A 72,089-nucleotide genomic window follows, 5' to 3' on the forward strand; every position below is an offset into this window, starting at 1 on the left:
CCCAGTGCCTAAGTGCAAAATCTTCTACCATAAATAAAGTCAGAAGCAAAGCATAGGAGGAAGAATCACATTTCATGATACAACGCACAGCATGTTACACACCCATGGTGCGAAGACCTGCCCCACTTTCAGTCGTACATTCCTTACAGACCACAGTAACACTTAGTGTCCTGCTAACCCCAGGTACCATTAAGCAATTTGGGGCTGGCAATATTTTAGAAAGGATAATGCAATACTTGTGCTCCTGTAATTTACACCAGTTGCCAGCCTATCTATTTATCATTCATGACAGCTATTAGAGTGGAATTGGAACAAGAGCGTATAAACTGTATCTTAAGTTATGTCTATGGTCTCATTGAGACAGAACTGAAAATTAAAGCAGAGATACAAAATAAAACTATAAAAAAAAAAAAAAAAAAAAAAAAAAAAAGGATGTTCTGTTTAATATTCTTCCCATTAATGTTCTTGCTGTAAGAAAACCTGCCAGTGGAGTCAAGGAGAGATTATCTTGAGCAGGGCCTCAGCACATTAAAAGATAAATCATATATAGCTGACGCAAGCCATGGGGGCGGGGGAGATGTGATGGCTTTCTCCATCGTTTAGCACAGGGCACACTGACTGAGGTGAGAGGCAAAAACAAGCAATAAAACAAGGACAGTGCAGGAAAAATCTTTGTGTGTGTAATGAAAGAATTAATTATATGTAAAAGCAGTATAAGTCTACATGTTATTTCAGCCCAGTCAATCAACATGCCATCTTAGATACCCCAGTACTGTCCTCACGCTCACTTGCATTATGAATAACCTGCAGTAGTTGCAAAAAGCTTCTCCTCTGAATCCAGAACTCCATAGCTGTACACAAACTGTGTGGTGCCAATCAACTATTTCTAAAGGGAACCCAGAGAAACAGAAGTGGTGTAATTTAAATGCAACAAGGAACAAATATGTGACTTGATTATCAGAACTTCTATTCCAGAGCTGGCTGGTACTCCTGGGACCGCCATTTACAAGCCTCATTCAGAGACGTATCAACAGTTAGAGCCGATTAGGTACGGGAGAACATTGTAGAACATTCACAGTTCATATAACCTGGTATAACAACTGCCAAACTCGATACTACCTTGCTTTCAGAAGAACAATTCACCCCTTTATACATCAAACAGCAATTTTCTTAACTGCAGCAATTTTGCATGTGATGATAAATTCTGGTGGAAATTAGCTCCATAGTTACTCAGAAAAAGTAATGCTAAGAAACTGCCTAAGCTTATTTGTGCATTTTTTTTTTTTTTTCAAAATTAATGTATGATTTAAATAGCTAAATAAACTTAAATTTATTTGGAAAGACTGGAAGTCTCAATACTTGCACTTCTTTGCCTGGATTAGTTTCAGAGTGCAGGATTTACCACGACTACTTATAGCCACTGGTTGAACAACTGACAGACAAGGTATTTTTCCCAAGTAAAGTGCTCTGCAGGGCTTAAGAAATACGTACATTGGCAACCAAATGTAGAAAGTGAATGAACACACATGTAAAGAAAGGCCATTGTTAGATGAAATGTAACAGACCTAGTCCATATTAATCTATACTGACTTGATGAAAATCCATGACTTCACCGAATTTTGGATTGACTCCTAACAATTGCAGATCCCAGCCAAATATAACAAACTCTCACTATGGTAATTTTCAGATTGGCCCATTTGGGATAATATGCTTTATAAAAACGTAGGCTGTAAAACTCATGAGTTCTTTCTAGCTTAAATAGCTCCAAGGATCTAGATCAACAGCAATTTGAACTCTAGTTTACATAAGCTTTAATGATATTTTGAAATATCATAATAAATCCTCAATTTTTTAATTATTGTACATTAAGTACCCTAAGTCTCCCTGAGAAAAAAAAAGTAAGTCCAGAAAAACCAAATAATGAAGTCTATTGCAAAAGGAGATTTGTTCTTCTCTTTTTGTTTTGTTTTCCTCGTGTAAAAACATTGTGTCTTTTTGAACCATGAGTTTTGCTTCAGTTCAGTGACTTGAGATTTTAAACATAAGTTACAAGTTACTGCCTAAGCCTGTATCAGTTTACTTTATGGGAGTTCAGAGCAGTTAAATAATGATAGATTCATGATAATATGTAAGGATTAAAAATATTTAATGACCACTGATACTGTGGCTAAACTCTGCTCTTTTAAACCAAGATAAAATACTTCTTATTTTCATTCAATATTATGAAAAACAAGATTTTGCTTATATGGAAATCAGAGCACAGTTCGTGCCCTTCTCAAGCTTTGTTCACATCTTCCCCCATCCAGCTTTTGTTGCGCTCAGCCTTCTAGTTTCTGCTTCAGCAGAAGCAGGCTTCAGACTGGACTCCAAAACTAGTTGGGAACTTCCCCACTTTCAGTCTGGTGTTGGACTTCTTACATTAAATGCCTTCTGTTTTGTGTATAATCAATGAACATACAGATGTTATAATTAAGAAACAGAGAGTTTGGCTAAGCAGGTTATTACACCAAGAAAGAATAAACAGAGGGCTTACCCTTGTCCTGAGCTCACTGGAAAATTCCAAAGGAGGAATCTCCAGAAAGAGATCCTTTCTCCCCAGTAGTCAGCTCTTAAATGAGGTCTAGGAAAGGTGAAGCCCAGCTCCATACCTTCAGCAGCACAGGTGAATTGCCTTCACCTGTGCCCCCAGGACTGATTCATTGCTCACCTCAGGTGATCAATCAGAGGTCCAGGCCATGATTCAGCAGTTCCCATACATTTTGTTTTCCATTCGCCCACAGTAAATTCACGTGTCTCAAGCCAGGTTTTGACAACACTATCCTTTTTATATTGCAAAACAATATAGTCAGTCAATATATCAGATATTCTCACCCAACGTGGGCACTGACCACCAAGAGGCAGAGCGAAATGCTTTCCAAATGGGAGATGCTACTGATGGAAGGGAGAGCTTGAGTAGGTGGGAAGTGGGTGGGATGTCAAGCAGACATCTGGGAGCTAAACATCATCTAAAGATGAGAGATGATCTTGGAGAGGGATGGAATTTAGGGCTTAGAATTCAGCTCCTTCATCAGTGATTCAATGAAATTTGAATAATATTTACAAGTAGAAATGTAGGAGTAATATTAGGCTGTTTGAGAGTTAGTTTGACAGTGAATTCCCTTGTACTCTGCTAATTACACAAAGAAATAGCACAAAACCCACATACAAGTGCCTTAGTTCTGCCTGTAGGAAGTGTCACTCTTTCAAAACCATTTGAACAACTGTGGTAAATTTCTCAGCTTTGAAACAGAAATTCTGGGCTGCTTGAAAGAGAAATGTTTTGCAAAAGCCAACATATGTTCTCTTCCTCACAGTACAAGAATATATTTACCACAGCCTAATATGTTGTTCAAATGGTGAAATTCCCATTTCATTATGGAAATGTTAAAGCTTCCTTGCTACAATAGTTTTATTAGAAGAGATCGAAGTTTCTAAGAGGATCCAGCCACAACTTGCCCCAAGTGTTGTAGAAATTCTTTAGCAACTGCTGATGACTTTCCGTGTCTGTGTGAGTGAAGGAAATTCTCAGTAGTTTTGTTTATCAATTCCAAAACTTGTTGGAACATACTCACAACTAGATTTCTATGTTCCTGTCTTCACAGAACAGAATGCCCATTTCTCTTATTTAGAATGCTTTAACATGAATAAATGGTCAGGGTTATGAAACTGTACACCTCAGATTCACTCAGAAGTTGAGAACTTACATTGGCAGTAAGTTCTGATGTGCTCTGAAATGAGGAAGACTACAAAATATCTGCACAGTGCTTTGGCTCGAGGATAAAGACATTAACAGCATAGCATCACATCTTTTTCCTTCACCCAGAAAAGTCAAGTAGGTTTTTTTGGCAAATTTATTACTTGACTTCCTCACCAAGTAAACACAGCCTGACCTCAAATGCACTAGCTATTCTGGGAACCACTGTTTGGCATGAACTCATGCTTTCTAGTACTTTCCAATTATCTGAAGGAAAAGATAAAGAAAAAATAAAGATGAGGATTTTGGAAAAACAAAAACCTTAATTGTGATGGCATTTGGTTTAAATACTAACACAAAATCAGTAAAATCTGCTCTGCCTTAGTGGATCACCTCTTGTCCCTCGATGGGAATCTTTTCTGCATTCAGAGGTGCTGCCTAAACGTTCTACCTGTGAGACCAACGCAATGCTCCAAGGCGCCAAATCCCTCCAAAGCCCCGTGTTGAGTCTGCTGCTTTCACCAAAGTGATATGTTCCTGGAAAAAGGGTTTTCCTTTTGAATTACTGATGTAGAAATGAGCACTTCTATCAGCACTGCATCCTTCACTGTATTGACTAAGGGAGAAATCAAAGACATTTCAGGATGGTTTTTCTCTTGTGTTTCTACTTGCACAACCTCACAGAGCCTAATGGAGACACGAGGCTGTAACTCAACACATGATTTCGCATAATTGCACCCATCTTAGGTTGCAGTCTTCTAGCATTGCTAGCCCTGGAGTCTGACCTTGCTTTTAAAAATTAAAAGTTTACTTTGCTAACACGTCTCCTTCTCAGCTTCACTGATGTGTTCAAAACAATGCCACAGCAGCTGGAAATGACAAAAGTGAGCAAACAACAGAGTGCTAGTCAAACTCTTTCATACTCTGACACCATGTTAAACACAAGGGGATTTAGGAACCGTGTGATTTAAACGTGCTTTGACATAGGAGAATGATACTAGGGAAGATAAATGTTTTAAATCAAATTCTGCTTAAGATAAGTGTGGCATACCAAGTAGCTACTTGACTCTTGAATTTAAGAAGCACAGTTATTGAGACACACATTTAAATATACACGAGTGTATCTGGAAAATATGTTCACTGAGCTACGATATTAGTAAAGAAAATAGAATGGCGTATTGCACAAGCACGTTGTTCTTCAGTTTACAGCTTGCAAAAATGCACATTCTATCTTGGTTTGAAGCCAAACTGGAAGTACAGGTGCACCAGCAGCTGAGAGTATTCCAATAACTGAAGAGAAAGCTTATTCAGAACCGATGCTCTGCAAATCAGTATATCCAGCTGCTTACCTGTGAGCCATGGGAGGGGTAGGATTCAGAAAAAAGACTGATGCTGCAGCCATCTCTCAAAGATCTTGGGTTACATGCACATTTTTGGTGTAACTTTACCGTTAGGAAAACCAAAATATTTCCTTCCTATGGAACAGGATTTATACTCAGCCCTAAATTTTCCTTTTTCAACAGAGCTAATAGCTACTTTGAAAACAGGTGTGGTAAGGGTCTGCTGCACAGGATCTAAGACACACATTAGAACCAGTGCAAAATGGGAATAACTCTTAATATTGGAGTTTAAAAGTCTTTTAAACTCAGTTCTTAGTCTGACCTAGTACAATTGCAAAGTCTGGCATTAATATCAAATTTTAGGGGGAAAAAAAAAGAAAAAAAAAAAGGTTATTAGAATCCCATAACTTTCCGTTCAGTAAAAGTTATAGACAAAACAAAAGCCCACATCACAAGTGCTCTGGAAAGCAGAGATTTGGGGCTGTTGGCAGATACCCTGCCATCTTTCCTCACAGGCAGCAATAGACAGTGAAAACTCCAGAGCCACATCTAAAATAAAGAGATTCCATGCCAGAAGGAAGCATGGGGTTCAGTTTTCCTATGGTCTAAATAATTAATATCCAGCAGTTGAGAGATGGCCAGCTTGCTCCAAGGTTGACAAATGACCCAGCTCCCCCAGTACCACTCCTAGGTTAGTGATGGGAAAAAAAGGTAAAATTCTGGTAATTTTATCAGTGATGCTCTTACCCCTCAGTGTTGAAAATCATCGCTTTGCATTTGGGCTTGCAGAGACTATTTCAGCTGGGCAGTAGTGCGCTCATATCTCTTCCCAGCAACCCTCTAAGGTGAAGAAAACAGGGGAAGGTATTTCCCACGACATCAAACCATATTGCAACAAGTGCTCCTGCCTGATGATCACCATTTCAGAAAAAAGGGTTTTGATTGTAGAAAAAACTTTACCAGTCTAATGTGCCTCCTCCGGAGCTGCATCACTCCCTGTTTCCGTGACAGTCCTTCAACAGAGCACTGATTCTATTGGCCATTGGTCAGATTAAAACCCACAGTCTGTCTTTTGAAGCTGAGTCAAAGGAAGAATCAAATAAAGCAGTGAAAGATCTATTAATTCACATATCTGTGAGTTTTCCTTTGGGTAAATATGTATATATACACATATTTGTATAAAATCAAGGGCTTATAATTCAAGTAACTTGTCAGGGGGAAAGATCTGTGTACTCTTTTTTCCAGGCACTTGAAAAATTTGAGAAATCTGTTCCCATTTGTGTTCACAGCACCTAGCACACTCCTTAAATGTGATGCTTAGCACAGGCAGCCATCTATTGCCTCCTGAATAAGTCACTGGTTATTGCTTCTCATGCCTTCCACAGCAAAACAGCACACTCATTCCTCACCTTTTATATGTGAGGAACAGCAAGTGAGATGCTGTTCCCGTCTGCAGCTGCCCTGTATACAACTAGTATTTGACCAATCTAAAAACTGTCCTATTTCCTCTCCTAAAATCAGCATTTCACTTTGTTACCTAAATGCGTAACTCCCAGCTGCTAAAGATCATCGTTGCTGAATGGGTTTCTCCTACTTCATTGTTTCTGAACACCTTACAACACTGGGATAATGAAAGGTGCTGTGTTTGGGAGAGGGCTTTGCTTTGGTTTTTCACAGAAATATTCTTTCTTCAACACAAGCACTACCTTTTATTAATTAATGCACACGTACAATTGCAAAGCACAGCTATCTACTCTGCTATGTTAGTTGCATTTTGCATTTGCAAAATGAGGGTGGTGAGGCACTGGAACAGGTTGCCCAAGGAGGCTGTGGATGCCCCATCCCTGGAGGCATTCAAGGCCAGGCTGGATGTGGCTCTGGGCAGCCTGGTCTGCTGGTTGGTGACCTGCACACAGCAGGGGGTTGAAACCAGATGAGCATTGTGGTCCTTTTCAACCCAGGCCATTCTATGATATGCTTCTTAGAAGGATACAGGGAAAGGAATGCACAATTTTTTAACCTTTTCATCTCCAAACCTAGGAACTTTTCAGACAAGTTAATCTCTCACATGACATTATCAATAAGAACTACAAGTTTAATGCTCTTTAGCTAAGATGTTGAACAAATTGTGTGTATTAAACTCAAGCAGGAAATGCACAGCTTCAAGCACTTGCAGATGAAAAGCATCCTGCCTATCCATCCTGATTGATATGTATTTGGAAATCCATTTATTTGCTTCCCTTCCTCCAAGATCAGAGTGACAACGTAGTTCCAAACCCTCACCCCCACTCACAAACTCTGTTCCCATCTTGACATTCCATCACTGCATTTGCACTGTTCAGGCTTGTACTCATCCTCCCAAAGCTCAAGATAGTTTTCAAACGAGCCTTCAAAAACTTGCTGTGATCCCAGTTTTGGCAGACAGCTCTTGTCACGTACTTTGTTACTTTGGTCAGAAGTCCCCATCCCAAACAGCCAAAAAGTGAAGAAGAGGAGCAGCCTCCAAATATGGAGAGTCACGCTGGTTTGTGGAGAAGTTCAGCACATTGGCATGTGTAAGAATGAAGAGAACTGGAACAAGTGCTAAAAAATGCTCCAAATAGAACGTGGCGAAATGTTCAGAACTTCCAACTACTACACAAAATTGTGAAGTGGATTAAAAAAAAACAAACGACTAACAGCTCATTAGTAAATATACCCCTATCATGTTGGTTCTAGCAACAGAAGCGTGCTTTAACTCTCTGAAATCATTTCCAATGAAACAAAGTTTAAGCATAAGTCCTTACCATAACATTTTATTAAGACAGAGTCAATTTATGCCATCAAAAATGAACAATGAGTTTTTTCAATCACACTGGACACTGACTTGCAGGAAAAAACTGAATCTTAAACCAAGTCACATAATTCTTCTGTTCATAATGAAGACTTTTATTTCTCTCTGCTGCTGTTGGATGCTGTTTTCAGGTGGTCTCTCAAAATCCATGCTATTTCACAGTATTCTGTGTATTGATTACGAGGCCAATTACAAAGAGTTCTAAAACTTCAGTAACATCAATTAACAATAATTAGGCCCTTAACAAATTAAGAAATAGTCATTTACGCAAGTCTTTAAATGGGAAAGTGTAAGAAATATCAAATTCTGGAAACATACAAGGCTGGCCCTCACATGCCAAGTACTTCATATGCACAAGTCAAGACCATCTCTCTCAATGGGCCAGTATTTTCTTCCACATTCATAGCACACAGCACCTGTTAGAATACCATTCCCATTCTCTTGTCCTCCATGTCATAAAGAAATGGAAGTGAATTTGGTGCTCACCTGTTTGATAAAGGAGTGCTTGAGGCTATATGCCCAAGTGTAGCTGCATTGCTGTTCCATACAAAGATTTGAGCTATTTGTTTTTAGGGAACTCTCCTTCCCGCTAGAACCCTTTTTAATGTCTGCCATGAACAAAAGAGTATATACTTTGACCTCGTGTACCTTGGAAAATAATTTGTGATCTCACCATGCTATCTTACAAATCAAAATAGCAAATTGTGGTAACTTTTGAATCCTAAAATATTGGAGCACATATCTAAAAGGAATCAAAACTATAAACCGCATAAAGACTTCAAATTGCTTTCTGTTACACAAGTTTAATGACTTCCTTGACAACAACATGTAAACCCTCCTTAAAAACAGTGCATTGAAGAATGCTTATTGAAATACAATTGCTGTGCAGGAGAATCTTTTAAAAAAACAATTGCCATTTTGTATGTTGTGCTTCTGCGTTCTTTAAAAAATAAACACCAAGTAGTCCACAGTTAGCAAAATATATTTAAGCAATGCATTGTAAGTTTATGTAATAAGCTGCTTTAATGGGAGAAAACTTCTTATTAGGAAAAAGAAAACACTCATAGCTGGAGAGTTGGGAGCGGTTCTCCAAGGATGCCACGAGGCTCCTGGCTTTTTAGACAAACCTCTGGCCCCAAAGGGGCAGATTTTCATAATGTGTTGTAGAAGCCCTTGGCAAATGACATCATATTCATTAAATTTAAATGGAGACGCTTGATGTTTTCTGTAAAGATGTCCCAGGGAGTCAATTTTCAAGGAATTCATAATGTAAGCAGCAAGTTATCGGAGAAGGAGACATTCATCACCTCGGAAGGCTCCAAATGAATCATTTAGAGAAAGAGGTGGCATGACACATTTCGGCATTTTCCTCGTGGTCTCCACGAGGCCCTGTGCCAGACACACACCCCAATAACACGAGAGGCAACCTGTGCAGCCACGTGCTGCAGGCACTGCATTTCCTCAGGCACTTTTCTACTTCCCAATGGAAGCGCTTAGTTTAATCCTTAAAGTTAATGCTACAATGTCAGAAGGACTGAAAGAGCAGAGGTGACAAGAGCCTGAAGCTCTTGGCTTCTGCCTGACATCTGCCTCACACCTAACGGTAGCTAACCCATCTGTTGAACTCCCATTTTCTTTTTCCTTTTCTTTAATGTGTTTCACCCTGACACTGATCCCACTTGCAAAGGAGAAGTGAACAAAGCATCCTATTACAAAAAGAATCTACTGCATGCTGGGCAAACAGATCCTTTAAAATCAGAATCCTGTCCTACCAACTTCAGCTTCCTGTTGTTGGGTTGTTTCTGTGTTGCGGGCTTTTTTTTTCCTCTTTTTTTTCTTTCTATTTCAGCAGTGAAATCTACCCAACATTCCTTCTATTTGGTTCCTCTTCACCACACAGCAGATATATAGAATCATAGACTCATAGAATCATGAATTGGAAAGGACATTTAAAGGCCATCTGCTCCAACTCCCCATTCAGTGAGCAGGGACACCCGTGGCTCCATCAGGTGCTCAGAGCCCCATCCAGCCTGACCTCAGGTGTCCCCAGGGGACAGCCACATGGCAACCACCAAACGTCCTGCTTCTAAGTCTGAAGCAAAGGACCATCCCAAGGAAGTTCCTTCCCTTTGAAATGTTGGGCTTTGTTTAAATATAACGTGCCCAGAAGATTTTAAGAAGCTTACTTTTAAACTTGGCAGCATTTAGCTATGGAGAGTACTTCTCCGTCGTGAATATCAAAGCCTGATCTATGTTGCCACATAGGCTGCTGCCTGGGCTGCATTAGAAGCATGGTCAGCAGGTTGAGGGAGTGATCTGGATGGGGCTCTGAGGACCTGATGGAGCTGTAGACATCCGTGTTCACTGCAGGGGAGTTGGATCCGTTGGCCTTTAAATGTCTCTTCCAACTCAAACAATTATAGGATTCTATGCTATAAATCCCATTGTAAACCCACTACAAAAATCTCTGCAGACTAGACACTGGTACACAGGATGGAATGTACTGATACTTACATAAGCACTGCACAGACAATGTCCTCACTTGGACTGTGCTGAGCGTGGTAGTCTTCCATCATCACTATTCAATATACAGAACAGACAAGAGAGTTATAGCTTCCTTTAAAAGATAGTCTTACTCCTCTCCCACAAAACGGCACTAATACAAAATAATCCAACGTTTAATTTATTAATGTGGAATGAGAGATGAGATTTGTTCTTCATCATCATTATTTATAGCTTTACTAACACATTCAGTGTTATACAAAAGGGCAATGTATCCCAAGTGAGCTTCAGCCAGACCTTGCACAGCACTCCCCTAACAACAGATTAAACAAAACAAGAAAATGAAATCCTGACTTTTAGTCTGTACGTTTCCATAAAGAATTAACTAAATAAGTTTAATATTTATATATCTGAAGAGAGACAAATTGTTTTTAATGGTTCCTCTTTGTTTACGTCTAGGTATTACAATTGCTTTTTAACTGTTAGCTTATATTTAAAATATCCTTGAAATACTGTTATCACGGATTAGAAATGTTAAGTAGTAAAAACTCGAAAACCAAGTCCATGCTGGGAAAATGGGAAGCTACCTAATGAAGCTGGGATCTTACCTGTCAATAGAAGTTCAGTTGGTATCAACTAAGCAACATCACGCTTCTGAGGCACAGAAATCACATTGGATCCATTTTCAGATGGGCAGTGGACCTGAGAATGAAGTCACCATCTGCGAATTACAGATGGAAACTGCCTTTCAGTACGCAGCACGGTGCTTCCAGAAACCTCCCTTCCTTCTCCATCCTCATTCCTTGTCCACTCACCCATTAAGAAAGCTGCATAGCCAGAAAGAATGGGGTAACATAGGTGACGGAGATCCGCAGAACCAAGCATGTGTAAGTACACATACATCTCAAGATTAGACTCTCATTTGCAACAACCACCCTCTTTCATGAATCCTGAAAGGGAAGAACCCTTTCTAAGCCTCTTGTCAAGCCCATGGTAATACGACAAAGGATTCCGCCATGCTGCCAGAGCAAGGAAAGGAACTGCATCCAACCAAAATTCAAGCCTCCTCAAGGGACTCGCTGAATTACACCTAAAATGCTCCTCCTGAGCACCTGCTATCCTAACAACTACTGAAGAGAGCAGAGGCTTCCTTTGTTTGCTGCCCTGTATTTAACATTCAGTTAGAATCGGCCTTAAGGAAACAGCAATCTCTAAGGCTGAGACTCTCAAAAGCATGGTTCTTACAAACACATATGGAAGTGGAACTTAGAAGTTACATTTTTTGCATATGCAGATTAAGATCACAACTCAAACAGTACTGTGGTAGTGCATTGTGGTGCTTTATTAGTGTTAGACATGCAATATTGTTTTAATGGACAGAAATTAAAATACTGAGATAACATTGTAATCAAATTAAAGAGCTGAAGTTGCAATAATGAAACAAAAATAAAGTTTTTTCATGCATCCTAGGTTTACAGTTCTCACATGTGCATATAGTTGTGATTCTGTACCATTATTAAATGTAGACAAAGTACCATTGATTGCACAAGACAAAATTAACCCCTAAGGTAGAATCTTTTACAGACTTCCTATATAACCTGGATCTTCAGCTTTTTACAGCATATCGTAACACAAGACACCTGGAAGCTTCTAAGATGAATAGGAATGGCTCTATCACTTGTAATATACAGTGGCTGCTGAACAAATTGTGAAAGGCAAAGTAAATGCTCTCTATGCTATAGGAGGTTGTGACTTTTTCCAACAGAAACAAATCTCAAAACCCTTCATAAACAGATTAAAGTGCTACCTATTGCATATTAAATACTTCCAGTGCCTGTATGCAGATTTAGAAGTTATAAATTCCTGAAAATAGTGTCTCAAACTGAAGGTGCTGACAGACCCTTACATCTAGCATCATGAATGCAGCAGCACTATTATCCTTCATCACGGACTTCAAAGAGAGGAAGTTAGGTAACATGCTTCACATATCACCATTTTAAAATCACAGAGCTAACAACTCTATCATATCAGCAACAGTAATGGATACATAAACAGCAAAAAAGCATACTTTACATACTTAATATAGGACAATATTTTTTCTTTAAAGCTGGAAGTGTAAATAAGCCTCCAGTGCAGCAGTAAACATATTAAGACAACAGTTGTTTTTAAATGCATCTAAGAAAGGGCATCCTCTAGAGAAAGAAATGCAGACTAGTACCTAATGAGCCTGAGTTTCATTAGGTCCCCACATCATAAAGCCTTTCTAAATGCAAGGCAACATTTTCACAGCTGGAAAGTTACAAATAGTTCTTGATACAGAGCCAACAGCAATAAATGTAGCTATGTATAATCTAGGGAGAATGCTACATTCATTAGTAGGTGGAAAACCAAGCTAAACATAAAATACAGCAGCACGAGGTAACATATATAAATATTAAACATCCTTCCAGGATGGTAGAAAGTAAATGTTACCTACAAAACTAGAATACAGCCTTGATATTTGTTCTCTGAAGTAAGGAAAGTACATTGCTATGAGCAGAGATGTTTGAAAGGAGAATTTTCAAGTACAGGGTATGCACGGATGAACTTTCATTCTTACTTTTGACAGAAGAGACCAAAATAATGTGCCCCAAGTTCTCATCCCTACATTTCAGAGGGCAAGAAAGACTAATTGTAAGTGGCAAGTGATTATAATTTTTAAATGATCTGTCGGAGAATTTACAATTTTGTCCTACTGCAGAAACAGAACTTACTTTGTTTTCAGCATATAAATCACTCCGTATGAAATGTTTTCATTTGAAAGCTGCATGCTCCATCAAATACAGGTGGGATGAAGGTGCATTTCAAAAACAGTCTCAAAAACGTAGAAAAATGTTAAAATTTTCATTTTAAACAGAAAATGACAGGTGTGCAATTTTTCCAAAATTGCCCCAGAAGAGCTTATATCTTTAGCCATAAGAACTCCATATAAAAATTCAGAGTTGAAATTCCCGTCCCTTCTGGTAACTTTACCCTTTCCTAAATTGCATTTGTCGTTCTCCTCTCTTTCTTGATACACTGCTGGAAACAAAAGGTGCATTTATTCCCTCACAGATCAGATAAAGACGAGATAGCGCATTCAAAGCTTCACTAAATTTCTTCACTAATGCACAAAAATTGATCTTTTCGCTACCTTTAATCTGCTTATCGTTGTCGGTATGCAAATATGTCAAATGATCTGCTTTTAGTCAATTATGCAGTTTGATATTCTACATTTACATTCTAAAAGGAGTGATTTCAGAGGTGCTAAATATAGTAGAGTTTCATTTTAATAATTATAAGTTGGCTTGCAAGTGAAAAGTCATTGGAGTGTATTTACTTGTTAAACCCCACTGGTGTGTATGGTTTAATCATCATGGGTACTACACACTGCCTCACGTGTACCAGTCAGTTTGAAAATGACTGTTGAATTCAAAACAATTGCACAACTCCTCCCCGTTAACAATATGAGAAAACCACTTGCCTTAGCCAAACATTGAAAAATGTTCAAGAACTTGCATGGAAATACTGAGTATCTGAAATACAACTTGGTGTAATTAGGAAATAAAAATGAGTGCAAAACCTAACTTCCAACGGTAAATGTACCATAACTTGTATATAACCTTTGGCACTTTGAATATATTACAGCAAATTTACAGTCATACAGACCTTAAGTGGGTCAGAAAGACATTCACGTGGTTTACAAGGTACAGAACTTGATAAATCTTTTGGCTGTCAGTAGAGAAATCACTTGATGAAGTGGGCCCTGTTTCTTTGTCTCAGATGACTGAGGCTTCATCCAGGCAAAATGACCTACACTGGTGGATCCCAACACAGGGCTGAGAATGCTCAAACTGCATGAATTTTAACATTAGGGGTTTGGGAGATAGCTCCTAAAAATGGGAGAAAATAAAAAAGTGAGCGCAAAAAGAAGGAGAAAAGAATAACAAGTAAGAAAATGAAATGTGGGAATGATTGTACCAAATTATTTTTTGTCTAAGAAGTATATTCCTTTGCTGTCATATAAAGCTAACATTGTCAAAAGTATTCAGACAGTAGATCCATTTCATCTCTTCCAGATAATAGTTATTTAAGATAATCTTTGTGGCTTTAAAAACAAAAAACCAGATTTTTTGCAGCATGAAAAAAAAGAGGAATGTTATGCTTATTTCTTTCTCAAAACAGCTATTACTGTTGTTATGTAAGAAAACAGATCAGGCGTAGAAAGAAGAGGTGAAAAGACAGTCATTCTTTTAAAATCCAAATCTAAAATATGACCTGTACCTTTTTTTTTTTGTTCTACTAGTTTCTTACTGTTTCACAGCAATAGACAATCCAACTGAGGCTCTTATGAAGGAAATTAAAATCTACCTCCATTAATATTGTAAGGATTCTTCTCCTACACTATTTTGCCTTAATATGTTCATCACTGTATTTAGCCATTTTATTGAATAACAGATACCCTTTTCATCTGTCATCTTACAATTATTAAATGATCAGGAAGACATGTACAACATTCTTTCATTTGCCTCAATGAGAACTGAAAGCACTTATAAAGAATACAGACCTTTCTAAAAAAATAAAACTAAATTGAACCTCTTCCCCTAGACATGTTTCAGCAACACAGCCTATTTCTAAAGGCTTATATTTTGTTCTCATAAGTTTAAAAAAACCTAGGAGATATAGATCACGTTAAACTCAACCTTAAATTCAGTCAGTTCTACATTTTCAGAATTACCATGTCTTTTTAATTCAGTCTGTTCATTTCTCCTATACTTTTACTGTAGCAGACCTTGGCTGAACAAAGTACTCTTACCTTATTCCAACTTTTCTTCCATCCTACTTCTGATTCTATTAACACTGGTCAAAGTACTTTAATGTATAAAAAAAAGCATGCAATAACTTCATACAAAAAGATCTGCAAAATAATCCCATGTAATGAGTTCGCCACCAAAGTTCAATCGTTATACACAAAAAATCTGCATTTAAGTGTAAATTAACTCATTCCCACATGTGCCATTAGTGAAATGGCATGGTATTTTTCACATTGCCATACAAAAGCATACTGCATACAGTACAGCATTTACTCTGTGAAGATTGTGCATCACTGTTTTCCTCTGTGTGTAAAACAAACTGCATTCCATTGCAACAAGCCACGCTTAGATTCTACACTGGCTTGAAAACAGTGGCCTTAATGGCATGCCATAATACCAGAATTGACATATTTGCATAATATTAATTATCAGTCAAGAAAACATTCAAAAAAGCACAGGGTATCCCAGCTGATGCTGCATGGACAGTGTGGACACAGACACTGCATTCATGTGTGTTATTTACTCTACAGTAAATATGCTGCAGCTAAAGTTGTTTTCAAAAAGGAAAAATAAACAAACTTGTTCAGCTAACCCAATGAAGTACCATTTTGGCAGTACCTGCAAGTGTTTGGAATTAAAACCAAAAATCAAATAACAACACAAAAAAACTTCGCCACAGTCCCATTCCTTCCAATGTCTGGAACTTTTTTTAGAACAAAAAGGAATGAAAAGAAGTCAAAACGTTGAAATGTTATTTCCTTCCACTACCGTACTCAGCAGAAAGTCCCACCAAGTGTCACCATCTTAGCTTTTGGAGAATTTGCCAGCCTTTCGAGAAGGTTCATATGGCACTCTGAGAATACTGGGTGTTTCTTCCATCACTCGTACAAGAAGATTATCAATGTAATCCTCCAGTTCACGAATATGGCTGTCCTTCTTCTTAAGCTGCTCTTTATGTTTCAGCAGCTCTTGTAAAACCTCTTCGTAGGTGAGGTTCCGGTATCCTGCAGTGGCGTCAAAAGGATTTCCATCCTGCAGGTAGGAAAAAGAAACAAAAATGAACAGGTAGGAAAACAAACAAAAGAAAAGGAAACAAAACCCACCAGATTTAATTAATCAGTTTTCTGAACCGAACAGGTTGGCAGGTTGCTTTTCATATATTTCTCATGTACACCTCCGACACAGGACATTTTTCTTATATTTTATTCCTTCTCTTTTCACTCTAGAGCTTTTCCCTCCAATATCCCTCCCGGAGCAAACAGCTGGCGATACGTTGCCCAGTTTGAAATGTTTCCCACACTAACACATCAGAAAAAAAACACAACGCTGTTCTCAGAAAGATGTGCACACATTTTGTGAACATCTGAGCAGTAACCCCAGCAAACTGTTAGTGGGACCTTTTGGGAAACCCACAATAAGGTAACATTAATTACAGCAGAAAAAGAGCCCTGAGAATTCCAGCCCTACCGTAACTTTCCTGAGTTCTCATCTTTAGAGAATATTATAGCAAAACATTTACTTAGCTTTAAATGACATCAGCCCTCATCTGTCTTTCATATTCTATTTTTAGTCACCAGCAGCTTGCCAGGCCTTGGTCTCTGAAATATACATTACAGCTTCCAATTTTACATTTCAGGTGAAGTTAAGAAGACCAGAGTACTTAAGGCAGAAATGTGTACTGCTAGAACACCTTGCTGCGTTGCTGCCTACAAAGCAGAAAGGGCACAGAAAGCAGCAGAGGAAACAGCAGTGTTTTGCTATTGATTTCTGATGGCTGTGGATGCAGTTATCACCAAAGATGGGCAAATTGGGCCCTGTAAGAAAGGTCAGGAGGCGAACCAAAACACTATAATGTCCTATTCTATGTCAAGAAGATACAGCTGAGATCTTCAGTAACCAGATAATGAAATATTTGGCAATTTATAATCTAGAAAAAGATTGCTTCTTCCCATACAGCTCCATACTGACACGTTGGCATGTCAAATCATGAACATATGCAGGTGCCCAGAGTTTTCAGTAAAGCCTTGCAAGAAAAGACAGAGCACTGCAAACATGCTGAAGTACCACAGATCAATCAGTCACTCTCTATCAATTAGATTTTAATAGCAGCTCTTCAAATTAGGTGCTTTTAAGGATTTCTCACTGCATTCGAGATGTTTCATAGCACATTCATGTACGTGTATTTAGTATTTTGAACTTCTATTACCAAGTGACAGCATTTGATGTGATCAATAAGTGCCATTTTATAAAAATGCTCACCTTGATGAAATCCATAAATTGGTTACTAATTGATTTCCAACAAGTAGGGAAGAGGAAATAACTTTACTTTGTGGTCATTCTATTTTTAGCACATTTTCTTCCATAAGAAGAAAGCTAAATTTTATCTTCAAAGAATTAGGGATTTAGGGTTGTTTTTTTTTTTTTACACACTAGAAAATAAATTAAGACTTCAATGTATGAAATACAGAGTTTGCTTAATTTTCTGATTTGGCAAAGGAAGAGGAAAGAATATGCAATGATGTTTTTAATCATTATATAAAGTTTACTGGAAAATCATGTACAATACATATGCTTTAAAGATGTTTTGCCACACATATGCTCTGTACTTCTGTGTGATCTTCTGTGTGAATAACTTATCAAATTAAACACACAAGAAAATTCTACAATGCTTTTAGTATTTAGAAATAGATACTGCTAAAGGAAGGAAGATTTTAAATGTCCAGTTTGAGTAAAGGGTACTTAAATGCCTATATACTTACAGAAACAGATACTAAAAATGTAATATAATGCATTAATCTTATGGTAAAGTGTTAAAGAACACGTTGCAAATAATGAGTTTGCAAAGGAGTATTGCCTCAGCTGTAAGACCCTGTTGAGGCACAGACTGACAACCAGAGGAGATGGAGGAAGAGGAGTCAGACAAAGCGATGGCCTGGCAATCTCTGATCATCTCCATATTTAATGAGGAATTCTACTCTGGGAATATAATCTATACTCCTTTCGCATCTTTTGTCCTACTTACTTCATCCTCCTTTCAGTTCTTAATTAGGCCTTGAAGAGCTCACGCTGCCCTTTCAACTGGCTACTGCTCCCATTTAAGCAGTGCTGTCAGAGGCAGGTGTTGGCACCAGAGTGGGAGACACACAAACATAATTACACAATGCGATGCGCAAGGAAGACATGCAATGAATTGGTCAGGCCTATTATTGCAGAACCTAATAATAAATTACTTCAAACACCTCAGAAAGCAAACTGGAGTATTTTAAAAAAAATTTTCAAATGGTTTCATTCAAAACTACGGTTGTGATAGATTTTCTTCTCCTAATTTGTATTTTGTATGAAATGAGCACCTCCTCATAATCCTGCAGCTGACATTTAGAATAGCTGCTATTCCAAAAGAAAAATCATCAAGGATTTCTTTTATCACCTTTAAATCCTTTAAATAAAACAACTCACATATTACATATTACAAACAAGAATTATAAATGCGCTTTTACCAGCAATAAATTACACAATTTCCAGTAGCACATTTGCAAGCACGCAGAAACTGTAATTACGGTTACTTTACAGACAATAGCTGCAAAGTTAAATCAGTTTTTTTGATGTTGTGTTTTGTCAGAGATTAAGTAACCGCCTGGTAGAATTCAGTTTACTATCTGATCAAAGGCAGCATTCATACACGCTGACATCTCCCACCAGTTCCTTGCATTAAAAAAAACTTGGGTGTTTATAATAACATCAAATATTATTAAAAGACATTTACATAAACCAGCAAAAGCAAACAGTACAAAGTCTTATTTCCCTGTGAAACTTGTTTTCTATGTATTGTAAAGATTGAAAACAAACCCACTTTTAAAGATTTGATCTATTCACAGAATAAATTTGAGTAAGACCACATTTTCTTCCAAACAAAGATGCTGCATAGTCCATCTGTAGAGTTTGCTTTGTCTTTTCTTCCTAGTACACAGTTTTAGGTACTCTTACAATAAAAGAGTATTTTGAATAATAACTTTTAGTATTTATTTCTATTGTAAGTGCTTTCTGCAAGGCTGCTCATTTATTATTTTTATGATGAATCCTGCCATGTATCAGCTCATTACTTCCATTTGGATTGGCCATCTAAAAACAGTCCTCCAATCTCAAAGCCTGGCAATAGAAAACACCTTTGATGATGGCCAATGGACAGCTGCCTAATGCAGGGCTCTCATCTGACCGCATTTCTCTAGAGCTATCTGCAGATAGATCTCAGTGTTTCTTGTTGCTCTCCCTGTATAGATCTAATTTTCCCTTTCTTTTCTACATTGTAATATTAGAGGTTGTCCAAATATTTTGCACACTGAGTACAAAACTCTTCTTTATTTCCAAGTTTGTTTCCGTTTTCTTATTTTCCAATTCGATTTTCTGGAAATATGAATAGAAAGCAAGACAAAATCACAGAATCATAGAATGGCTTGGATTGGAAGGGACTTCCAGGATCATCATATTCCAACCACCCTGCAACAGGCAGGGCTGCCAACTTCTACACCTAAAACTAGAACAGGCTGCCCAGGGCCCCATCCAATCTGGCCTTGAACACCTCCAGAGACAAAGCAAACAAGCAACAAGCATTTCCTTATAAGAAGTTAAAAAAGAATCCTAGCTTATATTGTACTGGGCACCAGTTAGTCGGTATTTGCTGATAGCTTTCCATAACACTTCACAACTCACCATTGTTTTCCTGAGGTCCTCAGTGCCAGAAGGATTCACGTTAAAACTGCGGAGGAAAAACAAACAAACATCAACTGTGCACACATATTTGACCAAAACTTCTACTACAAATTACTACCGAACTGAGGGAACTAGCTGCACAAGGTATTTATCATGACTTATTTTCCTGACTTGTCAGACTTTGAATAACGAGGACGATATTTGAAATTAGTGGAAATTTTCGTATACTCTCCGTCCACAATTTTTGATATCCTCCTGTCAGAAAATCAGAGTAAGCAGCGTAAAGATATTACAGATTGGGCTCCTCCAGCAATTTGATTATTTCTAGACGTATTTTATACTTCTAAGTATAGAAGAAATACTTCATATGAATTATTCTGGGAATAGATTCTGGGATGAGGTAGTTAAAATAAAAACACAACAAGAAAAAGGCTAACATTCATTGCCAACTTTCATGGAAGCTGCCAAAGGAAAAATTCTCTCCTTTGAGAAATTCCACTGAGGTCACCAGGTTCAGTTAGAACTAAAAAGTTATCTTGTATTAACCACGTTTGCTTTATGCTTATAATTGAGTTAATAAGCTATTATTTTATAAACTCAGTGATTATCCCACGTATTCGGAAAGCAAAGCTATTTCGTGATTGTGTTATGTGAAGATAATTTTCGTCCTCAACTGCAAAAATGGCAGTAGATATTGATAAAAACAGCCATTGTCAAAGTGTCAGACCCAAGAAACAGACACTGTCCATGGAAGTTGATGTAATTATTTGCAAGTCTCCTCAAAAAACATTGCTGCCATGTCTCAAGTATTTGCTATAGCAAATTTTGAGAGAAAATTAAGTCTCAGAGAGAATGCGCTCAGAATTTGGATATGATTCACCAATAATACTTCCCTGGTAGCACCATTGTAGGTGTCATTCTTTCACATCACAAAACCTACCATTTACTCACGTTGCATGTATTGGCTGTCAAAGACAATCTCTGCTGAGAGAGCTTCAAGAAAACAGATCTGTGCCTGGCTGCACCAAACTGGTAACAAGCTCCAACGAATGCTATGACAGGCATTCAGAAGTTCATTTCTTTCCTATTTTTCAGGCTAGAGAATCTCATCAGCCTAAAACTAATGACTGATTCTATAGCCAACAAGCTGATACATGCATAAAAACAAATTAGTAAAAAAAATTCTGCAATCTATGCTTGAAAGAATAATCTGGAAAGCACCAATTGTACACTTTTTTTGTTCTCAAATTTTAAAGTTGGCTTGAAGTAAAAAGCACGTGTCTTGTGTCCATCACTCTTTGATATCCGAAATTATAAGACACACATTTCACAGCATAAAAATGGAAGACATAACATACAAACTGGTGTTTTATTATTATTATGTCCTTTTATTTTGTTTCAAAAATAGTCTTTTGCTTGTATACAGAAGTCCAGAGAACCCTCTGCTAGACTGAGGACATTAGAGGAAGATTGGATTACATGACCAGTCACCACTAGGAATAAAAAGGCATCTGAAGACTCAAGGTCTGGCTAACTCCCATTGTACCTGTTTGTAACAGCGATCTGAAGCACTCTGCCTGGAGTTTGCTGGAGAATAGTTTTGAATGAGGGGCTGCATTCATCGGGTTTTGTCTAAAAAGCAAAAAGGCAGGAACCCTCCCTCACGGTCTGCATTTTAGTTTCACACTGATGTGTCAAACACATGATGAACTTGCTTCATTCATGGCTGCCTTTTGTGATCCGAGAAAAAAAAAAAAAAAGAGTTAACTGAACTGGATCAAATTAGCTTGGTGAAAACCAAGAATGTCTCTATTTAACGAAGTGTGGCGTTAATTTGGGATATCTTTCTTTTGGGACTGTTTCCTCATGTTAGACAAGATATAGAATAATACGGCCTGACTGCTCAACTGAGTGAGCTTCTGAAAGGTTAAAAAAGCAAAATCTTTCATTGCGCTGAATGACTTTCTGTGCAATAAGTTCTAGGACTCCCTTACACAGCAGCTGCTTAAAAGAAAAGTTCTGACTACGAAAAGTTACATTTGAAAATTAGAAATATAAATCACTAGCAATATGGATTAATCTTTTTTTCATCTAAAAACTCAGCAGTCACTTCTGTAACATTGTGGACGCTGTAACTGCAATTACAAAAGAGCACATCTGCGTATTTCACATGAAGTAATCTGAATATCCTTGCAAAAAAAAACCCCAAAAAACTATTGAATGAAATATTCACCAATAAAAACCCCAACCCTACGAATACTCATATTTTAGAGATATGAAGAAATATACTGCTTCTCAGTGAGGCAGGAAGAAACAGGTGCTGGGATTGCACACAGCATGTTAAAGTCAGCCTGTCCAACCAACCAACGTGGGAGCACTGCGGCCCCGCCGAGCCTCGCAGGGTTTCCTGCCAGCTCCTCCAGCTCGAGGTGAACGTGAGCCGTTGCAGACTCTCCCAGCTGCACCCATAACTCACTGTCCAAGAGCCCTGTAATACCTTGAAAGAGCATACTGTAAAATTATGAATGCATGCAGTTGGGGGAGTTGCAGATACTGTGTATTGAAATTAATGAGTAGGGTTTGTTGCTTTTGTTATTTTTTTTAATTTAAATTTCATCGCAACAATACATCCCTGATGTTATTGCTTGACTTGATCATTTGATTACTTACATAGATTACAGAAAACACACCTCCAGCACTACAGAACAGGAATTGCACAAACGTGGTGCTCAGGGACATGATTTAGTGGAGGGCTGTTAGAGTTAGGGTAGTTTGGTTAGGCTGTGGATGGACTTGAGGTCTTTCCCAACCTGAGCAATTCTATGATTCTGTGATTCTTCCAGGAGCCCTTTTCTTGACTCCATAAGAGCATTCTGAATTTATCAATCTAAGCAACCATATAAAATCATGTCATTTTTTAACTGTGTTACAATCCCAGCACATAGCCTAGTTATAGGCCTGTCTCTGTTTTTTCCCCAGGGCTCGATAAATTGGCAAGAAACTTTTGCTATGGAAGCATAAAAATATGTTCACAGCTTGAGAAAAAAAATTCTTTTTGTTTTTAGAGAGCAGTTCACTGTAAAAGTGACTGTAAAAATCTGGCATCGCGGGATTTTATAATTACTGTTTCTCAATTATGCCCGAACTAAACTCGCTCAGTGTACAATTGAAAAGATGTTTCTTTTCTAACAAACAGACATTCTGCCAACTGCCCCTGAGAACTGAAGTCCAACTGGGTTTCTCTGGCTCATGCATCCTCATTAACGCTGTATAACTCCCAGGTGTTACATCCGACCCTAGTGCCTGCTCACTGACTGTATCAGCCAACCTACACAAAATGGCTTGTCCTCTCCTCTTCCTGCTCACTGAGAAGAGTTTGTCCACCTTCCTACTACCATTTCCTTAATCAACTCAAGGAATCCAGTGACCTTCCATCTGTCTAATCCAAACAGGTTGGGAAACCTTTCTCTCTCCCTACTGTTGCCCATTACCACTCTCGTGTGCCTCTCGGTCATGTCCCAGGTCCCAAAAGCTCTGTGGATCTTCTCTTTCAGCTAATAAACTTTCATTCACTCTGAGAACCTTTAAGAAATTCAGGAACTAATACAAGGAGGTAAACCACATCAGCAAGCCTGAGGTTGGAAAAACAAACTGCACTGAGATCATAAGGTGGTTGACCAAGTGAGCCACTCAGACTTACCTGGTCTAGCACAGAAGTTAGTCATGCCCCCATTTCACTCATCTGGGAATCCAATTATTTTCCTTAAGAGTTCCTTCATATCAGATGTTTTCACCAAACTAAATCCTATCCATTTTTTTTTAATTACAATTGTTTCTTTACATTTTTCACTGAACAGTAAAAGCTCGTTAGAATTTCTGGGGTTTACTAGCTTGGATTTCAACTTTAGTACGTGAGATGAGAATGCTTCCCTGCTACCATGTTGCTGGGGGAATAAAAGCAATGAGAAATACATCTAGTATAAAATTATATTGGGGACAGACATATTATAACTGATTGTGTACAGCGTTTTGGATGACGACTTCATTATTATAACAACTATATTGTTTTCTACTTTCTTGTCTTTTCCTTAGTTAAATGCATTTCATTAGAACAATAAGAAGCTCTCACACTTCTTTCCTAACACTGACTTTATGAGGCAGTTACATTCCTAGCTGATTATCTGCAGTTTATGTAGAAACGTCAGTGTAGTGGAAACACACCAGAAATGGTGTGCAGGGAAGCAGCTCAGGTGCCAAGGTGAAGCACTACAGCACTGAGCACTGGGCTGATAAATCACCATCTGAGTTACCTTTTTTAAGATTAAATGTAGCTCAAGTATCACAAGCACCAGTTTACAACTGGAGTTTGTAATTTTGTCTCCTGAAGCTGAATGGTAGTTAAAAATTCAAACATTGGATCTTATGGCTGCTTAAATATTTAGCTTCTAAATGCCTAGAAATTAAAACCATGCTTTAAAAAAATCTTTCCTATAACTGATTTAAACATTTTTAGTGCCTGAACCATTTACTCTGACAACATAATGAATGGGAGTCAGATTCCACTATGCTGCATGGAAGTCGTATTTTCCTAAGGAGCAAAAGCTTTTTACTTATCTTTCATTCCTCACAGTAGTGATACGATCACTGTATTGTATGGTATTACAAATTAAAGCTAAGAAATTTACATTAACATTTAATATTCAAAATACTGAAAATTTCCTTTGTTAACTTGACATATTGAGAAAATATCCAGTGTACTAACTTGCTGTTTAATAGAAGCAATACCTGTACAGGTAATGAGCAAAGCTGTACCATGATCATTTTCCATTAGAGTCCAAGAATTCTTTCTCTTCCTAATTCTTGGTCTTTGCACTTACGATTGTTATTATATTGCTTATGATTTTTTCTTTGGATTATCACAACACACACCAGAAACTTGAAATATTAGGATGCAGTTTAAGTTATTAGCAATCTAATAGAAAAACAAAAGAAATGAATAAAATTGCATACAGTTAATGAAATTCAGAAACTTATTTTTCTGTGGAATATTATTAGCCTGCTGTGTCTGGCAATGCAGACATCACTTTATACTCTGAGAAGGAATGACTGTCATGTCTGGCAGCTGAGCAAGCATGGAGCAAGCACATTACCATTTATTTCCCAATCAGATTCTGGGGAACATCACTTAAGACACTTCACTACATAAATTGTCCTGCTGTCAAGATGTGTTCCAAGGCCTTCTGGAGTTTGTGTAACCCCATGAGGACACAAAAAGAATATCATTTTGTGTTGCTATCACTCCGTTTTCTTAATATTACTATGACGTCCCACGCCAAGAGTTAACTGCACTAAAAACCCCAAACTTTGTAAGATACACTTTTACTGCAAGCCATTTGTTCCCAATCTATACACATTCTTTACACACATGCCTGTCCATGAGCAGACTGCTGCTCTCTGGAGCCCTCCTGATCGCAGCAGGCTCTGTGAAGATGAGGAAGTCCCAGAAGTCCTGGACAATATACACTTCCAGGAAGCAGCCTTCTCTCCTGTGCTTCAGGTATATCTCAAATTTAGAGCAGTAAAACACCACAGTGCAAGTATATAGAAGCACAGCAGTTATCAGATATAAAACTTGAATGATTTACAAAAATAATATTTAAAAAAAGCCACATAAAGTTGTTAGGAAGATTTATACCAACTTTACGATGGCTAGCAATGGTAAAGAATCTCTGACAAGACCAACATCACACACAAAGCCAGTGCTTTCTGTAACAGGAATAATTAAACCCATTAACATGCTTATCAGTAAATAATCTAATTTTTTATATATTGGCTTTAATCTGTTCTATCATATTAAGCAGCAAGGCATTAAAAGTCAGTATTCTTCACACTCAAATGCATTATCACTCTGCCTTCTTGTGCACGAGAACAAAAGCGGACAATGAATGAGAGCTGAAGAAAGCAGAAGTGAAGCAAACCTGAAATGTTGAACATTCCTCACTGTATGCACTTAAGAAACTGTTTCTAAAACTAACAGCAACACAAGATGATAGTACTTAAACAACTCAGCCTTAGCACTTTGAAATTGCATTGTTTTGCAATTGAAATGACGTGTTTTGAAAGAGTTTTTCTGTGTTTTTTTCTGATGCACTAAATCAATTAAAGATGATACAAGAGCACAACTAACACGATGCAGTCATTCACAAATCTGTGAGGAAACTGAGAAGCAGATATAAAAAGGTATGTTGGATCCCTAGTCTGTGCATACATGTAAATAAGTTCATTTTAAAAACTCATGAATTGAGACCCACAGCAGGCTGGGAGCTGGTTCTAAGGTTATTGGAGACAGACCAGGGACCTGGAGGTGTGCAGGGCTGCATTTGTGCTCTATCAGATGGCCAGCCCTCTGCTTCCAAATATTTAAGTATCTTTAAATAATGGAACTTGTAGTTGCACACTGCTGGACGCATTACTCATGTGAGTTCACTCATTATGAGGCATCTAGATCCAAAAGTGACCTACACAGTGTGCTCAACTGAACGCTCATGTTCAACAATGTTCATAAACAAAAACAGTTTCATACAAAAGTTAGCATTGTAAAGCATTTGAATATTTCTGCTTTTATTAGGCAGCTGTGCTATGCCTAAAAATCTGATGAATTATTTATCCTCGGGAGACCACTAACAATCCTCTATGCTAAAGGCTGTGCCAGCACCTCTACAAGAAGACTCTACGTACAGAGATGTGTGAGCCAACCAAAAAGAACAATGACCCTGAAGTACAACTTTGCATTGAAAATTAAGAAAATGATTTTGAATGCTTAAAGAAATAGCACTAATTCTTCGTTCTTAAAAAGAACAACAACAACAAAAAATCAGTTTTATATTGCTTCTGGATTTATTAATAAAGAAATTGGATATAACTATTCACTACTGTTTTTAAAGCAAATAGAAACAGCAGCACACTGCCCATTGGGACAGATGATATGCCTCAAAGTCACTCAAGAAAGATTTTACGCCCAATGTGCACCAACAGAAAATTAAAGGCTAAAAATGCTTTGTCATTCAGCAGGAAGAACTTCTAAAACAGCATCCCTAAAACAGACTTAGAATATAATAAGAAGTGATTGATGGTGAAGTCAGCAGTAAAGTAACACTAAGTACTAATATTACTAATTGTAGAAATACTGAGTATTTCTATGATCTCTCTCCAGGAATCGACTGCTCCAACCCATCCTCACAATGTAACTAACAACATGATCATTGATTTGCCACAGCTTCAGAAAAGACTTCTTTATTTTCTCACCACATGGAGTAGTGATCTTCCTAAATCAGATGCTAAAAGTCTTAGCAGCACAGTAAGGATCTTTGCATGACTTCTCTTTGTTCTGTAGATCTCTGTCTCCTCTCACATACCAGTATTATATTTGCTTTAATGAATTAATAAATACTAATAGTCTACAGAATAATTAATGAACTGCCGTGCTCTATCAAAATTTTATCTAGTAATGGTCACATATGACTAGAAACACAGGAAGTCAAATTCCAGTGGTGAAATGAAAAAAATCCTTTTATTTCAAGATAAAACAAAATTCTGAAAAGAGCATAGCTCACCTGATGTCATTTTTTGACTAAGAGAGAAATATATGCCAAAATGTCTGAACAGACTTCATTGCTCTAGCAAGGAGAGCAATGAACTTGCCAGAGATTAACTACATGCGAATAATTCCTAAAAGTTAACATCAGCTTTTCCTTAGGCTCCAGCCAGCCAATACTTGATGTTTATATGAGCATCATTCACATTGGCTACAGTGAATCCAGTACGATATGCCTGTTTTCCCTCCAGTATTCCATCTCCCATACTTCTTAGTAAGAACATAACACATTTATTGCTTGAACTTGAGAAAAAGTGAAACCAGCATTCAGTAGACAGCACAAGCTTTATTTTACTTCCTTTATATGATGGAAGTGCTATTTTGTAAGTTATTTTTATTTAATGCATCTCTCTCCACATGTATACATACATCGATATATATACACACACTCATGTTCTACACATAGAAAACAAGCCATACAGACACACACACATGCACACATATGTAAGATACACATACACACACTACATACAATGTTTTGTAGAGAGCTTGCACCTATCAATCCAGATTCCCAGATCTGGAATTTGATCAGACTAGTAACAACCTGTCAGCTTTAAATATTGGACTATTTGTTTCCCTGTGTCCATTGCCTAAGATCTTGTTAATTACCTAAACTCCCTTTCTGTAGGTCTTGTTAATTACCCGTCTCCTGTCTCAGTGGACCTTGTTAATAACTTGTCCAATCTCTCTAAAAAGGTCCTAATAACACATTAAAATTAAAGATGCTTTTCTCTTAGCACTTGTCAAGTGGTGTAAATTGAGAAATTTTCACATCGGTTTATTAGCCTACCGTAGTGTATTTTCCTAAACATAAACAATTTCTGAGAAATGATGCATAAGGTTTGGTCACTGCAAATAAAAAGATCTTTGTTTGCAAGGATTACTGTCAATTTCTGTAACTGTGTTCAATACAAAATCCACGTGGCTACTGATTGCAATTTAACCACTTGAAATCCAAGACAACAAAACTAATTGTTAGTGAATGTGTTTAAAGATAATGTTAAGCTCTGCTGAGCAGCTCCCCCAGCCTGCAGTCAGTGATGTTATGAGCTGCACCTCTGCACATAATTGTTGTTTGGTCAAGTTATCCAACCAAATCAGTTCAGATGGACTTGAGGCAAGACCCAAAGCCCAACAAACTTGCTGAAAAGCTGCTTTACAATGTTATTCACTCTATAGAGATATCAGGATCTAGACATGCATGGCCATGCAGCTAGCAACAGAAGAAACTATATATTTTTCTTCTCATCTTGGAAAGAACTGGGTTTTCTTACCCGTGCATTAAAACACAACCTCACCCTTTTACCTGTTTACAACTATTTGACACTCTGCTTTATCCTACATTTGAGCACTGGAAGAATAATCTCCCACCAGAAAGCTGGGAGCTTTGAATCCCACCAAATCTGATTACAGTGATTAGACAAGATGCTGCCCACTAAACGTCTAATCTGTCCTTCTGCCACAGCCATTTTGCAGAAAGGAATGCATGTCTACATCTCTGCTGTCTTAACACCGTCCAGATTCATAACTTCTGCAACTGATAAAAGTGGTCTCTGCCTTGATGGCAAATCTAGAACAACGGTAATACAGCAACAAAAACATTTAAACAAAAATGCATAACCACGAATTCTACTGGTAGTCTTTTGTACATCCACTGATTCCTAACCTAAAATTTGTCACCTTGCTCTAAAGAGCTTATTAGCCAGGCAAAGTCAAATATCACATGTCCTAAAGCAGTTAATCAAACTGACTTTGATAAAAATAATAATTAAAAAAGAAAACAAATCTAGATATGATATAAGTAGCAGTAGGAGCCTCTAATGATGATGCTGACTATAAACACGCTGATTAAAAAAGATGACTGCTGAAATGTTTAGTATTACAAAGACAGGTAAGGTCAGTACATGGATTATTTAGATTCCAGCTATGCAGGGAGGCAAGAATGCAAAGAAAGGACAAAAGGATCTGAGAGAGAAGAATCATTGAAACTAAATGAGAACAAAAGGGAAAGAAAGGAGGTACGGAGGTGTCTCCAAACTGAGTCCTCCTTCAATTTAAGGTAAACGTATAGTGACGGTTCATAATGACTGGATTACCCTCATGAAATTGGATAAACCCTGTGAGATGTTGTTAACTAGGTGACAAGGAAAAAAAAAACAAAACCAAATGAGTCTCCTGTGGCTGATCTGAGGTGTAAATATATATTAAAAGGCTTTTAATTAATCTATTTATACATATTACCGGCCTGGACTGGTTGGTTTAGTGGTTTGGGATGAGGAGTGTTGGGAGTGCGTGGAATTTTCTTGTTTTCTTCCTCCAGTTTGTACTACTAGCCCCAGCCAGGTCCCACGGCCTAACCACACATCTTCCTGCTCAGTTTCGTCAGACAGGAATCCATGACTGTTCCATTATTCAAAGCAAGGCATAGCTACACAGGGGTAACTGGGAGATGAACTGCAAAGCAAACTCATCATCCACCCAGAACACTGATTTTGGACACACCTTACTAAGACGTGCCGCCTGTTTTACTTGCAAGATGGTATCCATCAAAAAGCTTAACAGCATGCTGAGTAAATAAACAGCAACACAAAATCCAAATTCCCCATGTGTGCTTCCTGCATGCTGAATTTGTTACTCAACCTCATTTATTTTGTGCTCACAGATTTATACTACTCTTTCCTCACAGTATTACTAATTCTAAAAATTAAAAATGGATTCTATTCAACAAATCCTCTGCAGATAAAAGGTAAACTTAAACTGTAAACTTATTAAATATGCACATTTTGAATTAGTTTCTACTTCAAAAGAAAATAATTGTTCAAGATACATATGAAAGAAAGTGAACTTCTTTTTTAAAAGATACTCATAGACCATAATAGTGGAGGGTAGAAAAGCTTACAACATAAATTATTGCATGATACATACTATTCCAGAGTAGCTGACTTATAAAAATGGTCACAATGTTTTCTACTTTTGGCATTTTTGGAAATAACAAAAACTTCTGACAAGACAAGTAGCTATGTTTACATAAAAGTCAAGAACTAGTAAAAGAGACTCACACAAAAAGAGGGAACGAAGACCAGAACCCTTCTGAATGGGCACTGTGATGAGCTTTTTAATTACAAAAGAAAGAAAAAACAAGTCCATCGTGATTATTGTTTAAGATTTATATTTATCAAGATCTGTTGCATTCAAGAACTTCAAAAGATTTCGCTACTGATATCTAGCATCTGCCCGAACACATTTTTTCATTTTAAAAAATATTAAATGCTATGTAATTTTAATTGTTATTTAAATTAGTTCTGCTTAAAGGAGATTATTTAAATGAAAGTTTAACTTCTGACAAACCAAGCTACATCCTAACCTCGCTTTAATCTAGAGAAATCCTTTATTAAACAAATAATATTCTAAGACTCTGGCTGTAAATACGTTATTTAAGACAGTAGAACTGGCTTGACTTGTAGGAGGCACTAAGAAGATGAGTCACTGAAGTCTGTATGAGCCTGTAGACGGCTAATCTTTTTTACAGTTGGCCCATTTCAGTTCATCTAATTCACAACAATTAGTTTTGTTGAGAAAATAATTTGAAGTTTGAAACAGAAGTGCATATATTCTAACTATGAATTAAAAGTTGGGATACAACACGATTGATCTGTTAATTAATTTCTGACATTAACGTACAAAAAATTTAGGAATGTAAATGAATAAAAATAATTATCTGATTAATCATGAACACTGGCTATAGAATATGTAGTGTGTGCATATATATCTGTATATATAGTCTATCTAGTAAACAAAAACCAAAAGAGAAGTGAATTTTTTTTTAATTTAAGGAAAACAAGTAAATTGTTGATAAGCAAACAAAGATTAAAATAGATTATTTAAATCAAAGTTTCTTATCAACCCCTATAACTCAAGTCATTTTGTTTAGCATATAAACTGCTGCCTGGTGTAAGGTCTTGAATACACATGAACTCAGGAAAGCTACAGTGAGCCAAACGATCCCAGGCATGATAAAGGCCCAGGCAGATGCTCTCATTTAGAAACAGAATGGTCTCCAGTTCTTGTGGTTTAACACACAGAATCTAAACCCATTTTTTCCAAAGCATTTGCGTTCATTACTCAAATCCTTTATTTATTCTGTTCCATCTTACCCTTACAATTAAAACTTTTCCCTTTAAAACCTTGGCTTAGACTGAGGGTAGTGCAATAGCTAGCAATGAGCAAGGTTTTCTGCATATGCAAAATTAAGAAGAGTCACAGTACTAATACATTTACTAATATAAATGCAACTTCTAAATAAAATATAGAATGAAAAAGTTAAATTACATTAAAGGTTCATAAATGTTAGTCAGTAATGGATTAACAATGATATGATAAAACAATATGATTAACAATAACAATGATAAAAATAACTATGAAGCACAAAGACTGTGTCCCTCAACACTTCACATTTTCATTTATATAACACGTTCAAGATAGCAGATCAAAATACAGCCAAAACCTACCTTGAAGATGGCAACATGCTTGTAGGCTTGAAGTTTGTCATGAACGGATTAGTCGACTCGTAATCAAAACTCTCCTGATGAGTTTCACCAAATGCACTCGGTGATTTCAAGTCAGTGGAGCTCTCTGATCCCCCATTGCTAAGTTTATCTGACCTCCTGCTATCTTTTTTGCCAGTCACTCTTTCAAAAAGACTAACTTTCTCTTTTTTCTCTTTTCTAATTTCTTTTTTGATTTCAACAGGTTTGGAAAACAGATTGATGTTCTGATCCCACGTTGCTGGGCTTTCTTCAAATGGATTCTTCTGTCTTGGCAGTGTAGCGAATTTTTGGGGTAATGAAGCACTCACGTTGGTAAATGGGTCATTTTGTGCTTCCGGTGCAGTTTCATCAGCTGTGCTGTCCAGTTGGTTCATTTTAGAAGTATCAACACTTAATGTCCTCCTATGCGGAGATTTTAGACTTCCTGCAAACAATCTGGCATTAGTACATTATCGATGAGATACTACAGCATAGCTTATAATGCACAGATAAACCATTTTAGCTTCAGTATAGAGGGTTTGAAACTGAGTTTCAGTCTGAAACACCCTTGAATAACAAATCTATTTCTAAAATATCAACAGTTCTGGCATTGTCTTTGTGGTATTGAAATGTTTAAGGAAGAAACTACAGCATTTTTTTATTTTCTGTATGAGAACTAGGTTCTATAAGGAATACAGTTGTAGCCAGAAAGTGACAGTAATCTATCGTGTAATAACTTTGAGTGATGCAAAGCACTTTCACTTACTTGTATAAATGAGATTTACAACTTTGATGATAGTTATTAACTTTTAAAAAAAGACTTATTCTTCACACTATATTACTTTGCCCAGAGTTCTCTCTTGAATGCAACGTTTCATTAAAAGATACTCTCAAAATGAGGACATGAGAAAAATTAAAAATTATAATACATTATGACCAATGTAAGTTATTCCTTACACTCTTAAAGGCATTTATAAGTTTCTTCCAACTAATGGAAGAGAAAAAATAGGCCAGCAATAATTCATTATGTTTTGGCCTCATCATTGCTTCATAAACTAAAGAAACAGACTTTCGCCTGCTCTAGAACCTGGGAATTATAATTGTAATGGTCGTGATTGAGTAGTGTGAGTTTTACTTACCTCCTTCATCAACTGAACCAAAAGATTCCAGCTGACGCTTGAAAAGATGAGAGTAGCCAACTGTGCTGGATTTTAATTTTTCTGAGGAGACATGGGATCCTGTTAAATCTGACATCGAATGAGCTGAAGATAGCCTCTGAGGTCCCAAAAGGAAAGGCTTTTTTGGTTTTGATTTCATTTGTACTTCACCACTACATAGCTCTACGTTTGCATCAGGTATGTGAGTACTTGGAATGATTGCAGATGATGTATCTGAAAATGTCCCATCATTTTTTCGACCCTTCATTTTGTCTTTTAGCTTAGCAAAAGGGGATTTGGTTTTGTCCTTCATTGACAAATCAAACATACTTGCTGTCATGTTATTCCTCATAAACTGAATATTGACTTTTATTTCTCCTCTGTCTTTGGTTCTTTTCCCTTGTCTGGACTCTAGTTGAAACCACCTTAAATGAGAGAAAGAGCAAGTTAAGTTGTGTTCTCTGGAAGCTAGCAATTAAAATCTAGTTAGTTGATTAACGTCTGGCTATATAATTAAAAATACGAAAGTCAAATTCCCATACTGAAAAACTTCTTGGTCCATACTTGGTTTTGGAAGAGGATACATGCAATAACTAGGAAGTAGGAAGCTCTCTGCTCTGTTCACTTCAAGAATCCAAGTCAACTCAGTGGAAACTTACTAAACTCCACTGAAGCTAACGGGATTACATCTGCTTACAAAGAAGAATTTGTATCTAATATTTATTACCGAAACAAATAAGGAAATATTCAAGACCTTGGAATGATTCACACCTTACAATCATTTTGGTTTTGCAGCTGTCACAAACACAAGTGGCGGAACAGCATCAGTGTATCCAACACTGCCCATCATTGTGGGTAACTGGTAGGATTAACTTCAGCAGCGTCTCCAGAGGCTTTGGAAACATGATCCAAACCTCCAATTGAAGAGCTCACTTGTTTCAAAAAATATATGTGTTTCTTCAGTTTCAACAAAGACCTTATCATTAACCAGACACCTGACTACTTGTCCATCTCGCTCCTCTGTCTATTGGATGCACCAGTAGAATTAAGATTCAGTCCCTCCTCCACAGCCTTACCTAAGTGAATGACTGACCTTCTCCCCACTCATCATGAGTGGTTTCTTCCTATTTCAAAAGGGGCACAAGGGCACATTTCCAATTTTCCAGTTCCACAGAAGTGCTCTAAACACGTCTGCGTATGTTCTCATTGCTGTTCTTTCTCTCCTTTTGGAGGACATGAGAGATTTTCTTATACTTCTTCTCACACGTGAAAAATATTAAATGATTTCTTTGGTTGACATCATTAAGGAAAAGAAATAACACTACCTCTCAACCTTCCTGAAAAGGTTTGGGAAGGGGAAGACAGTCATCCAAAGGACAAGTTCCTCCACCTGCCTTGAGGTGATGCTGAATTAGAAGCCCTAGAAAAATCTCTTGTAAATTTTATGAAATTATTAATTTTGAAACTATCTAACAGGCTCTAACTCATATTTCTAGCTCTCTAAGTTAGATGAGTAAAAAGGCTCAGCTAAATATCAAGTAGCAACACTCTCCTACTGCTTTACCACTCCTGGGAACACATTGTCAGTAGAAATGCATGCACGCACACCAACACAAGAGTACATTATCATGATGAAGTAACTTTTGAACTGGAGACTAAGAAATGAAATTGCCTATCAACACAGACGCAAAATTGATTATGCAGTTATACATACATTATTCAATACTGTCAAATACACAAAACAAGGTCAGGGAAGGAGAAAAATAGCCCTCAATTTCCTTTCAGATTTCATAAATATATTTAAAGGTGACAGAAGAAATCAAGTTTTCAGGGAGACATACTATTTTTTTTTTAAGTTGACAAAGGTGACCTTCCAAAGAAACAATGAAAGGATAAAGAGTATTGTGACTTTGTTGCCTTGTGACATCCCAGAAGTTTTATATGCCACTCTAAAGCAGAATAATTAAGAAATATCAGAAAGTCTCTGTCCTGACACTGACACCAGATCAAGAGATCAAGAAGTTCAAAAAGGTAGGACATCAATGAAGGACAATTCAACTTTTAGGGAGACAGTTTTCCTTCTGTTGTGAGATAACTTCATTTATGTGTTTTATATGAAATGCAAAAACTGAATGTTAAGTGTCTAAAGAAGACAGGATCATTTTTCATTTTACTTACTAAGATTTCACTCCTCTGTAACTGATTCCAGAAACTCCTCAATTCATCTACAGAGTCTTCAAAGGAAACATACACAACAGAAACGAGAGTAAATCTTTTTTTTACAATACCACAGAAAAAAAAGAAAAAAAAAAGAAAAAAAAAAAAAGGAAAGACAACTTAGACTACTTAGTTTAAAAGAAAATACGTTCTTATATACTCTTAAAAAAATAATAGCAATGAAATAAAAAAGACCCACAAGCATAACAAGCAAGCCCTTGCTTATAACCTTCCAAATGTCTGGTCTGTGTGAAAAGAAACAAACAAGAAAACCAAAAAACACTGAGCAAGTGCTGTGCAGGATGGCTTACGCAGTCTCTAAATATAAATGCATATAAGGCTTACGGGTGTTTTAGAAGGCTTAACAGGCAGAGAGGACTTCATTTTTTGACATTCGAATTTATGAGCTCACTCTGCAATGTAAGGAAACGTATTCCCTTTCCCTCCTCTCATTCTTTTAAACATTCATACTGTATCTCTGATAAGATTCATGAATTTTCATGTTTCTAGTTAGGAATTGCTGAAACTTCAAACTGATGTTTGACACTGTTTAACTTGATTTAGAACAACATCAACAGCTTCTTAAGATTTTGCTATGTTGAAGAAAGCCTTCACATTTAAAACTAAATTTAACCCAATTATTCGCATTCTTATCATGAATTAACAACTCTGTTACTCTGTTACTATCAAGACTTCCTTGTTAATGATGTATCCACACATGCTATTTTGATATTTACCAGGTCTGTGCAACTTCCATACACAACCACTACACTGCCTTTTGTGGTTTGGACATCTATTTTCCAAGCTGGCTCTGAAGGACTTCACACCAAGGTAAGTTCAGCTGGGAAAACAAAGTAACTCTTCTCACTTTAATAAGACGGGAGACGCCTAAGGGACCACATTCTACACTACTTCTGATCCCAACAGAATTTAATCACAAACTCTTCAGCAAAATTCCTCTGGACTTCAGTGGAATTTCTATTTGAAGAATGATTGCTGGGTCAGGTCTTTGTATAAAACACATATATTTAATCGTTATAGGCACGTAAAGGAGGTGAGGTTTTTTTGTCACGTTTGAGATTTTATCTTGAATCATGAAGGGCCCATATGCTTCTGCTCATACAAGACAATATGAGAAGCACTCTCAATGATTTTCTTCAAATTCAACGACAAATAATTATTACTTCTTTTTTTTCTTTCTTTTTTTTTTTTAAACAGATGAGAACAAATGCAAGGAATGCATTTGTGTGGAGCTGCACATGAGTAACAGAGTCTGTAAATGTTTCTTATTAGAATCTGTTTCTACAACACATGGGCGTGAGCAACAAATAGAACAACAGTACTGTACATAATAGAGAAAGAATTGGAAAATGAGGTCCACTGTTTTCAGATAACATTTGGGTCCCAAAATACTAAATTCCACTATACCATTGCCAATTTGAAAAATTGTAATGTATTATAAAAGCCAATAAAACTTGCTATTTTGGTTTTGTTTACAGTACTTTTAGCCACAATAAATACTCCATTTGTCAGGCTGCCATAAGCTTATTCTATAGAAAGCCTGCACAAAGTAGGAAAATAGCCAATAACACATGAAAAAAAAAACAGGGTGGCTTTTATGAGAGCAGATGCCCTTTTATTTAATAACCAAATATTACATCCAGTCTTGCAGACAGTCTTTATTTAAACAGACCTTGTACAAAGTCTGGCAAATTTTCCTAACTTCAAAGGGAGCCCTATTGCCTTCTGAATCACATTCGTACTGCTTGCTCTCACCTTCCAGTGTTCTGTAGGACAACATCCATACACCCTCTATTTTCTACTTTTTCCCTATGGTTTCCATTAGAACAACCACTGCTTCTTTTTCTCATATGGCTTTGAGTGTGCTAATGGGCTTTCCCTCTCTCGCACAGGTTTCTGATCATTTTTATTTTGTAAGCATAATGCAGACTCTGCACGCTGGCAGGACCTTCTGATTCAGTTTCCTTGCCAATGCCGAAGAGGTGAACTAACAGAAGAATTTTCTCCCTCATTTCACAGCTTCTCAAATACAATCTTCTGCCCTCACTCTGTAAACACCTATTGAGTTGATCTAATTGCATTTTGCTGAAATTTTTAGGTTACACTCAAAGATTTCTTGCAAAATCCTGATTTTAATTCCTATGTCACCGAATGGACTCTGCGAAAAGCCAAGCAATCAGAGCACCTACAAGATTGCCAGCTTTGATATTATAGCTAAAACCAAAAGCCTGATCTGCTAAGGAATTCTGCTGCACCATTACAAGGAGGTCAGCAGGTACTTATAAAATCAGCCCTAAAACAATCACCCAAATCCCAATGAGTGGAGATGACCATCAGCTGCCTTGAGAAAGAACTGCTGCTTTATGTTAGATTATGTATGCTCAGGTTGGGTACGCTGAAGAGACTACACAAAATCCTACTAACACAAATGTTAGATTCATCCAGCTAATGGGTAAAAGAAACAACATTCAAAGCCAAGAATCATCTAACATACTCATTAGCAGCAAATTAATATAAATAAAAAATTCAGAAACTTTTTCCCCCAATAAGATGATTAGATGTCATACTAAGAGACTGGCCAAAGAGATGGAAAAGTAGGAAAATGGCATACACAGCGTATGAGGGGAAATGAAGAAGAAAATGGATTACTTATTAAGATAAGTGATGACATTCACAAAGATGAATATTATTACTTTCTGGAAGCCAAATGAAATGAGATATACAAAGTTGAGTTTAAAAATAAATATTACAGACTGACATTTAACACCACAAAACATATGGGAACTGACAGACATAACAATGCCCTTACTAAGGGGCTCACTAACATCAGCTGGAATCAAGGTAATTATGTGGCCTTCATTTACACCAGTTATTATTTTGCTTAAAAACTACATGTGAAAACTTTTATTTTAGAAAGTAACTGAAGTGATGAGAATTAAGGCCAGTTATTGCAGCTTTTCGTAAGCATGTGTGTGCACAGAAAATGGAGTGCAAGCATTTCAATCCAGATGGTACTCAGCCTCTGAGTCAGAATTATGACTTATTCACTGTATATGCTCACATTTGTTGCCGAAATGTAAATGCTGGGAATACTGCTAGATGATTTAGAACACTTATAATCTCATAAAGCTACAACAAGGCTCTACTTTTTGCTTTTCTCTTTAACCATCTTTCCTCTGTTCCCCACTACTAACTTTTCTTCTTTTTTTTCTTTCATTTCCTGAGAGCTACCATGAAAGCAAATCTGCATGGACCAGCCAGGCTGTTCATTATTTCTATGGATTATTTATTGTGCATTGATTTTTAAAAAGCGCTGTTCATCAGGAAGCAGTGAGCCCATCCATGACAACCTGTTTATCAGCTGCTGTTTGCTTACTCATCACTCAAGCTGTATTTGAAGCCACCCACCCTCCTGCTTCTGCTGCGGCGGATGCGATCGAAGAGGAACCTTTCTGTGTAAGAGGGGGGGCTTCCAAGAAGGAATTCATATTAATTTGGAGGAAGTCACCACGTTTTCATACCTTTCAGGAAGCTCAGTACTCATAAGGAGAAGTGCTTACAATAGAGTAGTATTGATCAGTTCACTCCTTAGGGTTTTTTTTACTCATTTCATGAGTTGCTTGCGATTATTTTATATGACTGATGTCAGCAGAGGAGAAACATCTTAGATAAGGCCAAGATTCCTTTACTGTATTATGCTCAAATAAACATTTTTGTCAATACTGCTGCAATCTGGAGGTGAGAAGGGGAGGCTGTTGTATTACAGAAACCAGGGATAGGAGGAATTAAGTCACAAATCAAAAAGTCTCCTCCAACAAAATTTCTGTAAGAAGTAATAACTACCACTGCCTGCCTCCCTCTGCATTCTGCATTCCAGAGCAGTGCTGCATCCTACATCAGCTGAACATGGAATAAAATTAGCTCTCCAAGAAAGCCAGCAAAGGAATAGGCAATAAACAGGATGGAGTGAGAGGGTAACAAGGACCAAATGAGTGCTGATGAAATAAGTACCATCATGGTAAAGAAATCACTTTTTCCATTGCTGGGTACATAAGTGTGCAGGAGAAAAAAAAACCTGAGCACACTCATTAAAGAAAAGCTACTGAAAAATACTGCAGTGAATTAAAACACATCAGTAAATGGCTTTTTTTGCTCTATGGTAATTCAAAAACTTGCTTGGTGTTAAGCACTGCTCAGTCATCAGCAGTGTTAAGGCAACGATGAATAACAACTGAATTGAAATAACTACAAATACATATTGTTTTACAAATATATGCTTTAAAACAACAGATTCCTTTAACATCATTTAAATTTCAATTGCAAGAGCAGAAGAGGTGCATTTATGCTAGAATACCAGACAAAAAAAGATGTATTTAACAATTAAAATTAAAAAAGCCATAGGATTCTCCTGCAAACAATTAAAAGATGGCAGAAATCTAAGATCAGAAACGTATCTCCAATAAAGCTGTATCTCCCACGCTTTTCAAATAGTTAAAAACAGCTCAGTAAAAACTCTCAGCATCTGGACCTAGCTTTCAACTCAGGAGAAAAGAGCAAGTTAAAGAGCCAGCCCATGTCTAACTAAAAGCAGAGTTGCCAGAGACACACTTACAAAGGTACCACAGGGTGATGGCACTTTTTCCACCAAGACAAGGAAAAAATAAGCTGGGATCCTGCACATGCTTTGGCTGAGGTCTCAGAAGAAACCTAAAGAGGGACCATCTGAGCCACATCTGCATCGAACTGTTCCAGGAGTTTTCACTTTTAAGAAATTAAAAAATCACCAGTTTTAGGAAGAAAAAGGATGCATACAGAATTTTCATTATCAAAGTATAGTAGATACATTGCTTTGTTTCATTCAATCTTGTTCCAGCGCAAGTTTCTTAGAATACACAATGTGCAAATCTTACCACAAGGCCTCTGCCTAAAAAGTTGTCTGTATGAAGTCTTTCTCTTACGGTGTCACAAGTAAACACAACAAAAAACGTTACAGAGAAAGAAGGATTATTTTAACGTATTTTAAATACGTTCTTCAAGTTGTGGTGAATTTGTAAATGTATTGCTTCCAAATTACAAGATATGAAATAAAACAAAATACAAAAAGCTGGATGTCACACACCCCACACTCTTCAATTCTAGGAATTCAGAATCAGCTGGTAGCCTTCACTTCTCATACCTCCCTACTAAAAAAGCTCTGGGGAATTGCTGACAGGATTCAGCATTGTGCAGAATATTAAATATCTTTTTTGCAATACTCTGGTGACTCTCGAGTCTGTCTCTTACAGCACCATATGTACAGCTGTGTTGGAAAGAGGAAGCTATTAAATATATTAAAAAGTAGAAATATTACCAATAGACACTTCATCAAATAACTGGATCTCATTCATCCCCAAACAAAGCAAGAAATGTTAAGGTTACATCAACATAAGAAAATAACTCTGGATTTAATAACACCGCAAGCCTGTTGAACATATTTGAAAGTAAAAACATTGCTTAATAAAACAGATTAGTGTTTCTGAAACAATGAGTGCAGCTTTCAACCATCAGAATGCTTCAGTAATAAAGACATTGGACTCAGTCTTAAAAGGCACTGGGTATCTCAGTTCCCACAGCACAGTCACGGCTAGATGCTCTTCAGCTCCAACATATTACCTTTTGTTTATTGCCAACTCAGGACCAGGGATATTTTGTATCAAAAAGGATTTAATAAAAGGGAAAAAAAGAAAGAATTTTGTTTGGGATCACATTTGCGAATGTATTTTTGAAAGTCTGCCCTCCTAACACAAACACTGCACCTACGTCTCCAACTAGTGCTTATGAGAAACAGCAACAACGTCCACGTGCTGCACGAAGGCACTAGAAGTAGGCAACCATGGTAACTTTTCAAAGATATCTGAATGCTTGAGGACTGAATTATTTTTTTCCAAAATAATTTCCCCTTTTTTTTCTAGGCTTCTAAGACATAAAGACCTTGATAGGAAAAGTAGATTTTCAATGGCTCTACTTGTAAGAATTTAAATTAGCAGTAAGAGAGCACGTGCTGTCCAAGCTGCCAGTAACCACCCAGCCACGCTTTTACACATATATAAGACTTTTATAAGTAGGGCTGTTAGGCTCTAGAAGCCTAACACCCATCAGCCCTTAATAAGATTTCCAATCTTAAATGCTCAAGTAACTTCTGAAAATAGGTCTTAGGCTGTTTGTAAAAGTCTCCCAAGGGGCCCCAACCTCCTGCAGTACGGCTCACGGGCAGCTTGGAGAGCCCCAGCAGTTCTGTGGCAGCCTGGGGAGGCATCGCTGCGCATTCATGCAGCGTGAGCTCTTCTCTCACACTTCAGAGAAAAAAAGAATAAAGAACACATATGAGACCACACTAAACAAAATTTCATATAAAAAAATACTGACAGGCTCCGCATATTTACTTCACTGCAACAAGCACTGTGTCTATTCTGCCAGTTCCACCTTTTTTTTGCAATGGTTTTGTAACACTCCATCAATTTTAGTAAAATTGAAGCTAAGTGTATGGTTCCCCAAAGGAAAATATTATTCATAGTAATACATGAATAATTTACATATTTTCCTCCAGCTTATGAATGCTTATTTTCATCTAGATTGACAAAGTTACTTGTAGTAGCGTTTTTACATTATTCAGTCACCTTTTTCCTGCAGAGCAGTGAGGTGTTTAACCTAAAGCAGTTGTCTACTGACTTGCAAGATAATTACAACTGATGATTAAAGAGTACTTAAGATCCATGTCTAAAGAGCACTGAAACTTCTTGAACCCAATGTAAACAGAAATTAAGAGCCTAAAGCTACAGGCATTACCACATATTGCATAAAGATAACTGTACCGCTGTTGGTTTGCCCTTAAAAAGATAAGCAATTAAAAAGTATATTACTTCACACCATAAACCCACAAGAGATTCTGTAAGGATGCTTTGTTCTCTAGTATATGTTTAGTGCACACATCATTTTGCTAAAAAATTAAAGGAAAAAAAAAAAAGAAGAAAAAAGAAAAGCAATGCAAAGATAGCTTTGACCTGTCTTCAGCGCTCCTTCAACCTCAACCACCGCCACACATAAGCAGAGACAGGTTTTGGGATGGCTTTCAGGCACTGATCAGAATGATCTGGCTAATACTGCTGCACTGACTGCCGTCTCCAACTGTCTGCTCTGACTCTGCTGGAGGTTGACGCCTCCACAGCACAGTCAGCGAAAGATAAATGATGCCAGAGTCTTAGTCACTTTGATGCAAAGTCCAGCATCTTACCGTAAACCCACCACAGCGAACACAAGAAATATCAGACTTCAGTTTTAACAGCTAAGGTTTGGGTACAGGGTTACTTCTACTCTACAGATGAGATATTAACCTTTAGAGGAGAGGAGGAAAGACACCTGGGCATTAACTCTTAACCACTGCAGAACATCTCTGCCTACATACAGGTAGCCTAGAAGTCTCCATGCTGCTCTTGTGCTACCTCTGTGGGACACCATCTACTACAACAAACAGTCCTAGGCATACGAACAGTACACTTACAGCTATATAATTTATTCCCTCAAACTTTGAAGGATAAATTACACTGGAACCAAGTATTTTTGTGCCACCATATTCTCACCAGAGATGCTAACAATTTTACTAGTTCAGTTGAGGAATGCTCACAAAAAAAAACCCACAACAGTTTGACACATTTACTTTTCAGCCTAATACACTGCTGTGATTCTTATACTTTTTGTTTTCTTGCATTCTAGTGTTAGAATTTGCTGGCAAATGACAATTTTATTCGATAAATACATCTGTATGTAACGATGGAGACTACTACAACAGCAGCACTTTCTCTTCTGTCTTCTCCGCAGAAGCCTGCTGTAGCAAGGATCATGGCCTAGAACTAATCAGGATCAGAAAAGCACTGCACTGCTGTGGCAAGCCTTCATAAGTAACAGTTCAGTGGCCACTAAAACATAAATAAAAAATATTTAAAGATACTTGGTTGCAGGAGTTGATTAAAAGCATTTTTAGAAAGAATGACATCAGGCTTCAAGAGAGACTGAGTCTTATACATGGTTCAAACTGGAGCACATATTGAATGGGGATATTGCCTTGAGCAGATGGTGAAACAAAAATCATTAGAAATACAGATTGCAATGAGTTCACGTTGTACACAATAATCTGTCAAAGAATGTTAATGTTATTGACAGCCCTGCCCTGTGCAGGATGACCGCTGTGATTACAAAGAACTTCTCAGTCCCCAGTGACATAAGCATACATCCCTGGGGCTCTGAACATCACAGAAGAAAGAAAGGTCCCAATTTCATTTCCAAATACTTTGATAACAAGGCTTCTATTTCCACCCTCCTCCAAAACCCAAGTATACGAAGGAAACAAGCCACAGTTAAAACAAAGAAACAACTATCACTTACTCTGTTTTCCTTCTTTGCTTATCCTCAAATACATCGTTCAGACTTATGGCCACCTGTCCCAGGAACTTGTCCAGCCCCACCAGCGACCTGTGCATGACAATCAGGTACAGGATGTACCTGTCCGGGTTCTCCTGCATCAGCAATCCGGGCAGCTCGAAGGAGGCCTCTTCCTTCCACACTGGATCCAGGCTCTTCTCAGCCACGGAGGTGGAATACTTCTCCTTGCCCAGCTGGATGATGGTGTACGCATCGTTGGTGCCACTTTTGCCTTTGGGCTTCAGACCTTTGGCTTGAAGAACCGTGACTTGCACGTGAGTTGGGAACCACTTCTGGGCTTGCTCTGCCAGCATCATTTTGAAGCTCCAGGCAGCAGCAATAATCAAAACAAAGTCTCTTAAGTCTCCAAGTTACTGCGTAAGGGCACTTACAGCGGAGGCACCTGCCACCGACCCGGGCCGCCGCTCTCCGAGCACTTTTCTCCGGAGGCACCGACCGCCGCTCAGGTCTCCCCCCCCCCGGGGCAGCCCCGCGGGTGACTCCATCGCTACAGGGCTCCCGGTTCCTCGGCCGGCCCCTCCGCCCTTCCCGGCGCAGTCCCGGCTCCCCGCACGCCCCGGCACTCCCGGCCCCGCCGCCCCCAGGGCATCCCCGGGCCCGCGGCCTCTCCGCCCGGCCCGGCGCGCCGCAGCCCCCCGTCGCAGCGCGGGCCCCGCAGGCCTCCCCGGCCCCTTACGCTCCCGGTGCCTCAGGGCGGCGGGCAGCGCGGGGGGGGAGAACCGCGCTCGCCGCCGCCCCGCTCCGCGCCGCGCTGCCCTCCCGCCGCCTCAGCCTCTCGCCGCGCTTCCCCCGCGCCGCCCGGCCTGACGGGCCGGCTCCGCCGCTTCCGCCTTCCCCATGCTGCCGGCGGCGGCGGCTGCGGTCGGAGGGCAGAGGGCAGAGTTCGCCCCCTCCCCGCGGCCGCCGGGCGGGCGGGCGGTGCTTCCCCTCCTTCCTTTCTTTCCCCTTCCCTTTTTCCCGGTGGTGGTGCCCGGCAGGGGCGGAAGGGAACGGCCGGCATGGGGCTGCGTTCCGCCTGAGCGCCGCAGCGCCCTTCGTTCAGCGCTTTGTAGAGCGGAGGAGAGCTCTGCTCCACACCGCCCCGTCCCCGTGAGCTCCGAGGGAAGGAGCTCCGATGGAAGGAGCCCCTCGCACGCAGGCCGTGGCCGCTCCGTGCCGGCCCAGCTCGGGCCCTTGTCCTGGTGCGAACCGCCTGCGAACTTAGGAAACTTGTTTGATTTTTTACCCACCCCGCCCTGAGCATTCTGCTTGATTTAAGCGAGGATGTGAAAATATCTCTCCTATGTTCTGGGGGTGCATTTCTGTGGAGTCGGTGCACACATATATAAGCACCAGTAAGCAGAGTGACAGACACAGCATCATTTCTACCCAAAACCCAGCGTGCAGTGAGGGTTGAAAGCTCTGTATCCCACCCACAGCAAGCAGAGAACCAAGCTTCATCCTCCTCCCCTCGCATGTCCCCAGCCCTGGCCCGCGGGTTAGTGAGCAACAAACGCTTGGGAAAACTTCTCCTGCTGCTCTGAGTTACAGGAAATTAAAAAGTTAAAGTTGAAGGCCATTAGGGAGAGTAAAGTATGATGTTGCCCACACCACGTAATGCTGAGCGAGTTATTGTCCGAGGTCAGGAGAGGTTGGGGATCACTGCTCGGCACACAGTCATTAGTTTCCCTTTACAGGCTGAGTCCAAGCTCATGTTATCTTTAACAATTTAAATAACTACTTGGATGACCCTTAAGTTTTGACTGAGAGCTGGATATTTGTCTGCATGCTCCGATAGTTATTAATACGGCGCTGGCATTCTTTCCTCTTCCACATTGTATCTGCTTTTTGTTGATGTTGGAAGACTGTGCAGTTGGTGATGACAACTTCAGAACATTTATTGGGGCCACATTTAGAAAAAGTATGTAAATGGTTCATCTAGGACCGGGGTTTCTTGAAAATTAATGCTGCGATTATCTTTGTTTGTTTGTTTGGTGAGATAACCAATGGCCAAATTATGGCTGTGCATCATCATTTTGGTATAAATTGACTTTGACCCTCACCTGGAAGTTGCTCGCTCTCTGCTGCTGCTGCCAAAGTCCCACATCCTTCGTTGGGTGTCTTTCCCAAACAATTTGCAAGGAGATGTTAAACAAATTCCCAGGCTGAACTGCTGTGTTTGTGCACAGCGTAGCAATGTCTCAGGAAAATGGCTGGAAGAGCAAGGAAGGATCACAATGGAAGCGTTCTGCAGGAGTCTGAGAGAAAGCCACTGGGTTCTTGTTGGGAAACAGTAAGACATATGTAAATCAGATTATTTCTCAAGTGAGTTTTACCCCATATAAATTCTGTTTTAATAGACTATTCTTCGTTGCTTAAAGTCTAGACTGAGCATGATGCACTCGTCAAATCAAAACAAGAAATGCATTTTAGGTAGGCAGAATGTATTTATTTAATCAGGAATTTAAGTCAAACATCATGTCTTGCATGCTGTGTCTTAGAAAAAGTTTTATGAGCTCTTACAGCAGGCAGGATTTGTGTTTTTTTCTTTGACATTTATTGGTATTCTATCATTTCTTCTTATTGTATATTTCTAAATTGGGACTGGCTTGAGCACATATGCTTGCAGCTGAACAGAGGAAGGTGGAGGAACTTTTGTACCGCAGAATACAGTATACCAGTAGCATACACTGTCTGCCCTTCCTGCCTTCAAAGTCAGTGGTGGATTATTCGTCCTTGCACACAGTGTGGCATGTGAGAGGAACAGGGGGGAGCCTTTCTCCCATTCTCATTTCTCTCTGCTCATCTGGTGGAGCCAGCACTGGGGAAACATCCTCTCCACCCCTGTGCTCGTAGTGAATTCTGCTCAAAGGTGCACCAGATGTATTTTATTCACTCTTATACCCCTCCAGGGTCAAATTGCAATCTGGCCTTTTGATTCTGTCCTCTTTGGAATAGGAACATTGTCCTCTTCTTGAATGTAATGTGCAATATAAATAACAAAACATCTTAGTTAAATAATGATATCTCCAGCAGCACAGTGTCCCCTGGCACTATGTTAGAGCATTAATCCAGAAATGACTTGGATTCCCATTTGCTAAACCACAGCCACTATGCAGTGGCTGTACACGCTGTAGGTTTTGCTTATCGCTATCCTTGATTTAGTGAGTATCAAATAAGAAACATCCATTTTGTTTTCTGTGCACTGTTGTGGTGATGAGACCATATTGTTCCTTCACTTTTGCTTTTCCTCCATGTTGAGACCAAGCATCTTGAATGCAGGACAAACAGCACAGGAATATCAGTGGTCATTAATATTAAATACTTTGCCTTAGCAGTACAGCAGGAATGCTAACAATGATGACCGATCTTTGAGCAACCCTTTTTTCTGCCTGAATTTGAAGTGGGCACTAACCAAACAACAGATCACATGGGGAAGGGTGCCACAAAGCTGAGAGGTGATGGATAAATTCTCTTTTCACTGTCACTTTGCTGATTGGAATAAGCAGACAAACAAACAACAAAAAATAGATTGAAGAAAAGTCCTGGGACTCTGAAAGAGATCATTAGAACTCAAATGACTCTTGGGCGAAGGGAGGAATTTCTCCTAGCTTGTGGTTTTGGCAAGATCCGTAATTCATGCTTTCACTGTGAAAAGAACTTGGCTTTTTACATATCAAGGTCATCACATTCCTTCACTGAGTTGGCTCACATCATCAAAATGCACCTTAATCATACAAGTTTTGTTTTGGTTGGTTTATTTAGGAAGGAATAGGAAATGGACTGGCAACGTGAGAGAAGGCGCATTACCTATCAGTAAAGGAGAGGAAGTGTGAGAAGCTGGGAGCACCAGCACTAGAGAACAAATAGTGCAAATAAAAATGTTGCTAGACCAGCAGTTCCAGCTTTGTTGGCTTTTCTTTAGCATCAGGGGTTCTGGCCTTTCTTTTCTCACATGTGTTCTTCCAATCCTACACAGGTAGAGAGAGGCGAGGACAAGGACAACACAAAATGATACAGGAGCTACAAGACTTCCTCACCGAGAAATGCTTTTTATTGTGATGTGGCTCTAAAGATACACTTTGGAATGCAAGCTCCAAACGTAATATTCTGAGCTCAAAAATCTTCTGAAAGAAACAAAACCACAATGTGGAAGAAAAACCATGATTGACTGTTCTCAGAATAAGTGGACTTGGACAGAAAACAAGACACACTGACAAGAGAAAGTTTAAAAAGTGATTGTTTAGAAAGTGATTGCTTAACACAGAACAACAGTGCGTATCTATGGTGTATTTAATATGAATCCATAATCCTCATGTGTGCCATCTATCTCTATTACACATTCTTCCAAGCATTCCTGGCCCAAAGGGTCAGTATTTTATTTTTTTCAAAAAAGGGAATTCTAAGAATTATGGTGGATTTTTGACAGTTTCAGTACTTTGAAATAGCCTCTCCACTCTCATTCCTGAGCCAACAGTACATCTGATTAAACATCAGGCTTGATAGTCTGGCTGCCTTTGCAGAAGAAAATGCAAGAAAATCTTCCAGCCTGCGCTGCTGTGAGGCTGTTCTATCCTCTGCTTTTCATTTCCAGTTGCATACTTGCTAAAGAGGATCAGAGCAGTTGTGCTTACAGTGGTGAACTGTAGCAGATAATTTTGTGATTTAATTTCTCCTTGACTTCTGTTTATGAAGTAGGATTCGTTCTGTTGTTTTCTGGGTTTTTTTTTTTGTTTGTTTGTTTTGTTTTGTTTTTGAAAATGCTCTCTTTGAAATTATTTACTGAATAATTCTTTGTTGGCAGATCTTGGGTGATGCATTTGTTTTGAACATACTGCGGCTGTGAAACACAGGCTCATTTTGTCTAGACATGTAACAAGCTTCTGCTTTCAGCCTAGCTGACTATAGTTTTCAGTAGCTGTTGCAACTGTCCAGATTACATATTTAATGGAGAAGCAGTGCAAGTTCTGAGACTGAACATAGTTGTCTGTTAACTTTATCTTAGCTTTTGTTACTGTTTCAATTACTGACTTCTCCAGGAATTCACCAGAATTAATTGATTGCAGAAATCAAATTGCTGGGATCAAACCCACCACTGTGAATTGGAAAGTTTTCCTCAAGCTACTGTTTCTGTCTGCTCTCTGGGTTGCAGAAGAAAAAAACCCCAAAACACCGTAATTGTTAAGCTGAAAGTATTTTGATTGCAAATATTAAAAGCTAGATGAATATTCATCATGTTTCTATCCTGAACCCAAATTTTGCATTCTCAAGTGTGGAGATTCCCAGTTTTCTGAGGCTGGACGAGTCAGGCGATGCCCTGCTCTGCATGCTATCTTCTGTCTTTCACATTATGGCACGTATCCTCAGATATATGATTTCATCTTCCAAACGCCTTGGCCTCAACACTATGGTTGAAATTCACTGTAGATCTCAACAACTGTACACACATTATCACGCTGGTACGAAGCTCTCAGCTACTGCCCTGTCATTGCTAGTGTGCCTTTATCCCCTCCCACCAGGTATGAGCTTATCCTCCGCTTAGGATGTAGCTTCCCTGCCTCCTTCTTCACTGGTTTCATTAAGTAACTTCAGTAAACAGATTCATAGGATAAATAGCAAAGGAAAAGTGTGCATAAAGAGTGGGACAAGAAATCAAAATAAGGCAAATGCTCATAGAACTGTTCATTGTTTTGATGGAAACCTGTCATTTTTCAACCAGAAATACGGAGTCACAGATGCATTAGGACGTGTAAAATAACAGACTTTAAATAAACACCAGGTAAGAGTGCTGGAAGAATCCTCCTTTCTGTTCATTTTTCGTTGAACTTGTTTCGCAGCCTTTCAACACTGTCATCCATTGTTAAGCTAAAAGAGGCTTAAATGCTGTAAAACAGTCATCAAATGCTGTAATTAAACTTGCCAGTCATCCAGATTTGACCCAAACTGCCTGTGCCTTAAGATGTTAGTTGGATGTCTGGGTTAGGTTTCAATTCAGCTTTTTTTTTGAAACTAAGACGACACTTAGCTCTCATCAGCTTTTGCATAAATTGTAAGAAAAAGCAAGTCATTTTAGTTATTGGGTTTTTTTTATTTGGGGAATACGGGGGTCAAAATATCCCTGTCATGCAAACTCCTCAAGCACTTCTAACCTAAAATACACATATGATACCTTAGGCACACTGAAAGGCCCTAGATCTGTGGCATTCATATCATCTTCAGGAAGACACCTACAAGAGATGGCAGCAGAAACATGCAATGCCTGGGGTCTGGATCCAGGTTTACCTTTAGTTCTCTTAGAAATTAGTAGAGATCTCCAAGCAGACCTTTAGAGAAGCATCCAGCCAAAAATTACAGAAGCTCAAACTGGGAAGAGTTACACCAGAAGTATTGGCTGTATGACATCTATTTTCAGACCTAAATATGCACGTTCTTTAGTTTTCAGTACATATCTAACGCTTGAAGTTTGCAAATATCTTTCATGTACTGGAATTGGACATAGATATAAGGAAAGTCAAGGATAATTTCACCATCGCTATAGAGAATAATCTTTTTCGTACTTGACAGAAACAGAGAAATGCTAGCAATAGAAACAAATGACTTGAAAATTATGGCCTTTTTTTCTGTTGTCCTAATGAACTAGGGGAAAAAAAAGAGATTTTTATCACTGTCTGAATGAGGTTTCTTTAGAGGTATTTTTCCTACGCTTAAATATATCATACATTTGTTCTCTTTATAGGTCTCTAAGGAACTCAGAAACCATTACCTCAGATATTATCCCAAAGTTACCAATTCTCTGCAGGAAAATCTCAGCAAACACCATAAAAATGTGTCCTTACAACAAATTTTAATAACTGTAGCTCTGACCTTCTCTACTTCTTTCCCCTTGTTTATAAGACATAAACATTCAACTAAGTAGGCTGCCACCTGAAACCAGGTACTTATTTGCAGATACATTGAACTGTTACAGTTCCATCGTTTCCTTGCCTGCTAAGTTAGCAATTTCAGCAAGCTGGTTAAGTATCTATCCACCTTAAAGTAAAGCTGCTTGAAAAGGGTGAGACGACTTCCTTCTTGCAGTTGGATCATCTTAACTAAAACAACACACTCAAACTCATTCCCAAGACTTTTTTCCCAGGCCCCCAAAATTTCTTCCCAGAGATTTTCTCCTACCAGAGGACTATTGCATCTCTCTTCTGTTGTTGAAGGATCTAATGAAATCCACCTGCAGCTCCAAGTCAGCCGTGATTAATCTGCAGTTAACTGTGGAGTCTCAACACCTCCTATGTGTTGGTAACAGGAGAACCCTTACTCTCTGATAATATGGGAGAAAAAAAAGAAATAAAATAGCATAAGATATTTTAGGAAAAAAAGAAAGGAGGATTTATTTATTTGTTAGGCTAAGTTGAATACATGTTCTTCTCATGTCTTGGTAAATCAAGATGCAGGTTGTTTAACTCTTCACCCTGTGTTGCAAAGCTGGTGTAGAGCTCAGAACAATATTCGCCATTTAGGGAGAAATTTTCTTCTTGCTGTGTTGATGAATAATTCAGATTTTATATCATCTTTGCCTCCTAGCAATGTAAATTTCAGTTCGGCTTCAGGCAGATCTTAATATAAATATATGATTATAGAAGGAATCTAAATTAAATTGCTGTAGTAAAGTTTTATGTGCATTAAATGTACATACTCCAAGCACTCTTCTCCAGTGTTGCTTACGACCCTCCTTTCATTGAGGCATGGTTTATTCTTAGAAAACTCAAGCTGCTTCTTGAGTTCTGCTCCCAGTAAGAGACAAATTAGATGAAAACAACTTATTGAGATGAGCGAGCGCATAGAGCTCATGCAAATAGACATGGAGTGCATCTTGACAGCCTTCTGTGCCCTTCTTATTTATTTTTTGCTAGAATCATTCAAAACCTAGTCATATAACAGACAAAACTTCACTTTTCCAAAGTATCTGTAGTGAATCTTCCCAACACCAAAAGTTGGAAAGATTGTGAGGGCTATGGGAATACTGCAGATTTGTTTTGGCACTGCCTAGTGTTTCAAACATCCTGGAAGTCAGCACTGGATATGTTCTCATAGTCTGGATGTAAATTAGCCATATGTGCATTAGTGGCATTATTTACAGATTGAATTGTGCAACTATACTTAGGGTCTTATATAAATTATTTCTACATTGGGTCCAATTTTTGCTGTCATTTACGCTAATATAAATTATTACTGAAGTCAGTAGGGTAATTACTTTGAATTTTCTCCAGTGTGACTGAGAGCAGAACTTAGGCTCTGGCTAGTATGTGTAGCTCTGAAGCCCTTTCCCCTGCACTAGAAGTGCACCGAGTCTGCTCTGTCACTTTCATTCACTATCGCTTTAGAAACAAGCTGTGCTGGAAAGCAAAGCTTTGCAATCAGATTTAGTTCTTTATGGAATCTGAGTAAATAAAAATGAAAAAAGGCACTTAATGTTACAGTCTCCTTTTGGGTGTATACATTTGTCCATCGTGTTTCTTTCTTTGCTTCTAATAGAGGAACTTGGCTGAATGCACCTCTGAGCTTCTTCACTCACCTCTTTGAATGAATCTAATGAACAAGTGATGTGTTTTCCTGCTTTACCTTACGCTTTTCACTTCACGGCCTTAAGCCAGTGGTACTCCCCTCTTTTGATTTATGTTTGACAGCATTGTCTATGAGGATACAGTGAATGAAAACGAAATCTCTTTTGAAACACCATCTGCTAGCAAAGTATGAAATAAAAGATGCAGTGTACCAGTCTCAGTAAAAAAATAGGAACCTTGCTAACACACCAGCAACTGTTCTCTCTCACCGATCTTGGAGTAAATATGATTGTCCACATAAGAACACAGATGTCTCATCATCCCAGTAACATATGATGTTAAGGCATACCAGTGTTGGATGCAACTTTCTAACTCTGGTTCAAAGCCCATGTAAGAGGAACACTGGGATACTGGTTATATCTTTCTCAACTCAGTATTTCTAATGAGAAGAAGATGTTCAAATGCATTTTATGTAAGTCGTGATCATTTGAAAAAAATGCATTAGCAGGCACAGGTCTCATAAGTGATTTTAAATCATCTCCATATTTTGTTTTCCTTTAGCTTCTCCTTTGTTTCTTTGCTGCTGCTCAATCTCATTTTTTCTCTCCCCCACATCACTAGGGACAGCATGGTTCACCTTCATTTTCTGTGGTAGAAAAGGCTGTATAATTAAATACTCCACTTTGACAACTGGATCTGCCAGCTTCATTTATCTCAAGATTGTTTGCAAAGTGTCCTACCACTACCTGGGTCCTTCTATCCCTAGGGACAATATCAAGAGGTCACAGAAATTTGTAGATGAGGCGTTACTAACTGCACTACAGCTGGGGTTGAATGGCACGATAATGCCTAGAGATTGCTGACTCAAAGGAGAGGCACGAGCCTCATGTCACTGTGAAAATAGCCTTTACATAGCCTTTACTGAACAAAACTCAGAGGCAGTTGTAAGTGCTAATTTAAATATCATCCTGGCCAAGATATCACTTTACAGGTTCATCCCTGAAAATTGCTCAAATCACAGAAATTCAGGTCAGCATTTAAGCACCCAGTATGCGTTCCCAAAAGGACATTTTCCAGAGTCTTCTACCCAGTGGCAAGAGATTTATGAGTCTTTGAGAGGAAAAAAAAATAACAGGGTGGGAAGGTGGAAGAAGGATTAGAGCAGTTGGATTGGGCATGACACAAATGAGATTGGATATTGGATATTGGCTACATTTTAATATTTTCACAGAGCTGAGAAAATGGATGACGGACAGAAAAATATTTAGATAACACAAGTTCATGCATTAAAGGGCTTTTACCAGGTGTATGACTATCATATAAACTTCAAAATACTTTCAAAAAGAGTCTCCCTTTGAATTTTGAGTATACCATTAGAGTATGGTTTGGGTGAAGTATGAAGAGAACAGAACAGAGCAATTACCATTTCCTTATTGCAAGCTGGATGGATCTTTAAGGAAGGATCTTCACAACTTAAACACTGTGAAAACTGAAAATAAAGGGTAGGGTGATAAACTTCAAGTAAATTAGCTCCCTGTTGGACAGTCCACCAGTTCTGGGGTTGGACTCAAGAGCTAAGGATGCCTACAGGATCTATTCCCCTCTGAAGGCGGGCACTCCTAAGTCCAGGCATAAAAGGCATCAGTGCAAGTGACAGAGCTTCTCAGATGTGCCAGACCCGAGGGACCATTTAGGATGTGGATTTTAATGCACTTCTTATAATAGCTTCAGTTTTACCAGCTAATTCAACTGAGCAAGACTGGACTGCCCCATTCCTGTGCTTGGTCATGGAGATCATTGTGATTAACAAAGTTATTCTGGCCAGAATGTATCACCTGGAAATCCTGCAGCCACCTTGCAGTTCATGGGTCGAGCACAGTGTTTCTCCTTACAGCAAAGAGCTATCCAGTCTTGACCAAAAAGCTGCTGGGGGAAAAAATCCACAATCTTTTTGTAGAAATGCTCATCATAACTCATTAACTTTACTGTTAATCCTGTTTTCTTTATCCATAATCTGAATTTTGTCCATGTTCAGCTTCCCAATGCGCTCCTACATGCTAACTATCAGAGCCATTATAAATCTTCTCCACATGTAGGTATTAATATATTATCATCAAGTCTCCTAACCTTTCTTTTGAAAAAGTAAACTGAGTAGGCTTGCATACATCGATCCCTATGAAGCAGATATTACATATCTTGAAATCATTCTTTTCTGATCTATTTTCAATTTTCCATGCCTTCTTTGAAGTGTGAACACGAAGACTAGTCATGATATGCCAGTAGTTTTCCCACCAGCTCACACACAGCTGTATGTCTTGTGCCAGAATCCCTGGCCCAGTAACTCTACTGCTAGCTTAGGTTTAGGAAATTCAATCTAGGGTATTAAAACACTTGCTATATATTTTCTCTTTATAATTGGAAAGCAGCAAGAGATCAAGAAAAGGATCAAATTAGGAAAAAAAGACGTTTCCAATTCTCAAGCTAGTTGTCCTGAAAAGTTTGGAGAAGTTTACTAGAGAGATCCTCTCCCATAGAGCAATCAATTGCTGAATGTAAGTCTGTTTATGCTTTGGACACATCTGTATGGCAGCAGCATAAAGACTGTGGCATGCTGTTTAATATCTGTCAGGCTTCTTTTTTAAACCACTTAATAAGCATGTATGTAAATTCTACGCAATAAAAAAGTTCTAACAACCAGAACAAGAATAACCTTTTATGTGGTGGCTCCCACCCTTAATCCCAGCTTCTACATGCCAGTTCCTCCCCCCGCTTTCACATCCCTATTTCTTGACAGGTGCCAGAAGGTTTCAGAATTTTCCTGCGACTTCACCATGGGAACTGCCACTTCACCAGGAATGAATTTGACCTGCTGAGCAATAAAGTGGAGGCAAAATGCTCGTGCTGTACGCAGACTGGGGGAATTGCTTCTCTTTCTGCTGGCATACTCTCTTCTGGCATTTCTCTAACCAACAAGAGCTACACGCTCACTCGACCTTCCTCCAAATTCACCTTGAGGAAGAAACAGAGCTTTGAAAGTGTCGTTTTCTCAGCAACAGTTGCTGCTTTTAGCTTCCAACAGTCTTTAAATCCATAGAAGGCTAGTTTATATGGACAGGGAAGCATTAAATGCTAGGAAATTAGGGTCTTTAGGTAACTATTCCAGATCTGCTATATCTGCAGTTACAGCAATTGGTGGTGTAGGTGGTGTTCTTTTACTGGCTTTTAATGAGACACATTTATTACTGCCTTGCGATAAACCAAAGTAAAGCCATAAAAGTGACTTTCATTGAACATTTGTTTGACTTTTGCCTAAGTCTTATAAAGCCCCATTTGTTCAAGACTAGCTTTCGTTTTACATGCCCTCTGCCTTTTTTGCAACAAGTGTTATCTTCTTCAATACCTACACAAAATAAGCATATCTGCCATGATGCAACATGACTTGTATGAGACAGACTTTGTGTCCTTGCTCATGGGGTGTCCAGTGTAATCTAGTACATCCCTTGAGTAACCCAGCTACTCCATACAACTGGGTAGAGTATAGGTTTGAAACTGCTTATATTTATTTGTTCTAATTTCGTAACAGTTGAAAAATGTAACCAAGCAGGTTGACATCTACTGAAGTTTTAAGAATAGCGGTGACTAATCCAGCAGTTTTTGTCCCAGGGAGTGATGGCCCAATGGCTCCAGAAGTATCCGTGATAGCTCAGAACCTTCAGCCAAAGTGTTGTGGTAAAAATAAACATGCTTCTCTAGGACCTGCAGGGAATACAAACTATAAGGGCTGCTCTGAAAGTAATGCCTCCTATCTTATTATGTTGGCCCCTGTGATGTCAGAGATTGATGTTGGTGGTATGGCAGTAGAGACTGGATCCTTCCACCAATATCCTGTTACATTTTGTTGCTGGCTGACAGATGGCAGCAGAGGGGCAGTCTGACAAAATGGCAGCTGACGTGGAAGTGCATATGAAGCAAAGATGTGTCATTGAATTCCTCCATGCAGAAAAAAAAATGGCACCCATTGACATTCACTGATGCTTGCTGAACATTAATAGAGACCAAACAGCGGATGTCAGCACAGTGAAGTGCTCAAAAGTGCATTTCAGCAGTGGTGACAGAGACAGTGGGTCACTTCTGCTGGTACAGATTTTTACAAGCACAGCATGGAGGCTCTTGTTCGTCTTTGGCAAGTCACAGCTAATGGTGGTGACAGTGTTGAAAAATTGTGTTTTGTAGCTGAGAATTTGCTCCATCAAATAGTGTTATTGTGCTCTTCGGATATTGTGTAGATTCCGTGGAACTAAATAGAAGGCATTACTTCTGGAGCAAGCTATGTATTTAAGGTTTGTGCATTTTCTTCATCTACTGGACTGCCATGTATTTCAGTAAACGTGATTTCCAGTACTGCAGCTCAACTCTCTGGGAATATTCTCCAAGAAATGTTCTTAACAATTCACCTTCCTAAGTTAATACCTATTAAAAACCTAAAAATGAATTAGATTTGGAATTTCCTGGATTCTTGTGTTTGTCATGCAAATTTTCAGTGCTGTTCTTTTTATGATAATACGAAATAAAGTAGTTTCTTATAGTAACATTGTAAATCATTTGCTTTCTATTACACGCAGCTGGTTTTGTTACAGTAATGATTTTGTATGGGTGCACACTGCAGTGCATATTAAAGGCAATGAGACATTCTTTTTCAGGGCTCACATGCAATTGATGTTTGTGCAAATATAACCAGATAATGACAAAACAGTAATTTATTATAATACGTTTGCAAGGTTGTTTTTTTTCTTCTCCCAAATGCACCTTTGGATAAGCTGCCCTCCCCCCAACAACAAATCCTTATTTCTGTTTACAGAAATGACTCCCCACCCCTGCAGATGTAGATTACAGTTTTTCAGCTCACTGGAGATCCAGAATCAAAATCTAAACCAGCTGCTGTTTTGAGGCGGGTGCCTTACTTTAGCTTACTCAAAAGAACACAAGATGAACGGTAAGAATTAAATAAACCACAAATTATTTTGGGGACTGTCTGGTTTATATTAGAAATAAACTTTTCACTGCTGGCTGTTGTTTCAAAAATATTGCCTCTATTTTTGATATTCATCCTTGGGATCTAACGCAAACTATGTCTTACTAGTTTAATCCATTGTTAGGCCATGTTTAAATATCTTTTATTGTAGTCATCTGCTATAAAATAGTTCTCACTGGAGTTTGCTGGCTTCGAGCCAAAGGGTAATGCTGCTTCAAGTGGCACAGCACAGTATTAAAAGAACTTTTTTTCCTTTGGTGTTGGTACTCACCAATTTCACACCTTGAAAAGAGCCAAGCGACATCAAAATGCGATGCATCTACTTTGAGTGCTAGAAAAAAATACAGAGCAAAAGGAGAGTGAAGGAAATACTTTAACTGTATCAACATGTTATTCATCTTTGTCTGTGATTAGTAAGTTTTGTAATTCCTTGCTGCGGAGCCTATCGTTTATATCCAAATATCTTTTCAAGCTGTTTTCAAAAGTACTTTGCTTTTCAATTGCTGCAACTGAACCACTTACAGGACGCTGATGACCACGACCTAACTCACAGTTAACATAAAATTCATAAAATTAAGTCATTTTCATCCTAAAAAGCATTTAAATGAATGGTGTAATATCCCCACTTCAGCTTCTGCCGGCGGGTTTTTTCGCATGCATTGCCACAGTCACACAAACACTGCCAATTAGCAATGATGACAGTGCTTAATAATGTGGACCTTCAATTCTGAGAGCGTTTCGTCAGGAGCAGATTCCTTCCCTGATGCACATCTCCAGCTAGGGACAAGGCTCCATCGGGATGGCCAAATTTGCAGTCAAAAAATTGCCTCCATGATTTCATCATTGTGGTTTACACCGGCACCTCCATTCTAGGATGTTATGACATTCAGTTCTGTTGTTTTTATTATTCCTGGTGAAAACATGCCCAGAAAGGAAGGAAAGGGATTTTTAGGAGCAGTTGACCTCTGCAGCTTTCAAGGAGAGCGTTAACATTCAATATATGCCAAATGCAGACCCATTAGATTGAATAATGAGTAAGTCTATCTGAGACTTTGTACAAGACAAGATGAAAACAGATTGGACAGGCTTTTGTACCACACTTTATTACCTAGTGAAATGTAATTTGATCCATTTGCAGGAGGAAGAACCAGGGATGCTTGTTTCAGAATTCAATTGTTTCAGAAAGATGTAAGTACCCCAGTGCTGTTATTCTTACATAGATTTTTATGAAACACATGTAGCTACATTTTTACAAGGCAACAGGCTCTCTTAACAATGGCAGCAAGAGCAGCAGTGCAAATGTTAGGGGCCTGAGCACATTTGCCTGTCAAATGACAGAGGCAGGGTTATGCATTTGAACTTTGCAGAAAGAAAACCAGGAGCTGACATCAGCACAGCCAGGATGTGGCTGCTTCAGTTCCCAATGGCTCAATGGTGTCACTTCATTCTCCCAGTCCCAGGGTGTTCAATAAAGTGCATTCACAATAGGTTTAAACTTGACTACGGATTTCAAGGTGCTGTATTCTCTACTGCGATTTAAATGTGCATTCTAGAGATTTTTACATAATTGTTTTATTTTGAGAGTGAGAATAATTTCAAATTTTGATCCTGCTTGAATTTGCAGTAGGCATGTTAGCAAAAGATTATGCTTGTATCTTTAAAAGGGAAGCACAGAATTCATTAGCATAACTTCCACTTTTTTTTCACTGAATCTCTCTTGAGTTGAAATAAACAAGAAAAAAAAAAAAAAGAAAGAAGACAAGGAGATATGGCCAGAGAAACTTAAAAAAAAAAAAGAACAAAAAGATAAATGGCCCTGAACTTAGCCTGGCTGTTATATAAATCCCAGCAAAAATGCTGTTGAGTCACTGTTGTATTTTCTAAAGTACCAATTACATGAGCTGTATAGAATTGAACACAAAAATCAGTTTGCTGCATTTACCACCAGTATAAGAAAAAAATATCACTCTCTGTTATCAATGAATTGGAAATACTTAAAATGGAAAAAAAAAAACCAAACAAAAAACCAAACGAAACACTATCAGGTGAGCTGTAACCCGGTCTTGCTCTATTAGGAAGCTGCACAGGAAAGCATACAGCCTCTAATTTTATGGAGATCCATCCCATCATATTTTCTTGTGCTTCTCTAAACTGGAAAATACCACCAACATCACAGAGATGAGGCTGATGTGCTCGGTTGTGTGTTCCATTTTCTTCCTCTTTATTTCTATTCTTCAGCATGAGCATTCTTTGCCTTTTTTTTTTTTCTTCTTTTTTTCTCTCCCTCTCCTGTGAACTCCTGGGACATCTAACATCACATCATATGAACTGACACACACCTTTTTTATCACCATCCCTGGAGGCATTCAAGGCCAAGCTGGATGGGCTCTGGGCAGCCTGGTCTGGTGGTTGGTGATCCTGCACATTGCAGGGGGACTGAAACTAGATGATCATTGTGGTCCTTTTCCATCCAGGCCACTCTATGATTCTCTTATTTCTCATTCATCATTATGGTACACATACCATCTCTTAGGATGACTCTTTCCAACACTTATCTCAGTTCTTTTACTGTTGCTTAAAAATGTTTGAAAATCCCAAATGCAAAGCAATTGTAGTTCATTACACTTCATCACTTCTGTGCTTTCATATATTTCAGTTTGCTTTACTTTAAAGCATGGAAGCAGATGAAATCCATAAATTTTATTTCTTTATCCTCATTTAAACACTACCGCAGATGCCATTAAAATATCCATACATCAGAAATCTCAAGAACTAGAGCTACGTAATATGCATGTTTAAAGATTTATTGTGGTGGAATAACAAATAACGACAGAATAACCTGAAAGCCATATCACAGAATCTTATATTTATAATGAAGTACAGTACTATTCCAGTTTTAATCTGCCTTGTACACTTAGGCTAGCTAAATGCATAAATTAACAAATACTGGGTTGAACTAGCAAATCTGTCTTAAATTTTGTAATTTTTTTTTAGAAGAATGATGAGGGAAAGAATTGACTGTTTTTTTCATGAGAGTTGTTTTGCAGAGAAATAATTGTTGGATCTCTATTTAATGGTCTGGTGTTGATAACAGCACAACTTGTTGTGCAAGTGATGAATAATATAAAGGCACAAGGAAACATAACAAGTATTGGGAGAATCCATAACATTTGAATCTGAAAAATCAGATTTATATCAAGAGTATTCATGTGCATAGAAAAGGTAGGGAATTCTGGTGGGTCCAACCAACAGCTGATAGACATATGGACAGAAGGGTCTTCTGGAAGTTAGCTATACGCAGGTTGAGGATAAAAGCAGCTTCCAGATGAAATCACAGGTGTTCCATCAAATTCTTTTGAGAAACAACCTGAAATCTGGAAAACAAACAGATCTTCAACCCTGTCAAAACAAGCAGGAACATCTGGAGGAGTCATGACAATAAAGCCAAGTAAGACTAATGAGTTAGTTAACAATTATCAGGAGTGAAAAGTATCTCTCTTTACTGAGGTCACATTGAAGAGAAATGAAATGACAACAAGGCTTAATTGACACTTTCCAAAGTTTTGCTAGAGGCTGGCTAAAAAAGTTCCCTCTAGAAACTCCCCTAGAAAACTGCTTTGTCACAGCAACTCTGACTGTGGATAGATTTTCACCTGAGCAAGAGTTGTGCCTGGCAGTGCTTGTTGCAACTCTTCTGCATGTTGGGTTTTACCAGCAGAACAGAGCAGGGCACCCTAGGCCAGAAGAGTTCCACAGATGGACAGATGAGGCAGGTCTGCAACACAGCATGGTAGAGCTTCAAGTTTAGACAACCCATCAGCTGCTAGCTTGCACCTACATGCAGGAATGCAAACCTAACAGTTTCCAGCTCAGTGGTAGACAAGCTCTGCTGAGCTACCTCTGACCAAAGCAAAACAAAGAAATCTGGCCACAACCATTCCTTTCCTGATTCCCATTCCATCCAACAACTCTGCCTCACCCATACTGTATTCTGGGGCAAGTGCTAACAGTTTTAGAGGAGATTCAAGAGCAGCAGGATCAGTTGTTGTATGACTCCCTTCCTGACTACTGTCAGTGGTTAACACTGGTCCTGCTGAGGACTGCATCATCCCATCGCAGTGCATGGCCCCGCACCACCAGCAAAACCCCACTTGCTGACCCTGGGTCAAATCTTCACTATAGCTCAATAAGATTAATGGCACAATGGTTGTTAAGTTTCAAGACCCAGCTCTGCAAATAAAAGATATTTTTTAATTACTGTCCAACCCTATTAGGCACAGGGCTGGATAACATGTGTTTCCTCTTAGAGATGAGCTGCCCCAGCAGCAGTCCCAAAGCACTTTGGAATAACTCTTTCACCCTCCCCTTTTCTTTCCTGGGCCCTACCTTTGTGCTGATGTGTTAATGTGCAGACACCGTGCTAATAGCTTGAATACGTGTCATTTTAAACAGCAATTTTGACCTTTTTTTTTTTTTTGCTGGATCTGCAATGTATCCTTGGTGCTTGCCACGAGCACACCAGCAAGTGCCAAACAGTATTGGAGATTCCCCTCATTACTTGGCTTGTCTTCTCCTCAAAGTTAGATCTCTCCCCCTTACTTCGCCAAATACCATTCCTGCATTGACCCAAGGGTTTGGCTTCCTCTTCAGTTGGATCCTTACCAGTTTTACCCATGTCTTTGTCTTTTGATTGGTTTAACCACCTAGGAGAGCTTAATGGAGGGGGTTCACGGGCTCTGCCATAGGTGCAACAAGTTTTAGCATTTGTTCAAACACATTCTAGCAGAATTTCCTTTCCCACAGCGCATTATTCCTTTAATTCAAACAACCATTTTCATGTGGTTGGAAGTATTTGAAAAGGTCTCACCCAAGGAGAGACACAGTGCTTCGCTCACCAGCTTCTGTCCAACCACTAACCTGGGGTGAATCCTAAAGCCGTTACCTATATGAGTAGTTCACAGCTCTGTGAAGAGGCTTAGGAAGATTATATGTGTAATTACAGGTTATTCAAATACAAGATGATTGCAGGATCTGGCCCATCATTTTCAGTACAAGTGCTGGAGCAGATGGGACATGCTGCAGTAGGGTTGCAGGATAAAAACCTCCATTTACACTTCTGAGATGATCCAGTTTTCTCTTTCTTTCCAATCTGCCCCTGCTGCTGGTCAAACCAAAATGTTCCACTGTTCAAATACCTAGCAACAACTATTTAATTTGACAATTTGTAGATGGTATTCCTGTATTACCCTTTAGGACCTTAATAATAGGTTTTTCTTTAGTGAAGCATTAAAACATTAAAGGCCATAAATTCCACAGTCACCTGTATCCATTTATTGCTAATTTATTATGGAACATATCATAAAACTTCGCTTGACATATAGGCCTCTTCATAACTATAAATCTTTTTTCAACTGTTTAGATAACTTATGCTTAAGTTCAAGGAAAGACCTCTATGAACAAATACCTAAAACTTCTATTTACTATGCAATAGTAATACATGTGAGCTACATGGGAAATCCTGAGGAAAAAAAGCTGTATATTCAGATTAGTTATCACTTCACACTTTTGTAGGGATACAACTAATACAAAAAATGAAAACTCCATGTCAAGTACCTGCTTTATTCAAAGCTTTAAGAGGTCTAACTGGATAACGCTTTTATTGCAGTTAACATCAAACACAGAAACGCTTTGCATCAGATTAAATTTGTCACTTGTAGCCTGAATCCACTGGAAGGATTGAAAGTGCGCTTCATACAAGAGAGTGCAGAGGGAAAATGAACATTTTCAGACCTTGTCCTTTCAGACCAGATCCAAACGCAGTCTGTGATGCCACGCAGCAGAGCCCGATCTCACTCTCACAAAGACACTTCTAAAATCTCAGTAATGCTGTATCTGACTCATAAACAGAAATCATAGGGGCATTTCATTTATTTTATCTCAAAAGAATAGTTTGAGTTTTGATAATGTTTATCTTTGTTGCTTTTATATTACATGCTGTTGTTTCATATGAGAGCACTCTTTCTCTCAGTGTAAGAATTCAAAAGTTTCTTGTACATATCAAAGCAGCCTTATACAAAATACTGCTTTTCTTTTTTCTTTTTTTATTTAATATTTTTTACCCTGGCTGAAATTTAGGAAGTGTTGGCATATATAATAAACCATTTGCTTTTAGCAGCAATGCACGTGCTTACGCCCAGCTTCATTTGAATGTTTAATTAAAAGGCTCTTGTTTTGGATGACATGTTATACGTGGATTTTTTTCCCCCTACTAGAAATCAGTTTGCTCACACACTGAAGGTCATTTTTATTCTCAAAACAAGTTCCCATCTTAGCACTGTCTTTATCACTCCAGTTTGGAAAGGGCTTTGTGTATGCTCTGTGGCCTCAGGATTTCCTTGTAAATTGTTTGGCTTATAGCTGCAGCCACGCTGCAAGGCCAGAACAGTGCAGGAAGCACAGGACTTGGGTCTGATGCACAGAGGTGCCCCATATTTTGAAGGGTTCAGGTACCATAAAAACATCCATGGTTTGGGCATCCCTGAGAAGAATTATAAACTGATACACACCTGACCAAGAAGTAATGCTGGCAGTGTGTAAGCCTAAGCAAACAAGTCATGTTTTGGTTAAATTATCCAAGAGCAGGCATTGTTTCAATATTACTTACAGACTCTGCAACAGGCTCCCAGCACATCTCTGAATTCCGCAGCACCACAATAAGTAATTTTTTATACTGCTTCCTAAAAGCTGACCCTGATGGATTCTTTAATTATCTATATTGCTGATATCTGACAGAATAAGCAATTTGCCAAGTTATTTATGGTCTTACATTTCACCAAACTATGTAACACAATGTCTCTTTAAATGCTGTCAGGTGCTGTGAAAATTATCAGCCTCCAGCAGCGCTGCCTGGAACAGGGCGAGGGTTAAAGCTGTACCGTGGGTCACTGATAGCATCTTACCAAAATAAGAGATTTATCTTTAATAAATATATTCCAGGACAGTCTGTGATGGGACTCAACAAGCCAATTAACTACTATATTCAAATGCCTTTTTTTTTTTTTTTTGCTGTGTGTCTCTGCAGAGCAACTCCTGGGCCAGGCTCCCTTCTGGCACGAGTCTGCTTAAGTCAACAAATGGAGTTACACCCGAGATGAATTTGCCATGCTATGTTTTTCTAAATAGATTAGGGGTCATTTGAAAAGCTGTAAATAAACCTTTCAAATTCTTTAAGGCAAAAAGAAACAAATCTCTGAGAGGAAGAGGAAAAAAAAAAGAAGAAGAAAAAAAGATTTATTCTGCTTTCCCAGAACTGCAAGTTTCCAGGTGTTCACCTTTTGATCTGGCTACAGGCAATGATTTTCTGAAGTGGTTTCTGATGGTGCCTGACATCATTTATGGCACTCTTGAACAATCTTGTAATGTGCTAAACTACACAAAATTAAGTGAGTTAGTGGCTAGCTAAGAGCAGAAAAAGAGCCGTGGGTATCACAAGTGCTTTGCTACTTGCACCAGCATCTGTTAGTTGCTTCAAAGCAGCATTATTTCTTTGATTTGGTAACAGGAATAAGATAATGACTGCTCCTAATTATTGATAGGACAGTATTGTGAGAGACCCTTGGATTCTCGCTGTGCTTGGTGCTGTAGAAACACAGAACAAAAAAAACAGCTTTTTCTAATAACTTACAGCCCAACTGCAGGCAGAGTGCAGCAATGGAGGCAGCAGCCCATGGAGAGGACAAGGAAAAACCAGGGCAAACCCCCATTAAGTCAGCACAGCTGTGTGCGTGGTTGGACAGCCCACGTCACTCATGGTTGGTTGTTTTTTTGGATAACTTTTTCAAGCTTGACATTAAAAGACAGGATGAGCTTTCCCGTATGCTGAAGGCACGGCAGAGCTGTGCTGAGCCAGTAGGAATATCACTATTTATTTGCGTGGGTAACATTCCAGGCCCTTGTAGGGCAAATGATGTTGTTTTGGGCCATGAGAGCTGAAGTTCCCTCTGCAGTACTGATGTAGGCTCACCACAGCTTTGTGACATCACCACCATGCCCACCAAACCACATCCCTATGTGTCTCTACCTTTCACCCAAACACAGGGACCCCACCTGGGCAGTCTGTTCCAGTCCATTAGCACTCCTCCTGAGAAGAAATTTTTTCCTAAAATCCAACCTGAAAAGTCATAGTTCTGTAATTTACAAAACACCTAATCAATAAATAATTCAGAGCCCTGCAGAATTCGTCATCACAAACACACTGATTCTAGAGGTTGAATTTATTACTGGCATTTTCTCCTCTCCTTTTGTCTCCATAAAGACTGAATGCTTAGCCAAATTAATAGAATTTCCATTGTCTGGAATCATTTCTCCCACAGAAGAAAGTCTAAGAAGAGGAGGATATCTCTGAGATTCTAAAGTGATTTGGGGAAGTCTTTTCCAAGTGCTTATTCTGCAAATCACTAGATTAATACCACTTAGAAAGATCAGGCAAATGAAGCTGCAATTAAAAGAATTAGTTAAATCCATTATAGACTGCTGGCCTTACTCCCCAACTCAGGAGTGATTAAGCACCACACCCAAAGTCTGGTTGATCCTATCTTGGGGGCATTATTTATTAATTGAACTTAATTATTCACGGCAAACCCCAAATTGAAGCAGTTGAACATTAATCCAGCTGTTACCTTTCCCTCAATTCCAGGGCTACTTTGGCATGCTTTTCTCATCTTCTTGTCTCTTCTGTCCTTCGTTTTGCAGAAAATTTGCCAGGAAGCCCTTTGCAGCAGAAGCAGCCTCATTTTCTGCAGTGTATTGGATCACTCTTTGTCACTCATCAGCACTAAATCCTCACAAAGTATCTTACAACTAGCATCAAATGTTATAGAAACATTGATGCTGATTAACAGGCACTGTGACCCGTGCTACTTGGTTTGGGTTTTGTTTCAGTGGATGGTTAGAATCCTAAAAAGAGGATTCTAAATGGCCAAGCTACTTAAAACAGCCATTATGAAATAAAACTGACAGGAAAGTTCATGCTTTAGGTCTTATTTCTAACATTACTTTTATTTTGAAGAGCAAGTCTTCCCCTCTCTCCAGCACGGAGCAGCATACTTAACTGGAACATGGGTAGATCGTGACTGAAATTCTCTGGCTTGAAGCAGGGTATGAAAACAGACACCTCCAAGATTTAGATCTGAGGTGCTGCAGCTGAACTCTAGTTAAAGAGTTATATCATAGAGTATGTATTGAATTTATGTTGAGTTAGGGCTCAAATGCTATTCACTGCTTTTAAGCTGAGAGTTAGTTTCATATCTCCAACCACTGAGGTTTTGTGAGTTGTCAGGAGTGGTTTTGTGGTTGCTTTCTTCAACAAGAAAATCGTTCTGTACAAAGAATAGAAATGATCAAAAATGTGATATGAGTTTGACCAAAAAAAAAATCGTAAAAAAATGACTTAAAATTGCAATGGTCTTTGATAACAAAACAGTAAAGGGAAACACTACACACTTATTTACTCCCTATGCCCACCAGAAGTTTTAACTTGAGTTTGATTCTGAAGTATGTTAAAGTTGCTTTTGTAGCATGGAATGCCAACACAGAAGTGGTAGAAAGCACCCAAAATGCAGGTCCTAACCCTCAAGTACAACACCAAGTCTCCTTTTTGAAACTGAGCTCTTCTGCAATCAGATTTAGAGCTGATTAAAAAAAAAAAAAAAAGAATTCGCCTCCACCTAAAACCATAGTAACGTCTATTTCTGCCTCTGGATTTGCTGACGTATGAAAGCCTTTAAGTATTTATCTTCTAGATATGAAGCTTCTTAAAACAGCGTAATGCCTTTTTACTATTAGCATTACTGCATGCATCACCACTGTCCTAAGTGCAGTTGCCATTGGTTTTGCTACAGTCCCTTTTGCTCCTTCCTTGCTTTTTGAGCTGCACCCTGCTAGGGACTGAGTCTTCCTAAGCGCACATTTTCTTAACGGTATTGCAGATTTACTCAAGAATGAGGCTTTGGGCCAATTCATTCTTGTTTCTAGAATTGCAGTTCTAGCATAAATGAAAATAAGATTCCATTCTCCATGCAAGTAAAACACTGATTTTTCTCTTGAAAAATAAGAAACGGGAAGATTGTCAACTTGCCAATATAACTCTTAATGGAGTTTAAATCCCCCTAGCAGCATCTGAACTAAATGGCAATCTTGTATGTTAAATTCCATGGACTACTGGGTGAAATGCAATGAATTTAAATCCTTATCCCTATCCTCTTCTCTTGCTCATGTCCACAAAGCCAAAACACCAGCTGATGGCTGTGCATGCCAAAGCCTGGGACATCTGATTTTCTACTCTCGCTTGTCTAGCTGGAAGACCTCCATTCTGCTAACACGAAATGCACTCAGTACCTCCATTCCCCACTGTGCCAAAACATTCAGAGCAGGGAGTAGAGCACAAGCAACAGCATGCTCTGTAGAAATCAGTTCTCTGGCCCCAGCACTGAGGAGGAGAGCACTGAAGGGTGATGGGGTGAGGATGCTCCAGCTCAACATCTGCACAGAAGTCACACAGCAGTACCGCTCCATCTGCGAGCAGCATGAGGGTGTGTGCATAACAGCATTCTGTTGTCGGATCTGCACTACACACCTACACCAAAGGCCATGCAATGGAACAGATTATGTGGGGTGGATTAGAATATCGAGGGTAGGGAGAATGCAGAGCCAGGATTTTAGGTTTGCTTGATGTTACAGCTCATCCTTGCCCCAAAAAACCATTTAATGGAAGCTCAAAGGGACTCCACCCAAAAATCACTTCATCTAGGCTCTATGGATTTTAAATGTTGAAAGCCAGGCTCTGGGATGTAATCATGTAGTATTACACGACACATCAGGTGTCCTAAATACTCCTGAATTACAGACACGTAATTCAGGATGTGCCCCAGGTGCCCTGGGAAACAAAAGACACATACACCTGGAGAGCCATTTTGGTCTCAGTGATGATGCTGCGGGAAAGCTGCCTGCAAATAGGAGGAAACTGGGTCTGAAGTGCTCCAAGACTAAAGGAGCTATATAAACCCTAACATTTACCTGCACAAGATGCAAATCCCTTCGGTAGAGCTCACACATAGAACTCGTTTCTGTGAAAGTTTGTCCATCTTTTTTCTAGTAAAATTAGTTTCTCTCATACAAGGCACTACTTCTCCCTACAAATCTTGTCCACCACACTCCTCAGAGCTCAAATAGGTAAGCAGTCCTACAGATCTCCAAGCCATCATAACAAGATAGAAAGCACAGCAACGACAGTAGGGTAGCACAGTCTGAGGCTTGGGCAAATGAGAATATGCTCAAATGCAACAGCCATAGATACAAAAAAAAAAAATAAAGCAGCTTACTTTCAGAAGAACTCTGGTATGCAGGGATCTCCAGCAAGAACCTCTTGCCTCCACTACACACACTTTGAGGTCTGGGAAGGGGTTGATCCTGGCTCCATCCCTTCCAGTCACTCAGTTGCACTGCATGCACCTGAGCTCCCCTGGGTTGGCCCTGCCTTCCATCAGGTGCTCAATCACTGTTTCAGGCTGTGAATAAGCATTTCTGCTACACCTGTGATTTGGAAATACTTACAAGCTTTGGCTGGTCTGAGTCTGAATGTCCTTCTAGCCTGCCTACAATTATGGAAAAAAAAGTGCTGGCTGAATGGGAAGAAATATGGTCCTAAAATGTATTTAAAACCTCTCCTCTCCAAACCTCAGCTGGCAAACTGAAAGGAGCTCCATCCTGAAGCACACCTGCTTAGTCTCTTTGATTTATAGCTCTCATCATATCTAAATTCAGAAGAAGGCAGGAGGATGCTTTGGAGTGGACTTGCTTGCCATAAAGGAAAGCCATACTGCAGAGGTGGCAATGCTCTTAGAGTCAGGCACCTCTGTTGAACAAAATATTCATTTCTCTGTGCAGCTGTGGTACAGTTGGGTTACAGCAGGTCACACAAGTTGTATCTGTCCAATATTGTAATAAGCACTATTTATCTGCAAAGTTATGGATTCTGCAACCTTTATTCAGGTTGTTACTTCTTTAATCCTAGTCCTCAAGGATTTGTCTCCAGATTCTCTGGGCAGATGCAGAACTTGGCCCACTGGTTCTTTGTGCTGTGTCCCAGCCAGGTGTGTTCATGGCTTCTAACTTTCCCTCTGGAACTCTCTCATGGCAGTCTTCATTTTGCTGTGGCAGCTCGAGTCCCTTTAGATGATTCTCAATACACAATTATGCACAATATCTGTTTCACAGAGAGCAACACACTTCCATTGCAAGGGATAGCTTTTAGAAATCCAGAGACCTCAACCCACTGCAGCACAAGCTCATTTCTTTTTTCTTTCCTTCTTTTGTTGTTTTCTATTCTAGACCTTTCTGAACTGAGCTTCCCTGCCTAAATGCTCTTCATGAAAATGGGAAAGGCACTGCTTTATTTTTCAGTTTCAGCACTTTCCACCTCTAGGAGAAGAAAAGTTTTGTGTTTTCTCGTAGTCCCTTAGAGTTACCACTTACTGTTACTATGGCCTTTCTTCAGGTTAACACCAGTTTGACAGCTTCCAGTTTATTAATGTTGTTAAATATGTTAATAAGCATGCCAGTTATTATTAACATAACATTCTTCAGTTACATTGGTATGGTCTTATCCAGCAAAAGCAAACCTATGCCAAATACACCTTTAAAACGTCTGCACACCTGCCAATGCCAGTCAAGGGTGTGATGTTTTTGGGTTCTTATTTTTACAGTTTTTAGAAACACTTCAGACTGGCAAAAGCTTTCAGGGAAACACAGCTTATACTGGCATCGAGTGCTTTTTGCTCATACAGCTCGCCTTGTTTGCAGAACTGTTTGAGGCAATAGCAGAAAGGCACGCTCTGGCCAGCACAAGCAGACCCTGCGCCAGGGCACACACAGCCCAGCCTGACCAGGCAGCTGCAGCTGTGTCCTACCATCAAAACAAGGACTTCATGGGCAGTGCTAATGGAGAGCCTCCAGCTGACCCTTATTTACCCCCCAGCAAACACCTTCTTGCTTCTTGTTAGGAAGGTTCACTTTTGTAGTTAGGTGTTGACACACATTGCCTGCCTTCAGGTTCTTAACATTTTCATAAAGCTCAGCTTCCTAATGCTTAGCTCTCCAAAATACGGGACCAGCATGTGTTTTTCCCAGCAGAGGAAATACTCTAAACCCAAAAAAGTTGCTTATGTACCTGCTCAGCTTGCGTGATCCCATCCTAGTTTGACCAGTAAAGGCATTCCTCGCTTTTCTCGGTTTTCCTTGATGCCATCTGGCCAGCAGAGTAGATGGGAAGCCTTTAGATTCAGAAGTGTCCTTGGGCTGAGAGGAGAAGATGAGCACATAGATAAGGATTTACTGCATACACTGCTTGTTTTGGAGGTGTGGGAGACTTTGTGTGAAAATTCTACCGGTAGAGATGGAGGACTACTGTGTTCTCAGCCATGAAAAATGTTCAATTTTTCTTGTATTCTAACTATTCTAACTGCAACATAATCTAGCGCTGAAGTATACACCTGAAACAACTTTTTAATCTCAGGATATTGTTATAGATTGTTGGGCAAGGAAGTGAGGCATCTTGCCAACAGTAAGAGCTGCATCTTTCTAAAAGTACATAAATCTGTGCCTCTCATCCTAGCAGAACCTGCTGCAATGCAGCCCATGCTTTCCCATGGGAAGGTACCAACCCAACGAAATAGACCTGCACAAGCTTTTTGGTATTTTACATACACACTGCATGATACTGAATCATGACATCAAAGGGTTAATGTGGATGAAAACGATTGCTCTTGTTCTACTTGAACTGATTACATTTTGAATTTTGATACTGCGAAGCTGCAGATTTATCTTGAGGTAAGCCAGCAGAATGGCACCATTTTCCTGTAAGTATCAGCCACTCTGTGCCTTAAGAGAAATTTGGGACAGATGTGTGTGTCTTTTTATTACAATGAATGCAGGGAGAAAATGTATTTTATTTCTTATTTAATAAATTTGCCCGTTCATCTCAGTATGTGGGACTGTCAAAGTTTATAAATTTGGCAGTATTTTAACATGATCATTCTGTTTTTCTTTAAACCAAAGTTATTAAATTGATATATTTTTATAAAAAGCAGAGCCTGATGGAAACTTATTTTTTCATCTTTTGACATTTAGATGACTGTTAGGGGGTTTTAAGTAACTCCGTATCTTAAATCAGAGTGGCAGAAAGATAAAAGTGCTCCCAAAGGCTGCTGGAAGCCTACCAGCCAACAGGGAAGCACGGGGTCCTTTGCTGAAGCACCAGTAAGCAGTGCTTGTTTGCTATTTTGTTGTTTTTTGTGTGCTAACACAGCTCCATGCCTCCCTTGGATAAGCAGGAACAGCAATTTTGCTTTTTTTACCAGCTTCACTCCCACTCCTCCTAAGGCCCTCAGCTTACAATCGCCCTAAAGACCCCTTACCTTGCTTCAGCAGCAATAATCTGCTGTCAGAGCCACTCAGGTGAAGGCTAGACTC

General features: G+C 38.9%; 1 protein-coding gene and 1 long non-coding RNA gene across 2 annotated transcripts in view; both read right to left on the reverse strand.

Annotated features, from left to right (window-relative positions):
* Positions 1-2,591, reverse strand: part of LOC122175856 — a 7,511-nt gene extending 4,920 nt beyond the window's left edge. Inside the window, exon 1 of the long non-coding RNA XR_006177525.1 lies at positions 2,534-2,591. This is a non-coding gene — a long non-coding RNA (uncharacterized LOC122175856). The remainder of the gene's footprint in view (positions 1-2,533) is intronic.
* A 9,136-nt stretch (positions 2,592-11,727) lies between these two features.
* Positions 11,728-44,500, reverse strand: RAB11FIP2 (RAB11 family interacting protein 2). The gene is made up of 5 exons (XM_042863884.1): positions 43,941-44,500; positions 33,267-33,709; positions 32,110-32,572; positions 19,948-19,993; positions 11,728-16,272 (listed from the first exon to the last, which is right to left on the reverse strand). The coding sequence occupies exons 1-5, from the start codon at positions 44,291-44,293 to the stop codon at positions 16,045-16,047; spliced, it is 1,533 nt and encodes a 510-aa protein (XP_042719818.1). The 5' UTR covers positions 44,294-44,500; the 3' UTR covers positions 11,728-16,044.
* Positions 44,501-72,089: the final 27,589 nt, after the last annotated feature.

The sequence above is a fragment of the Lagopus leucura genome, unplaced genomic scaffold (genome assembly GCF_019238085.1).
Source record: "Lagopus leucura isolate 7727_CA_CO unplaced genomic scaffold, USGS_WTPT01 Super-Scaffold_741, whole genome shotgun sequence".
Classification (NCBI taxonomy): domain Eukaryota; kingdom Metazoa; phylum Chordata; class Aves; order Galliformes; family Phasianidae; genus Lagopus; species Lagopus leucura.

Excerpts from the sequence above, each read along its gene's own strand:
- RAB11FIP2 (XM_042863884.1), bottom strand. The coding sequence starts at position 44,293 with ATGATGCTGGCAGAGCAAGCCCAGAAGTGGTTCCCAACTCACGTGCAA. Across the intron at positions 33,710-43,940 it reads AAGCAAAGAAGGAAAACAGA|GTGGTTTCAACTAGAGTCCA; the intron begins GTAAGTGATAGT and ends CTCTCATTTAAG. Across the intron at positions 16,273-19,947 it reads AGGACCTCAGGAAAACAATG|GATGGAAATCCTTTTGACGC; the intron begins GTGAGTTGTGAA and ends TCCTACCTGCAG.